The 65,737-nt window shown below is 37.9% G+C and overlaps 2 protein-coding genes across 2 annotated transcripts; both read left to right on the top strand.

The window, feature by feature from the left end:
- Positions 1–29,275: 29,275 nt before the first annotated feature.
- On the top strand, positions 29,276–32,589 carry LOC141430793 (trypsin-like). The gene is made up of 5 exons (XM_074091647.1): positions 29,276–29,365; positions 30,751–30,907; positions 31,005–31,254; positions 31,358–31,495; positions 32,404–32,589. The coding sequence occupies exons 1-5, from the start codon at positions 29,299–29,301 to the stop codon at positions 32,548–32,550; spliced, it is 759 nt and encodes a 252-aa protein (XP_073947748.1). The 5' UTR covers positions 29,276–29,298; the 3' UTR covers positions 32,551–32,589.
- Positions 32,590–38,849: 6,260 nt separating this feature from the next.
- LOC141431039 (complement factor D-like) lies at positions 38,850–43,207 on the top strand. The gene is made up of 5 exons (XM_074092005.1): positions 38,850–38,949; positions 39,196–39,352; positions 39,566–39,824; positions 40,920–41,060; positions 42,811–43,207. The coding sequence occupies exons 1-5, from the start codon at positions 38,889–38,891 to the stop codon at positions 42,955–42,957; spliced, it is 765 nt and encodes a 254-aa protein (XP_073948106.1). The 5' UTR covers positions 38,850–38,888; the 3' UTR covers positions 42,958–43,207.
- Positions 43,208–65,737: the final 22,530 nt, after the last annotated feature.

Below are 65,737 nucleotides of genomic sequence, written 5' to 3' on the forward strand. Positions count from 1 at the left end.
TTCCCATCATTTTCAAACAATCAAATGCTGGAGTTGCAAGGTTCCAGTAGTAGGAAAACAGACGACCTAAAATCACGAGATGACGGTTAACAAACATACTCATTTCGTAAGTATGAAATTACTTCCTGGACAGTACCTAACGGTTCCTTTTAAAATTTAGAACCCGTCACATCACAAACAGCACGCGGGCCGAGCGGCAGTGTTGGGTGTTTTGAAATGGTTCATGTCATCATTATCATCTTCATCATCACTATCATCATCATCATCACTAGCAACGACCATCATCATCACCATGACTAATAATAATAATCATCATCATCATCAATCGTCATCATCATCATCATCACCATGACTAACAATCATCATCATTATCACCGTCAACCATCATTAATCATCATCATCATCATCACATCATCATCACCATGACTAACAATCATCATCATCATCATCACCATCAACCATCATCAATCATCATAATCATCATTATCACCATCATCACTATCATCATGATCACATCATAATCACCATCATTTCATTATCACCATCATCATCATTTTTGAGAAAAGCACTATACAAGCTTCGACCAGGAATCGCCATCCTGGCCTCGCATCATTGATGGCCGAACCGCCACTCGTCCAGGATGGCTTACTTACTGCACTCTGCAGTAATGTACTATTAGTCGAAGGATATTATAATAGTAGGATTAAGGGATTATTAATTATATACACGGAGTCTCTGACCATGGGGCTTTAAATCCAGGGTTTGATTGTAGTCGCATAACTGAGATACTTTTGTTCTGCTAATTATTAAAAATTGCGACCATGTTAATTTTTTTTTTTAATACAAATTAAATGTAATTTTCAATGTATGCGATACAATACTAAATTGACGGCACATTGATAAATGTTTGTCTTGGAGATGTCAAAAAATATTTCAAGGCCCCCATACCAAAAGACAGCGAAAACACCACAATTTAATTTACTACCATCTATTAATATAATGAGCATGCATTTGATGAATAAATGAATATGAATATGAATATGTCCGATAGACTGATTTGACAATTAAACTTTGAGGATCAATAAATGATATAAATTTAAGTTTTTTGAAAATGTTTCAAAACAAAATTAGCTTAGTTTTGTGAGTAGAACCGAAATTTGAATTTAAAGCCCCATGGCCCCCTGGAGACATCCTGTAGAATTACACAAAATGGCGTCATTCTCCGAATCACTGTCAGGCCTCCCTAAGCTCAGAATAACCCCCTGCAACCTAATATAGCCATACCTAAGTCACGCACGACTAACGATCCCCATACGAGACGGCATTACGCGAGCAATTTACCTACTATATTACATGTCGCGTCATATTATAATTTAATATCCATTTCCATTACGGAAAATTGTCTGGTTTGGCTTACAAACACCGCGTAAAACCTTATTTAGACGATGCGAGAAATATCGTGCGATATACACTGGCATCCATGGAATAGAATTGATAATCTTCTGTTTCGAAGTCGGTTACACACTAGAGAAAATAGGCTGCCAATATGAGATGATGATAATTTTGAAATAAAATCAACGGAGCGTAGTTAAGATTGTTTTTTTTTATCTTTTTGTATTTTTTATTTCAATTCCAAATTTTTACTTTTACGGTCCAGCAGTGGTGTAGCGGTATAGCACGTGGCACATCTTTATTTCAGTTTGTATTTCAACTTATAAAGAGGTCAAAATTTGTGCAACCAAGAAACTAAACTTATATATTACAAAATAGAAACCGAATACAAAAAAACCATGAAAATATTTTTCTACCAGTCTGAAGTCGGTGCCTGAAGACAGCAGGAGTAGAACTATAGTCGTCTACATCACCTACATACTATATTATATTGGGCTAAATCACTCCTGCTGGCTCGTGCTGAGGCACGGACTTCAGACTGATAGAAAAATATTTCCATGGTTTTTTGTAGTGGGTTCAATTTTATGTTACATTTTTTTTATTCAGTGCTACCGTCGATAAGGGTTTTCATTTTAAGTGTACCTTCACACAATTTTTATATGTCCATTTTGTGACGATTCATATAAAATGTAACGAAATAAAGTAACAAAACTGACAAAGAAAATAGGGACGTCCTCTTGTTCATCTTAATCATTGCAAGTAAGAAAAACCCAAACTTACCTAATTATAAAAATTCAAACGAATTAATATAAGTACTGGTCCTTTTTTGAAGTCAGTTAAAAATTAATAAAGGTCACACTCAAAATATGAAAAACCCCTGATGATGTCTATAGGCGCAGTGCCCCATAAAAAAATTGTATTGTATAATTCTTTAATGTATTTAGATAAAATAAAACACAAAAATAACATTTAAAAGTAACAAGACTTACACAACATTTAGCACACCATCTGAGGAGGAGGAAATCGGTGCATAAATTAATTTTGTATGGAGAAACTGAACTGAATAAATAAACAACTGGCGTCAAGCTAAAAACTGGCCAAGTGTGAGTCCGATTCGCTTAAGAAGGATTCCGTCCCGTTGTGGCAAAATAGGTTTCTTTGAAAACCTTTGTTTTAGAACATTTCTATAAAAAGGTATTATAAGTCTGATTTGCAAAAAATAACGTTTTTGTAAGAATGTAACTAATTATGAGTATGGGGTTTGGAACCTAAAATTAACATTTATTTACTTAATTATTATTATGTAAGAAAGCAGGTAGGTAAAGTGAATGAAATTGAGACTAACTGTCTTCCGAAATGTTCTAATTAATTTGTACAGAAATTTGACTCTTTTTTATCACAGACCGATGAATATTGGTGAACAGTCACGAAAAGAATCTTTCCACTTTATAGATAGTTTCATTAAATTTAATTGTGTACCTTCTCATTTTATCAATTATTATTTCATTTTTCTATTATTTTGATTAAATAATTAAAAAATCACTTTCAAGATACCATGAGTCAATATTTCGGAAACGGACAAGACGATTGAATCATCCCCTGTGTCAGGATCACATTTTAAGCGCTATACATCAACCTAAAAGCTATACGGGAGTATACTTCCAGAGAAAGGAACTATTCCTTTACAATTCAGTTCACAATAAAGCAAAGAAAAGGTCGCAAGGGTCTGGGGTTTGATCGATGGAGCTCATAAGTCATTTTCCCTCTAGAAAAAAAAACTAAGTAATCTGTGGCTGCGATCTAAAGTATTTTTAGGCATGTGTCGATGAGAACGCGGATTGAAATATTTCGAAAAGAATGTTATATACCACGCGCCATAATAAATCTGCCTAAAAGTTCATTACTTAATACTCAGTTTTGTTTGACGCATTTTTGAGATACATTTTTTAAGCGACGTCTTTACGTTACTCCCGGATTGTGTTCGAATCGCTTAACGGTATAGTGCCTATTCAATTATTGGAATTATACCTTTATAGTTTTTGTGGTACTAGTCGGGCAATGAATTTTTAGGCAAAGTTAGGCGGCGGAAGGTATAGATAGAGACAGGAGTAATGATTATCAAAATGATTACCTAATAGCTCTATTGTACAAGCTTTGCATAGATTTGCGAATAAATCAATGTGCTTGTAACGACCTGTAACACCTGTTAGCTTACCAATATAAAAATCATTTCATTTAGGCAACAGATGATAAACATTCTTTAGACGGGGTATATTTTTATAATATCATTGTTATAGTTAGTGAGATATCTTAGGTTAGTTCTTTTATGTATGTACATATACATAATTGAACAAAATAAAGTAAATAAATTATTTCACTTCTAATTTAAGAGAGTACGGTGTGAATTACTGGCACTTGAGGTATCACATCTTAGGCCTCTAGGTTGGCAACGCATCTGCAATAACCCTGGTGTTGCAGATGTTTATGGGCGGTGTGATCTCTTACCATCAGGAGACCTTTTGCTCGTTTGCCATCCAGTCGAATAAAAAAAATAAAAAAACATACTTATTTGAATTGATAAATAAAAATACTTACAAACATCAAGAACAAGACGTAGAAGAACAAGGATCACCGACATAGCCAAGCGAATTAGCTTGTTGAAGTGGCATGGGCGGGGCCATATAGCACGGAGAACAATGGTCGTTGGGCCGAAAGGTTCTCGAGTGGAGATGGCAAGCGCAGCGTAGGACGTCCGCCAACGAGATGGACGGATGATCTGGTTATAGCCGCGGGTTCACGGTGGATGCAGGCCGCTGCCAACCGAAGCGACTGGAGGTTTATGGGGAGGCCTATGTCCTACAGTGGACGTCCTACGGCTGAAATGATGATGATGATGAAAATATCAAGAATATTCGTTTTTGTTCATTCATAATTGCCCTAACCGTTAACTGAATTTATAATGCGACTGGATGGCAAACGAGCAAGTGGGTCTCCTGATGGTAAGAGATCACCACCGCCCATAAACATCTGCAACAACAGGGTACCTCCTAGTGGCCTAAGAAGGGATACTCAAGTGCCAGTAATTTCACCGGCTGTCTTACTTTCCACGCCTAAACACAATAGTGCAAACACTGCTGCTTCACGGCAGGATTAGCTAGCAAGATGGTGGTAGCAATCCGGGCGGACCTTGTACAAGGTCCTACCACCTGCAAAATGCGACTATTTCATGATAAAATCCTGACTGAAAGGTCAGTGACTGTTGCTGAATCTAGTGTTGCAAAACTATCGACATCGACAGTTTCATAATTATCGAACTTAAAACATAACAAAGGAAATTAAAAAAACTTGCCAAAAACAAATAAGTACCTAAAGGTAATCCTAGTCAATTAACCCTAAGACATGTATTATTTAAAAACTAATATTGTTGATATGTATCATTATATTATTCGTAGTAGCATTAGTCCTTTGTAGTTTAAATAAGTAGATAGCTTAAAACAACCTTTACTGCTGCTTCACTTTTCGTAAATTGGTTCCAGCATTCCACTAAATTAACATGGGGTTTTCCAAAAATTACATTTTAATCTTTATTTACGTTAAATGAATAACACCCGGGGCAATATTATTATTATTATTATTTAGAAGCCTGTAGAGGTGTCCCACTGCTGGGCAAAGGCCTCCCCCATGTCCTTCATTCTACCCTTTCTTGGGCGATCTCTGGCCAGCTGCGAAGAAAGGCGTCCAGATCGTCCCGCCATCGACGCCTGGGTCTACCACGCCGCCGAAGCACCCGCAAACCCCCCGGCAAAACCCTGCACCCGGGCAAATTTCATGTTTTTTGACACTAAATGGTTAAGATTTCGCGATTTACCTACAATCTATTTTGCCTTCTGGACGATATTCTATTAATTCTAACTTTCAATTAACTGTGGTTTGTTAGTGTGGCAATAAATGACCTTTTTTATCTGTGGTCAAGGAGCGAAACTTTGATGCCGGTGACGTCATTATGACGCATATTGACGAATAGGATGTTTTTATAAATAAGTACTGGCCGTCTCAAGTGTCAATAAAATATCCGTAAACTAAAGAGGCCAATAAGTTGTTAGTGATTATCTATAATCTAGATAAAAACACTGTATGAAGTTTGACGTCATACGGCTGTCACCGGCATCAAAGTTTCGCTCCCTGGGTATTATCGATAGTTCACTCGTTAGTTACAACACTAGCTAAATCCTACATGTTAAACATTGTAACATAAGGGAGAGTGATGGCTGTTTCAACCATTCTAGGGAGGTTTTTACCTACGAGTGGAAGCGGTTGGTTACATTTTGATCACATGTGAGGCAAGCAAGTCAATTGATACTCATTTTTTCGCGTACCTATTTTGTTCCATCCAAAATTACTATTCGTGGCCTAGTAAGCCATGGGCGCCTAGTGGATTGACCTATGGCCTCTCAAGCAGAGGATCGTGGGTTCAAACCCCGGCGCGCACCTTTGAGTTTATCAATAATCATGTGCGAAATTACATTTAAAATTAACCACAATTTAACGGTGAAGGAATGAAGGAGAGAAACCTGCCTAAACCTGCGAAGCAATTAAAAGGAGTGTGTTAAGTTCTCAATCCGCACTGGGTTCGCGTCGGAACTATGGCCCAAGCCCTTTTATCCTGAGAGGAGGCCTGTGCCCAGCAGTGGGATGTATATAGGCTGGAATGATTGATTGACTGATTGAAAATGTCTATGAGAAGGTATTATTCTATTTAAAAGATAATACCTCCACTTTTTTATTATGGAAGAGTCATGTCTTTTGATCCCTAAGGTGGGCATAAGCGTCTGTTAATTTAATTTTTACCACAAGCTTTTTTTGTGACTGGACTTGCATTGTCATTTATATTGTCCATTTGCATTGTCGTTTTTTCAGGTGGTAGGACCTTGTGCAAGGTCCGCCCGGATTGCTACCACCATCTTTTTCGCTAATCCTGCCGTGAAACAGCAGTGCTTGCACTGTTGTGTTTCGGCGTGGAGAGTAAGACAGCCGATGAAATTACTGGCACTTGAGTATCCCATCTTAGGCCTCTAGGTTCGCAACGCGTCTGCAATACCCCTAGTGTTGCAGATGTTTATGGGCGGTGGTGATCTCTTACCATCGGGAGACCCACTTGCTCGTTTTCCATCCAGTCGAATAAAAAAAAATAACTTACATATGTATATCAAATTTAAGTCAATACGACCAGACTGGAAGTGGAAAAAATGGAATGGATGAATAAAATCTCGTAAAAATGTACCTACCTACAGACTGTGCAGTTCCAGATAATTACGAGTAAGTATGTCACACTCTATAGGAAATATAATACTTATGTTACAGTTCGAACTGTACATAAAATAATAAAGGCTTCAAACGACCTTACTAGTAAGTAACTAGGTACTACAAAAAACAAAAAGGACTTAATACTTGGAGCCCTTTGGTGTGATTTTACATTACCTAGTCCAATATAATATAAGCCAAGAGTAAAATGTATGAAACGTACCTGAACCGAAATCGGATATGATACTGATAGGCAGGTAGGTAAGTACATAATTCGTACATTTTAATTGCTTCGATTTAGCATCATCTCATCTCATATTGGATCGGATTGTACAATGAACTGTTTTATTAAGGTAGGTTTTGTGGCACTGGCGTCCGACAAGCTGGTAAAATAATTAAAAAGGCAGGCAGCCGTGTATTTTACAGTAGCGCGCACGAAAGAAGGGGCGAATAGAATAAGGCCAAAAACCTACAATGAAAAAGTATTAAAAAAATACAATTTTTATCTGGTGTTGCTATACTTATATCGATAGAATCGATTTAGCATGCAACAGGGATAACGTGGAAGCACTCCTTAATCGCCCAAGTTTACTTTATCCCAAAAACTAACACCGCTTCTACAAAGAAATGGTCATAAATCCCCTATTGTTCATCTCAAATATTCTAAGACAGAAAAGAAGAGCATTTTTCTCCACCATTTTTATTTTATTCGCCCAAGAAGCAATAAACTTTTGATCGGAATAATTTACGAAGCGAACTCTTCCCAGTGTACGATGTTTACGAGCACATTTGTGAATGGAATTGGATCCGTATTACCCACTTTGGATTCTGACGGAAAATTTGTTAAGAATGAATTTGAGAGAGTTAAACCACTGACGTTTATAGTTTTGACATAAATTACACTGACGACAGCATAGTAAAGGGTTATCTCCAATTTTGCAGATTTACAGTGCAGCTGATTTTTGAAAATTTGGAACAGTGTTCATAAAATACAGTAGGAATGTGATTGAGTTATTGTGAAAAGATATTTGTATATTTACTGAAATAATGTAGCTGGCTTTGTCCACGCTTAAACAAAAATAATCATAGCCACATTCACTATGCGTACCACTTGTCAATTGCAATTGGCACTATCCTAGGTCAAATTAAAATTTTCGAATGTCGGCTAACCCTTTACGGCCGAGAAACTGTTTAACCGTTTTTTTTTTCAAAAATGACAATTAATTGTGGTTCGCGAAAAAATGATTCACGCGCGCTCAGTACAGTTGTATGATTGTATCAAGCCGGCCGAAAAGGGGCGTTAGTCGCCTTTTAAGAGTTTTAATATGTATGCGGTTTCTGACAGGTGGAATATCGCCAGATGGTGCTAGTAGGTAGGTATCATGAAGTCCGTTCGACGTTACATATTGCTTGCGATTGGTTCATTTAGTTATTTAAGAGAATTCTCTTCGTTCCATTCTCCATACAAATGTAGTCCCGGTCTCATTTGAAAACTAGGCAACAGAGATGAAATTTTGTAAACTAGTATGGACTAGACATAATTATTTATGCCTGTGGTTTTTCAAATTTTCATATTAATATGTAATATCAGAATTACAGGAGCTCAAAAGTCGACAAAAAAGATGTCAACTTTGCACGAGAATTACAGACTAATAAAGCATTTCTACAAAAATTGATAAAACCACAGGCCCTGAAAGGGATAAAGGGGGGAGGGTATTTTTATGTTTATCGAATACGTTTAGGTAGGTAAATAAATGTTACTTTCTCTCTCTCTCTCTCTCTCTCTCTCTCTCTCTCTCTCATAACAATTTCACTTTCTGTTATTTTTAAAATTATTTATAAATTTATCTTTAAAGCGCACACACTAAGCAGATACGATAAGATATCTGTATCTGAACGCATATCTGTCAATATCGCTCCCTATACAATTCAATGAGCTAATACACACAGCGCAGATAACTTATATTTTACCATGAAATATCTGTGGGCACCGACATATATCGAAAGATGGCAAAGATATTATCTGCGTATATAAATTGATCTGTGTATAATATCTGCCGATATAAATATGGTATAGTATTTTATCTGCAGATAGATACAGGTTGATGTGAGAGCCCCGCTGCACACGAGTAAATCTAGAAGAGATAAACACGAAAACATTCTGTATAAACAATCCGCACCAAAAAACAAGTCTACTCAGTTTTAAGGATTTAGACTGAATGTATCGTCTCGTATATTATCGTATCTGCGTAGTGTGTGATAGTTTCAGATCATTAAGTTATTATACGCAGATAAAATATTATCGTATCTGCGTAGTGTGTGACACGCTTAAGTAGGTATTGAAGATGATCTATTTCACCTGTATGATGCTGGTCTTGCCCACGGCTGGGGCGCCCAGTAGCACCACTTTGACGAGGTCCAAGCTGTCCGGGCTGGGCTCCACGCTCGGGGCGCCCACTGTCATGGTGCCACCGGACCCTCGCTCCAGATAGTCCAGGTCGAGTTCTGCGATAAAAGAAAGTATTTATTAAGTTACCAGTTTATTTTCAAAACAAAACGAGCAAAACAAAAATGAATGAGTGTAGTTGAGAAAAGACTCTAAAATATACTAGCGGCAAAATTTTTGCCCTCAAATGTATGCAGTTATAGGTAATTTTGTATGGAGAGTGGGCCAAATTTTGTGCCGCTCAGTAATTATATAGTTCGAAGCACATTCGCAGTTTGTGTCGTGTTTGTATAGTCATAGTCATAAAACAATGCTCGTATTAAAAATGTAGTTATTAACAGAAACATAGAATAATTATTATGAGTTACAATCAAGGAAGTTTACGAGTAAAACATTGTAATAAAAATACACATAATTACAATACAAATACAATACAATACAAATATTCTTTATTGATCACCAAAAGCAGTAGGTACAGTGATAGCAGCAACGCAGCAGTGCAGTATTTGAACAAATAAAATTCACGCATACTTATTCTGTAAAGAATAAAAAAATAGAAGTAATTTTATTATAATCGTGACCCTATTTACATATTATATGTGTAGAATAGGTACGTACGCAGTGTTTCACTATCTACTACAAAGAAGCAATAAAAATCTTGTTCGAGGATCAAAGGCATAAGTTAACATTCCGAGTTGGAATCAATATTCCCGGCTCAGCATCGAAAAAATCAAGTAGCAATAAAGATAAAGTGGCAAAATGCAATTTTCATTTTAATGTTGAAATGGAACTTTATTTTCGTCTCGTAAGTTAATTACGACAGGAAAAAACGGAGTGTTAGGAAATTGGATTGTTCCATCTTGAATTTTTGATTACAGGTCACAAAGTACGTACTTTACATGATATGCACATAGGTAACATATAGTCCTAGCACCTCAAAAGGAAATATGGACTCATCTGTCTGTCGGTCCGTCTGTCAAGAGACTTCCCTCAGGAACGCACAGAAATATTAAGCCAAAATTAATGTCAAATACTCAGATCTGCTAGCATTTGAATTGAAACAGTGAATATTGATAAAGATGTTTCCATATTAATTGCATTTACTGAAAAACCTGCAAGTAGGGTATTTCCAGTTGTCCTAGAAACTTGAAATGCGGTATAGAATTAGCTCTTATAGCACAACCAATAAGAAAACTGAAAAATCAGATCTTTTACGACTCTAACTATCTCAAATGGCCCCATACTATGTGTATTTAGCTTAGGATTTTGTACGAAACCCTCGGTACGCGAGTCCGCTTAGCACTTGGCCAGTTTTTTAAATAAAAAATATTATTTTGCAAAGACATTTGGAATGAAGAAAGATACATGTAATAATTTGAGAATTTCTAAGAACATTCTAGCAAATGATACAGATAAGTAACTTCGGAAACAACACCTTGTTTCTACATAAATGTGTAATTCCATAAACACTCAATTTCGAGAGCGTTCCTGGAAGCTTTCTAAAACTTATTACTTTATTACATTAGACGTTTTACTGCTTTGGAAATTTCTCGTAGGTGTAAAAGGACGTAGAAACATATCAAATTAGATTCTACCCGTGGCTTTGCCTCAGTATAAGATTAAATACCTATTGCCTAAATGCCACTAAACCTGCAGGGGAGGTAAGTACTCGTACCCTAAAAAATTGTTGTTTCGTAATTTTTATTTCACCATTTTGTCCTCAGGATTAATAAAAGCAATTCAAAAATGGAACGCTGCCAGCACCTTAGGAACCTTGCCTAAAGTGTCTGGCTAAAATAATTTGTTTGGTTGCCCTTTGCAAGGTCTATTTTTTTTTTCTAAAATCTTTTGGTCGAAATGTTTGTTATAATATTGTATGGTATACTTATTTTTTGCAAACATATTTATTATTTACCCTAGGTATAATGTCAGTGCCGATATTCATTAATCAGGATATTTTAAACGCAATGTAAATAAAACAAAAGATTTGATTTCGTTATATAATCCGGACTCACCGAGAATTTTAGTTTGTTTCGTACAATTTCCTCGTGCGTTGTCCCCATCCTTGTCCTTTTTCGTCGTATTATCAAATCTGTTCATCTCTGAATTACCAAACAACACAACACGTATTTAATATACTTATACATTATACTAGTTTTCAGTCAATTTCATAAATCGTTATACATGTTATTTCGAATTTATTTCCACTTCTCAACCAAAAATCTCAACTGCGAAAATTTTCGAAACACAACACTGATCAAGCTTGAAAGATATTTCTGCACAATGACACTTAATCTGCAGCTCAATAAAACTTTTTAAATATTAAAACATCGCGTTTAACGTAAAATTTGGCGGGAATCTTTCGCAGGAAACGTACGCTCACTCTCTCCGATGTCACAGGAGCTACTGACGTACTGATTCTACTCTGAATTCAAACGATAGGTAGAATCTTGGTCATCTTAGATGCGGGAGCGTTTTTTGCTCATTTCTTCGGACACATTATGTACCACTAAGCGCTTTAGATGATCATTTGTCCTTTCACGTAGACGCTAATTTTCGCTATGAAGTTTTTTGTGTTTATTAGTGGCCAGTGTTATGTGATGGCAATGTTATACCATCATTATACTTACTGCCTGAGATGTTATATCTAAATGTGCCTGATCAATAAGTACTGTTAAGAGAATAAACTCTAATACTTTCCAATTGGGTGGAAGTTCTGAAGCGTTTTAACCGGAGTATTTCGTGTTACGAAAATCAACAATTAATATATAGTTATGTCCATCAATGAACTCCATCAGATTGCTTCCCAGGCAGGGTCACCTGATATACCTATGTATTTTTCATGAGATTCCCTCTCTTATATAAAAAACTAAGAATTCCAATCACCACGTGGTGTATGGTCACGTATGGTCATTAAATTGCAACTGGTAACACACGGGATACAGAGATAGAAACGCTTAAACTCCTCCCAATTAAATACATGAGTTTAAATGAGATATTTCTTAAAGTAACGAAGATATGACGTATTAAAAAAAAATATTTCAGCGATCGTATGTTCCTAGATAACATTAAATCCGACGAAATTCCAGTATTCTCACATTCCCGATAGTCATCCAATTTATATTCAAGAGGTGTATTCGCAATAAAAGAAGTAGGTAATGGCGGACTGGATGCGATGATTAAACTCTGTCAGTTAGACGCTTTTGTTTTGTTTCTATGCAAACGGTGCTTTAGTTAGGGCCCTTTTGCACGGTTTATAGCAAAAAAATTACATCATTAACCCTGGTTTATGCATAACAGTTCCATACATTTTGTCACGACTCATGAGTTAGACAGTTACCTCGGCTCTGCGCAAGTGTGTTCGTCAACATTCACCCGTAAACTCTCCAATCTAGCTGTGATCATGATATATTTAACTCCGTTAAATTATTGGTAACTCATTGAGAGCAAACCGAGCTGCTCTAATCTGCAATATCACGTAATATGGATTGTAAAAAAACTACATAAGTAAATGGAATAACTCACTGTTATAGTTACGATTTAGATAACGATCTGGTCATAATGGTCTCGATCATCGATCATGCTTATTCTGACCTTTGGTGACGTGATTTCGAAAAGTATTCCCGCGATCGTTGTAAAGCGCATCCTAAAAAAACGCATAGCAATGTGTTCTTGTAATTTCAAGCAGCATGTCATTCCCATGCAGAAGAAATAGCGTAGGACGCAAGGCACAACCTTGTGGAACGCCATAATTCAAGGACTTTAAGTCTTGAGTATGAAAATTCAATAAAGACTTTCAATTGCCATAAAGAAGAAATAGCGTAGGAGACAAGACCAGCCTTGCGGGACACCATAATACCAGGGCTTTAAGTCTGAGTATGAAACTTCAACAAAGACTTTCATGCTCCGATCTAATTTTAAGGACACCCGTTTGGTCCGTACACATTAATAAGGTACTTTTTGTTCAATTGATTGCCTTAACCAATGTTTTTTCCTTGAAAACAGAAGCGACTGGAATAACAACGAGTTTCATATCCAATTCCCTTGGTGGTTATTAGGCTTACTGTCCCAAACAATGGAATCAAACGAGGCTCGTTAACCCTTTGTCGGCATAATCATAACACGCTATTGTGCGGGGGTTGCTAATAAAACTGGCTACGTCATTGGTAGAAAAGGAAATAAAAATTACTCAGATACATATAAGCTTCTCGAACTAACAAGGAAAATAATCTGTTCACATAATTTTAAATATAATTTCGCAGAATCTTCTGCATGAGAGACTATTGGTCCAACTACTCGGTTAAGATGGCTTTAAATAACAATAACATATATTTTTTTTACTTCCGTAAAGCGTAAACTCGTTGACATGTGTATTCTTCCCATTCAAAATTCCAGGCTCAAAGTTTGCCAACAAGCAATATGGAGTGCAGTATTCTGGGTGCTCGAAGAACTGATCGAATCAGAAACTCGGCACAGATGTGGGTATCAAGACCACCAAGCCGAAGTGGGGCTGAGTCGGACATGTCTGCCGCTTAGAACCGGATCGATGGGCAAGAATAGAATCGTCACCAAATGGGATCCCAGGGAAGGCCATAGGAGCAGAGGCAGACTCGAGAGGAGCTAACAGGACGACCTGAGCACTTTTCAGCTCGAATGGCAGGTTCATGTCCGGGATAAGGAAGAGTGGCGGAGGAAAGGGGAGGCCTTTGCCCAACAGTAGGAAATATTACGGGCTACACAAACAAAACTTAGTACAATGTTTACACTCACAACACAAGAAGACCTTAGATGCATAGCCAGCCTTTTTTATCTTCTGTGTAAGATACCTCATAATATTATTGTCACTAACTTTATCGGTCACCTTATTTCTCTTATCAAAACACAGCATAGTTCTGCTGCTTAGTAGCAAGATTTCTGATTATAAGCCCATTAAAAGTATTGTGTTGAAAAAATATTTTCTCAATTCCAAACTACTTGCGCTAAACATGTATTTACATTCTGTGGAACACCAAAAAGCCATTATCGCTCTTGAAAATGCCCATACTTACGTTGGGTGTTACAGAAAATATATCTCTATAATATATCAGCTGTAGTTTTATATAAATTCACAAATTTCGACCAGTTTTAGATGGCATTTTTGAGTGATGTAATCTTAGAAAAGATCTCCTACAAAATGAATAAAAAGTTTGACGAAAAGAACCAGTTCCATGTTACTCAGTGAACTCGCTAAAATACTGAACTAAGTCTCTGAATTCGGCATAAGCATTAAAATTTAATATCTCAAGCACTTTCAGTTTTTTTTAGATAAGTATTAAACTTTTGTGAAGTTTTAAGTACCATCATATTTAAGCCGTGTTTGAAATTAAACTTTTTACCGACAGACTCCGAAGTTAAGAGCAAAATTTTCAAAGTAACGTTATGCAGGTGGTAGGACCTTGTGCAAGGTCCGCCCGGATTGCTACCACCATCTTGCTCGCTAATCCTGCCGTGAAGCAGCAGTGCTTGCACTGTTGTGTTTCGGCGTGGAGAGTAAGACAGCCGGTGAAATTACTGGCACTTGAGATATCCCATTTTAGGCCTCTAGGTTGGCAACGCGTCTGCAATACCCCTGGTGTTGCTTGTTAAAATTATGTTTTATTTATGCTTCTACATAAAACAATTTAATGTTCTCTGTAAGTTTTGACCTTTATTTTTATGTTGTATACAATACAATACAATACAAATATTCTTTATTGATCACCAAAAGCAATACAGAGACATTACAAAAATAAAAAAATTAAAAATCAGGTAGTCAATAGGCGGTTTTATCGCTAAAAAGCACGTCGTAAACGCATAGTTTTTTTAGATCATTTTTTTATTATTACTTTGGTCTATAATATGGAATTAGTAAAGTGAAAAAAAAAATTGAACCCTGTCTAAAAAAACGTCTGTCTGTATTTGTATTTCCTTGTAATCCTCCGAAAAATCAATCAAAACACGAAAAAAGGATCGCAGAATGTAAATATATGTTACTCCAAATTTAACGCTAGTTATAATAATATAACATGTTATGTCATGTGTTAACATGTTGGGATAAGCTCGCCTTTGTTCTCCTCTCTGTGTATTATATTTTTATTTTTATGTGCAATAAAGAGTTTACATACATACATACATACATGTTTATATTACTGTCCCCGTTGTCATCCCTACTTACCCCTCAAGACATGCCTTCTCACCCCATGAAAATCCTCAAATGCGGTCGAATCGTTATCTATGTTAAAACCATTATAAATAAGGAAAATATAACTTATATGTTTTTCTGTTTTCAATAAGCCTCGTAAGTATATAAACGATATCCGAAAGGCACACTTACTTTGGCAAATTTCACATAAAAACGAAGTTAAATTCAAACAAAAATTCGCCGCTTTCGAGCATCTACTTTGACAGTGAATTTGTGTTTAAAAATATAAAAATATGTATAAAAATATAATCAAATAACTTTTAGAGCAACCTGAGCCCGAAAATTAACGTAGCTACTGTAAAAATAAATTCTGGATTACGGTATACTGGGGGACTACCACGAAATTCTAAAATCGAAGTTCGTATCGTATTGGTATTGTCCCTCTGACTTTCGTATTAAATAACTTAAGCGTCAGGGGAATGGCAAGTTACGAAAGTTCGAATTTTACACTTCGTAGTATGGCCTGACGTTGAGATTGATTGAATGCTTTCTATACCCGTGGTATTTTCGTTCTTGAGTTTTTGTTTCCTGTTAAGTTTTCTGTTGCCAGTACCCATTTAAGGTCTCAATAAAAACAAAATACTATAAGACTATTTTTTTATTAATGTGCATGGGTTGGTTACACCTGGAACGTCACAATGAATATGACACCTTGTGAGTGACGTCATCAAATTGAGTTCTGACATTTGATTGTCTAAATACTCGTAGTCTCTCAACAATTTGTCAGTCAAAGGTAGTAAAATACTTACCTACCAATGGGTTACAAAAAAGTTAAAATAACTAGAACTAAAACTTTAATTAAAAAAAGAGAGGTGGGCCTCTTGGCATGGTATAGTGCTCATCACGCAGGCAGCATTCCCGCGTTGAACTGCGATTGAGATTCTTTGAGAGAGAAAGCTGCCGGCGCGAGGGTTGCCTGTTGCCTCCCTTAACCTATTGCTGAGCTCCCTGTATCTCCAGTCACTTACATGTTTATATTTGTTTATATATATATGTATAGTTTATAATCTGAATTTACACAATCAATATTTTTTATCTCGGAAATATGCGCAATTTCCGCGGAATAGCGGTAAAGGTCAGGTAGGCAAGCTAGTCCCACTAATATTTTAAATGTGAAAATTTGTAAGTCTGTTTGTTTGTTACTTCATCACGTCTAAACAGATGAACCGATTTAGATGAAATTCGGTATACAGATACTTTTAGTCTCGCGGAAGGACATGGGATAATTTTTATCCCGGAAAATGGCATAGTTTCCGCAGGATAGCGATTTAACCGAAATCTACGCAAACAAAGTCGCAGGCAACATCTAGTAGGTACCTAATAGATAAAACTTAATCAGACATTATAAACATAAATGACTTTAGTGCTTAGCTTTCCAACCCAAGACTTAAAATATCATAAACAGAACCCGTTGATTATAAAGCTACATAAGGAAAGAAAAGTACTAACAGACACAATTTTGCTTCACAGGATAATCCTCGCATTTTAACAGTAACATAAATTCAGTTACTAAGCTTTTCCGAAGTTGGCAAACTACAATTTGCGGTTAGTACAGAACGAAACAACAATATTCCGCATCCAGTTACTATGCATGGAATAACCCTGAAATATGGATGAAGTTTATACCTATGTTTTGAAGCAAGTTATGGAAGTTCGGGAGAATTTTTATTTGTTATTTTTATTGAAATACGGTGATAAACAACTGCAATATCTGAGGCTTCCTTGTCTAACACGCTCGGAATCACAATCGTTTTCGCCTCTTCTTTCTGTCACACGGTATAAGATGAGGGTAGAAAGAGATGGTGAACACACACACACACACACACACACACACACACACATCACGCCTGTATTTCCAAATGGGGTAGGCAGAGCACACGAAACGTTACCGCTTCGGAGCCACTTTTAGCAGTTTTAGGTTTTAAGTTTGACAAAAACGGTACAATAGTGACAGGTTGCTAGCCTGTCGCCTACGGTATACGGTATGGTGAATGCGATCGCGAACATCAGCACGTTTGACAATACGGCCTCTGAGGTCTAAATTTGTAACTCACTCGGATTCACAATTATTTCACCACTTCTTTCTATCACACGGTGTACGATGAGAGCGGAACGTGATTAGAGATGGGTGAATCCGGATCTGAAGATGCAAAAGAGTCAGATTCTCAAGCGGATCTGAATCCCTTATTGACTCCTTTCAAAACTCCGAGGACACACAATCAATCAGAGGAGTTACTAACTCCGACCAACGTATTGGATCGAGCGGATCGCGATCGGCGATGCAGCACTCACTTTACTTTCGTTTAATCACATCAGATCGGATATGTGCCGTCCCGCTCACACTTATAGCATTTATTAAGAGACAAAGAGAGAGAAAATGATAAGAATTTCAGAGCTGCTCCCCGAAGCCGGTACGTTAGTAGTAAGTATATCCCGAAGTGACACAGATTCAAAAGAGTAAAGAGTCATTAGGACGAATCGGTACTTCAGTACCCCGCCGAACGGCCAAGATTAACTATAATCGCTCGAAAGAACGAGTCGGAGACGGAGTTGATAAGCGGAGTCGGTACCAATACCGGAGCTGGATTTGTTTAAAAGGCAACAGCAACTCCAAGGGATTACCGAAGCGTTGTCAGCCTAGACAATACACATCTCGGCCTGTATAGGTACGTCCCACTACAGGGCAGAGGCCTCCTCTCAGAATGAAAAGGCTTGGGCCATAGTTTCCACGCGGGCCCAGTGTAGAATAGACACCTCACACACACGCCATTGCAGATTACTTTTCAGACTTGTACATGTTTGTATGTATATTATAAAATCACTGCATACCTATGTTGTAGTACTCCTATTGTCGCCACTTATGAGCTAACTAACTAAACTACTTCTGTAAACATTAAATTACGAACTCTAACGACTATGTTGCATTCCTGCAATCTCATTCTCTCATTAGCGCTCTGTATTCATTTAACTTAATACATGTTTTGTTGAGTTCATAGAAACAAAATTATAGCGTTTATTTATCAGTAGGGACGGTCACAAGCCACTTTTATTACACCGTTGTCTGTCCGTCTGTCTGTCTGTCTGTCTGTCTGTCTGTCTGTAATCAAATCTTGCTAGTCAAATTTGACCAATTTTATGAAATTTGACCAACTTCCAGTAGTCAGATTGACTTGAAATTTGGAATACTTATGTAAATCGCGTGACGATATAATAATCTAGTAGTGACATCCTGATAGTCCAGCTAGGATCGTCTCCGCCGGACGGAACTCTTCAACAGTTAATAGCATCTACTTAAAATTTGGTATGCAAATACTATGAGTCTCTAATAATTATCTCTAATTATTATGTACCTATCTAACAGATATCTATGGTACAAATTACGGACCAAATGTTCTGTAGAAAACATTTCAATAATTCATTCAAAAAATTACATTTCTCTTCACTCACCCATTACGAAGTTGTCGATCTCTCCAAAAAAATGTCCCATGCCAACTTCGGTTCAAACCTTTTTTTAAGTCTTCGGTTCCCGCCTCAGCATAATCGGGATTAAACTGGAGCTTACGAAGGGTGGAAAGGTGACTCCCCATTTTAGGGTTCCATGCTAAAGGTGCCAACGGGACTCTATTACCTACAAGGCTCCGTTATCTTTCCGGTTTCCACAGAGCTTTATCTTTAAAACTGTAATGAGTACAGTGAAACCATGTTAATGTCGTTGAGATTCGTCGGTTTTCTTCGTTTTTCTGGAGATTCAAATGAGAAAGAACAAGAAAACTGATCTTTTGTTTCGAGTCATGAACGACATTAGCTTTAGTTTAAATAAGACTTAGCAAAACATACGAATATTTTTTAAATAATTAAGGTATTTTAAAAGTTTGAAAATTGTTTTTTTGTAATTGTTTTTAAGTATTCACGTTTTATAATTTCCGACTGACAGACTGACTTGACCATTTTTTCTTAGTTAATCAATTTATTAGTCTTCCATTTTTATTTGTTATTACTTTCTAATGTAGGTATCTTTCTATGTATAGTTTATAGAATATGTGTAAATAAATTATATTTTATCCCTTTATATTTTAATTTTATTTATAGTTTAGTTAAATTTTTACTTATTTAATTATTTGATGCATATTATTCAGTTTTGTAATTTTAGATTAAAATTTTATATATATTATTATTTTAGGTATTTTTAATTTCAGTAACTTAACTTTAATTAAATTAACTTAAGAAAAAAGACTGAGGTTTTAAATTTAATAGTTACCTAATTAAATTAAATTAATTATTATAAATTTGTAGGGAACCTTTATTGCTCGAGTTAGACGCACTTGTCCGGTTTTTCGTTTTCCTTTGCTCATTTATAATAAAGGCAGTTATTGTACAGAAACCTGACTCGTATTTGTCCGGTTTTATTTTCTGTATCTGAAACGGTGATCCGACATACAGTTTACGCCGAATTACCTGGTGCAGGAGTCAGTGGATATCTTTGTGAGATCTTCAAGCCTATGTTGGACTAAAAGCCACTGAGTATCTCGGTAATTTTGAAAACTTTATAACGGAAATTATTATAATACAGAACCCTACCGGTACAATTCTAACTCTTATTTTTCCGGTTTTATCTTTGTATCTGAAACGGTAATCCGACTTACTGTTCACGCCGTATTACCCGGTGCGGTAGACAGTGGGTAAATTCTTTTTGAGATCTTTAAGCCTATGTCGGACAGCTAAGCCTCTAAGTATAACGGTAATTTTTAGGGTTCCGTATTCGAAAGGTTACGAACAGAACTCTATTACTGTATCTTCGCGGTCCATCTGTCTGTCTGTCTGTCATCATAAGGCTGTATCTCAGTAACCATAATGACTAGATAGAAATATGTAGTTTATACATAATGCTCCCATATTGCTGCTCTCTAACGGTCAAAGGTTGAGTGGCAGAGATCCCTTCAGGAATAAGTCCACCTTTGTACTTATCTGTTTATTTTCTGTATTTCCTTTTTGTAAAATATAGTAAAAAGTACCTAAATTAAAAACGGGGTCTCAACCAACCCATATAAAGGAGTGGCCATACGCAAACGGTGCGGAATCGCAGTGACGTGCCGTAAACGTCACGAGTTGCTCGGTAAAGTCCTGACCTTTACGGCACGTCACTGCGATTCCGTATTTTAAGCAGCGGTGTGGAGAGCATGCGATAAAAACGGTGCGCATACGGTGCGTCACTGCGATTCCGTACCGTCACCGTTTTTTAAGCAGCGATGTGGCCACTCTTTAAAATGACTGCGTACATTTCGCTTAGAATTTGAGCTCTGCCGATACTGGATGTTTATCAGTTTTAGCCGATTTCTTATTTTACCTACTTTTTTGTATTACTCCTAAACGACTTAGCTGTGAAGTACTTACTTAAATAATGACCACCGGTCATACATCATCATCACCGCCTCGAGCTACGAGTATATACATACGAGTACATACATGAAATAGTACATTATGTCTTAAGGGCGGTAAATAAGGAATTACGAACGAGAGTCTATTAGAAGCCCGAAGTCGAAGACTGAGGGCTTTAATGAGTCGATGTTCGTAATTCTAGTACCGCCTGTGCGACATACAATGTTTTTCATCACATTTGCAAGTAAAATTTTATATTTGTAAAAGAAAAAATATAATTGTTCCAAATATTGGCGATACCTTAGGCTGTGCTCTTGGCAACGTCGCCCTCTACCTTCCCCTCCCTCAGCATGCGCCGCAACGTGCGTGTGCATGTGGTGGTCCATGTGGTCCTGCTGCTTCGCCATGCGCAGCACCATCAGTACGGGCACCGACTCATTTACCGACCTTGGGCTTCATGGCAAGAAAATGTGTACGCGCAATGACTCATTTACCGACCACGGGCTTCATGACAAGCACATTAAGGTCGAGGGTTTTATTTGGGGGGTTGCAACTAAGGTAGCCTGCATGTTACGACACTGTTTACGAGCAAGCGTGATGAAAACAATTTGACGGCTATAAAGACGATTACAAGGCCCCGTTACAGGAGTTCAAGGTTCCATGACAAACATGACCACTACACTTCATAGCCTAACAAATATTGGCATTTCAGATTTGTGTAGTCTGGAAGCTGTGGGCATTAGGGATCCTGCAGAACAACCACTTGAGTCGACTCGCGATATGGAGATCCTTACGGCTTTAACCATAAAATTGCTTTGTAGGTTTATATACAGTACAGGTTTCCTAACGAAGCTTTCCTACACCGTAATGCTCATGACAAAATAAAATCTGAAATTCGAACCCACAACCATCTGCTTGAGAGGCCATAAGGTAAATGTACGACTTCTCGTCACTGTCCCAATAGTTGGCATCTTTAATCTTTTCATTAGCAATAGAGATGACAGCAGGGTGTCGTCTATTGGGCATTAGCGTGGCGAGCACTCGGACGATTACCTAATGTCGAATTTAGGCCACCTCAGCTTTTCAAAGTAATGTTACGCTATTTCCAGTCTATTCAGAGACTCATTAAAAGAAAGTACAACTTTTTCTCCAGCTCTCATAATCTCGGGAATCAAAGCTTGGGATAAATACCCTTCAGAGCTTTCATTTCGTACCTCAGCTATCTCTATTTATAAGACAGCATTGGAGTCACCACGCGCTGGAGTTTCTTCGGACAGCAAACATGTTAAGCGTATAACTATGAGCCTCAATGTGTGAGAGACCTCGAAAACATCCTGTCGCTGGCGTATTTAAATTTAAATTTTTTTTACGTTATTTTTGTTCTTTAATATTCCTGTCATATCTCACAGGTCTTTCTCTTTCTCTTCTAAATTTATACTGAAATTATAATAATACTTAAATTCACGACATCATCCGTCGGGTCCTTGTCAGTGTGAGAGTGCCGGCAGTCCTCGAGTCCAGCGGGCTGGCCAGGGACGACGGCAAGAGGCCTGACGGAATGTCGCTGGTGTCTTGGAGCATGGGTCGGCCGCTAGTTTGGGATGCCACTTGCATAGATACCCTGGCACCGTCCCATGTTCCAAGCACCAGCGTCACCGCTGGCGCTGCGGCATCCTCGGCTGAAAGCCTCAAACGCCGCAAATATGCCGCCCTAGGAACCAGCTATAATACATGTTTGCGGCGTTTGGCGTTGAAACCTTGGGGCCATGGGGGCCAAGTGCGCATCGGCTATACAAAGATTTGTCGACGCGCCTAATAGAGGCCTCGGGCGGCCAGGGGGCTGGCCACTATTTCGCACAGCGAATAAGTATCGCTATGCAGCGAGAAAATACGGCCAGCCTTCTGGGCATCTTGCCCATGGCGATTTAGGCCAAATTTTTGATCTATAGTTTAAGTTTTATTATGTTTGTTTTTGTTTATTAAATTTACTACAAATTCGCTTAGATAAACTTTGTTTGGTGTGATGTTTTCCCAACATGAGAAAGGCATTCCTTTAATCTAAACCGGGGTTTCTCAAACCGGGGTACGCAAACCCCTAGGGCAAAACCATTTTTTTCCTATCCCAAAGGAATACCTACTTATGGTTACCCTACATTATCCACCTCTGCATTCAGACGGCAGTGAAAAGTTACACTCTACAAAAACTCCGAGTGTAGAATTCTTTGCGAGCTCTTTGCAGACTTTGTAGACTCTTTGTAGGAGCTGAGAACGAGTGTGTTTTAAAAATTTATCTCTAAAAGATGCTGAGTTCTCTACACTGCAGTCTTTTGTTTTCTTTGCGTTTGCTATTCTAAAGTTTAAAAATCTCATGTGATATCGTTTTTTTATCTTCAGTTCAGGTTTTTTGTGGTAGAGTTTTTATGTCAATCATCAATCATTATGAATTACAAAACTAATGCTTTACTTACACATTACTGTAAGTAAAGCAGATGATACAGGAAAGGATTAAATGTAAGCAATAAATACGCTAAAAGGTCGGCGCGCTTTATATCCTAAACAAAATTGTTATATACGAAATTTTACCTAACACTTACTACTGTGTAAAATGTCACCACATCTCCCGTTACTTTTAAAGAAAAAATATCGAATGAACGCCATTTTTTCTTTAAATCGCCATATTTTCTCTTAATCTGCCCATTTGTCTTTTAGGGTGGCTCTCTGTGAGCGAAAACATCTTGGGAAATGTAATAGAAACAAATAGCTATAGCTTGTGAAACTTTATCAAGAACGACTGGTGTAAAATGCCGAAATAATGTTTCGTGTTAAAATGCTTCAAAAACCGACGAGAAAAACGAACGAAGGAAATCTTTATTTTAAAATTTGACTTAGATCATTAAAATATCGTTTAAATACGTCTGAATAAACCAAGATTAACTCCCTGTTTCACAATCCATTGATTAATTTATTTGACGGATAAATGTGATGCCGTCTCTGTTTGTTTTGTTCGAATAGACGAAGACGGCATCACATTTATCAATATCAATATTAAAATTAATCAATGGGTGGTGAAACAGCCCCTAAAACTTGATGCATTTTTTACAACAAAAACAGTCAAGTAATCTGCAAAGATAGCTGAAAAAATTATAAATTCACTCATCACTCCACCTTTTTGATGGTTACGTCCAACCAAAATGAGATTTTCATCATCATCATCATCCCAGCCTATATACGTCCCACTGCTGGGCACAGGCCTCCTCTCAGAACAAGAGGGCTTGGGCTATAGTTCCCACGCGGGCCCAGTGCGGATTGGGAACTTCACACGCACCATTGAATTGCTTTGCAGGTTTGTGCAGGTTTCCTCACGATGTTTTCCATCAACGCAAAGCTCGTGGTAAATTTCAAATGTAATTCCGCACATGAATTTCGAAAAACTCAGAGGTGCGAGCCGGGGTTTGAACCCACGACCCTCTGTTTGAGAGGCGATAGGTCAAACCACTAGGCCACCACGGCTTTTTTTACCTGAGATTTTACTTGAAGATATTTTAAAAGGAGAGTTGGGCATCCATAAATTGGCAATGACTTTTGGCTTGGACCGAGCCACAATTGAACTGAAGACCTTTTGAAAAGATTTTTGGACGGCTAGACTACGAGTAGACGATAGACAAACATAAAATACGGCTTTCTAGGTAAGGTTTAGCCTAACCTAGTTAGTCATAGCTGAGAAAAGTAACAAGAAAATGTTAAAAAGGTCGTGATGACATGGAAAGCTCAAGTTAAATTACCGATATGGAGGAGCCCATGCGATGGACAAATCAAAGGCCTTTCCAACATACTTGGAATCACAATCGTTTTCACGACTTCTTTCTATCACATAGTATAAAATGAGGGTAGAAAGAGATGGTGAATCCAATCGTGAATGTCAGCGCGTTAGACAATACGGCCTCAGACCCACGACAATACCGGTTCTCTATAGTTTGCCCGAATTCCATATGCCCGAACGTATCGTTTTCTAGAATTTTCATTTGCCATAAAGTAATTTATTTCTGAAATAGTAATTCCTTCAGAGTTGATATTAAACTAACCTAACCTAACCTAACCTACTGCATTCTATATTATGACATTTAAAAAAATCCTGAAAACAGCACGGTTCTATATATTTAATGGCAAACGTTGGTATGGCAAGTGAAATTCGGGCAAGTAAAGGTAAACGGACAATACCACAAACGCCCAGGAAGCTACATGCTGCTGAAAACCAAGAAATATGAAGAGCGATCGTCTGAAAGATGAAGGTCACAAACCTCATACTCCTCCTCCTTTGGTCGTTATCCGCATTGCTATCATAATATGATAGCAATATGATATGATAGGAGGAGGTATGTTTTAGGAAACATCACTATCTCGCTTATGGACGGTCAATCACAAAAACAACTCCATGTTAAAGTTAGTTAATATTGTTGTTTGCTATATTTTTGGTGTTAGTTTTGTTCCATATCGAAAATACAAACTGAGACATAGGTGCACAGAAAAACCAGAAAAAGAGACCAGCGCTGGGAATCGAACCCAGGTCCTCAGCAATCCGTGCTGCGTGCTATAACCCCTACACCACCGCTGGACAGGAATGTAGACACGAATTTTTCCTATGCATACATATCTCAGATTGCTTATTTCTACTACGCTACTTATGCAGCAGCACTAGCGACATCTATGTTCCGCTCTCATCGAGAGACGTCACACTCTTTCGGACTCTTTCGCACTCTTTTTTGTTGTTTCAGGCTAAAACGTAGGTACTTCATATAATTATTATATTAGTATCTCAGTGGGTTTGGGATAAGATTGAGATTTCAGGATATAATCACGATGTCGTGGGAATATCAGGACCACAAATTAAGAGGCGTAAAATTAGGCCTAAAGACCACCATTTGATTTTTGTGCAATAAGAATTTCAAGGAATCCAAGAATTTAAAGTAAGATGACGAAGGAAACGAAGGAAGATGCTACTATGGCAAATTGGTCTATTGTATTTTCCCAACGACGAGAATTATTAAAGTTATTTCGCCGAACTCTTAAATTCAGAGAATGGAGCGGCGGTAAAAGCTAGTAAGCAATAAATCTCAAAAACGTGGCGTATAAAATTTCCTTTTAATAATTCAGCAAAATAAGCGGGATTTGGAATCGTAAATTTCCAGCCTAATAAAGTTTTGTCGCCCTAATTAGAAACATTTTGTGAACAAAATACGGGAAATTTTCATTTTCACAGCAAAAATAAAATTGCTAAAGCATCGTTTGAGTTTACCTCCGTAATTAAGTGAATGAGAAGAGTTGACGGGACATTAAAATAATATAGGGCTCTCAAACACGAAGGCAATAGAAGAGTTCCTTAACTCCGCTTTTACAATCGATGGTAAAAAAATTATTAACCCTGGATTATGACTGACAGTTCCATGCATTTTGGAACTATGGCCTGGGTTAGCACTTATCTCAGAGTTATATAGTTAATTAAGCCATGGTAGCCTAGTGACTTGATCTATGGCTTCTCAAGCAGAGGATCGTGGGATTCGTGGGTTCAGACCCGCACTACTAAGCTTTTCAAAATTTATGTGCAAAATGACATTGGAAGTTTACTGCGAAGAAATTAATTGCTGTGTGTGAAATAACCAATCTGTAATGGATCTGTGTGAGAACTACACGGCTCAAGCTCTATTACATACGCCATTATTTTAATCAACAGTGGACGCCTTTCGCTTGATGATAATGATGAAAATAATTCCTATAAAGTTCTCACCAAAATGTGCCCAGGATATACCGACGTGATTGAATTAAAAACTTTAGTGGCTTTAGAGAACGTCATCAATGGCACATCATTAATCTTCCAGTAGGTAGACCTTTATTCAATACAATGGACGTAGTTTCGGGGATCAACATGGCAAGCTATAGTTGCGTTTGTGCTTTGAATTTGTAATTCATATTAGTTAGCTAGTTGTGTAAGAAGAACCCGGACAAACGTGAGTTTTTCGGAATTCATGGTCACCACTACGGTATCGCGGAGTTGCTCGAGCTCCTCGGCTCCATCGTCAATAGGTTCGCTTTGCCGCTCAGGGACGAGCATAAGAGATGTTCCTACCATCATCATCATCATCATGCAACAGTATGTAGGCTGGGATGAAGATGAAGAATATAATTTATTGAATCAGGCATTACTTTGCGGAGGTCCATGTCACTGAAATAAAATAATTTCTTTACTCACCCGCGACCATCATAGCTACGTTTATTATTAACCGTACACCATGCTAAGATTTACAATAACATAATAATAAACTTAGCTATCATAAGGTCGCGGGTGAGCAAAGAAATTCTTTTAGTTCATGAAGAATATTGTGCCACTCTTGGCATAAGTAAGCCTGCTGATTCTTTCCACATGTCTTTGGCGCGGAATATAATTTACGTGTTACGAATTTCGGTATTAAAAATATTTTTTCCACGAGCTTTACAAAACAACGCACGTAAAAAGAGCTCCTGGCGATATACCTGCGCAGTGAGCGAAATATGGACCAAATTGGCGGCGGAGCAGTGGGGGACGCGGAAGGGGGCGTAGGAGCGCGCGCGCGGCCGTCATGTCATTGGCTTGATTGTTAGTTGACAGATGCGCAAACTTATCCACTAGTCACCCAGAGCTCTTTTTACGTGCGTCGACTTGTACGTTAGAGCAAATCTGCACGTTCCTTCAAAGTAAATCAATGGTGTGTGTGGAGTTCCTAGTCCGCACTTGACCTGCGTGAAGACTGCATAAAAGACCTGTGCCTAGCAGTGGGACGTAAATAAGCCAAAAGATGATGATGATGAAGTAGGAACGAGATATAATTATATACCTAGATAGTGCCACGAGAGTTGAAGTGAATGATTACACACACAGCTACATAAAGAACTGATTGAATAAAAGGAGAATGTATGAAATGAATGAGTGAATGTCAAAATCCCACACGCTGTCATAACATGACATGTTCTTGTGTGCGTGACCTCGACTCTTTTGGTACTATCTATATCTAATACAATTACAGTCTGTGGTCGAAAAATTGTGTTTGCAATTCTACTTTTTTCGTCTTTGAACCTTGTTCTTTGTACGTAAATAAATCAAGAAACATAATTTTTTATCTCAAGTATTTTTAGGATCGGGAGCGACGAGTATATTGCCATTAATTTACAACAACATTTCTTGTTAGCCCAACGTTGCGCCGCGTACAGCCTACCTACGCAAATATTCAACAGAAAGGGTTCATAGAATATTTATCTCATTTTTTGCTGAAAGTAAACAAACATTAAAAGAGCGCTTTCGCTCCATTAACATTTCACGACATCGTCGGGGAAGAAATTAATTTCTATTCATAAATTGTTTTACCGAAGGTACCACGTAGTTTTTTTTTTAGGAGTTCATATTTCTCAAGGAAAATTTTAAACTTTATTTTTGATCGTATCTTACTTAATTTTACCCGTGCGTAGATTGCTCGATAACCTATAGCTTGAGGTACTTTATTGGAATCGGTGTTACATACTTCGGTGCGTATCGATGACTAAACAGAATATACCCTACATTTGCAGTTTAATGAATGAAAATGGCGTGCATGCAGTTCCTCCACCTGTGTTGCAGCAGCCGCTGATCGCCTCCAAGACGAACTACGAGCGAAACATGTCGAGCTTCTTCAGAGTGAATGACATTATATTTAATATGAGTGAGTCTAACGAACCACAAAATTGTTTTAACTTGTCATTAACTCGTGATAACCTATACGAAAATTTATGAATTTACTTTGCTAATATAATAATAAAATAATTTCCCTGCGATACGATAATTTAAAATATGGTATCATGCATTCGGAAATCCAAGCTTAGCTACTTATAGCTTTGAGACGTGGCCATTGACTGTTGGCCCCTTGGTTGGAGAGGCTCAGGTCACGCAACAAGCTATGGAGAGAGCTATACTCATAGTTCCTTTGCGCGATATAATCTGGAATACGGAAATACACAGAAGACCTAAAATCATCGACATAGTTTAAAGAATATACAAGTTGGAGTGGCAATCACATAACTCGAAGAGCACATAACCGAAGGGGGAGAAAAGTCCTCAAATGGAAACTACGAATTGGAAGACGAAGCGATGGCAGTCCTCCCACTAGATAGACTGAAGACATCGCGAGAGCCGCGTGCAACCGGTTGATGCAAGTGGCGAGTCGTTCATTGATGATGATGATGATGAAAGATAACATGAATGAACTTGACTAAAGTAAAATGATTGGAACAGAAATCTGAAGCGGTGAATTCAGCTCTGGATTATTTTTCAGTTTTCTGAACCTATTTTTATAAAAATATTATAAGTAGCTTTAAAAAATTGTTGCGATAAGTGCCTATAATTTAAATGATTTAACTAGGTTTCTACTGATAAAAATAACGAATTGTACCGGAATGGTTCATAATTGCAATTATATTATTATATTATATTATTTAATTAATTTGATTTAGCACATAAATAAAAGGACTGCTCGATATGGAATTCATTTCATAATACTTCACCATGGCTGTTTTACTGTTAGCGTTCAGTTTAATAATAAGTTTTTTCTCTCAAACAACTTTGGGTCTAGGTAAGTTAAAACTTTACACACAAAAAAACAATATCAAAAACAAAAAGTACTATTTATGCAAAAACATGGAGTAACCCCGTTGTCAGCGACGTGGTGCCCTGGAACTGCCCGGAACACCTCGTCTTTCATTAAAAACCGGCCAAGAGCGTGTCGGAAAATAGGGTTCCGTAAGTATTACGAAAAAATTAAGTATTTTTTTTTAAGGATTTCGTATTTTATACGGAATCTTCCAAGTTTAGGTATATTATTTTATACCTTAGGCTGCTATTTACTCATAAACTACTAATAATTCTCTAGCAAACTTAGCCGTTATAATTTTCCTTGAAAGTTTGATATACTTACTATCATCCTGAATTTTTTAAAAATTTTCCATCCACCGGTTTAGATTTTAGAGGGGGGGGGGAGTCGCTCGATTTTAATGAAAATTTGCACTTTAAAGTTGAACATTTCGCAATCAAATCACCGAATCGAAAAATCGTCTTAGCAAACCCCTAATGGATTTAAAAGACAATCCAACGATACCCCACACTATAGGGTTGGATGAAAAAAAAACACCCCCAGTTGCATCGTCATCCCGTCGGAAAATGGCGAAAAACTATAGTTACTCAAGTTTACTACGGCATTTATTACCATATACAGTAAAGTTGTTTCGATGGCCCACGTCAGCGGTATTCTCTACTAAGTACGATATCGAGGCCTTCAAGGACATAGTTACTTATTCCCTTAAACGATTTAACGAGACTCGTAACGACGGATACACAGTAACAGGAAAACAAGACACTGCCGCTGTGTCAGATCAAACAACTTATGTGTGAAGATGTAAGTGCGATTGAGTAAATGCAAAGGAGGGGTAAAGCTAGAAACACACTCACGCCGGAGGCCGAGCGGTGCGGCGCGGCGTGGAGGGTACCGGTTGTAATATTCAAGCTAACGTAAAAGAGGCCACACAGAATAGCGCGCCACACTTATTTCCCGCGCGGTATTCTCTGTGGCCTCTTTCATGTTGGCTCGAATATTACAACCAATACCGCCTCTGCGCCGCACCGCACCGCCCCGCCACCACTCTCGACGTGTTTCAAGCTTAAATGGACAAAAGATCCTCGTGTCTCCATATGACCCCTAGAATTAAAATAAGATAGTTAAAGCCCGGAAACGGACTAACGGTTCTCTTCAGCAGGGCTACTACGAAACTCGAAACACGAAGTTCGTGTCGTGCGGTCCCTCTGACACTTATACTATTTAATACGAGAGCGAGAGGGACGGTACGAGACGAACTTCGATTTGCGAGTTGCGTAGTAGCCCCTCTGGTTGCTATTGCTTATGAGTGGTAATGGCTTAGTTACCATCAGATGATCCGATAAATAAAATACCTGTTTCTGTTTCAGCTAATCATACTTGCGAAGACTTGACCATAATCGGTGGCCACACGGTGTCCATAGAAGACGTACCTTACATCGCAGCACTGTTTGAAAATGACACTTTCTCATGCGGCGGTTCAATCATCCACGAACGTTTCGTACTGACCGCTGCTCACTGTATAACGTAAGTTATGTTTTTCATCTAACTAGTCTTTACTTTACTTACGTAAGGCTCCACTTGCGTGAACCATTTGTTAAATATGAATTTTCAATCTTTTCAGGGCGAACATTTCGTTAAAAGTTCTCGTCGGTTCTGACATGTTGAGCACTGACGGAGTTTTCATTGATGTTGAACAAGAACTATGTCACGAGGAATACGATCCTTTCGAAATGATAAATGACATTTGTCTGCTCAAGCTTAGCGAGCCAGTACCGTTTGATTGCAAAGTCGTAAAAATTGCGCTAGCTGATGACAATCTCGAAATAGAAGACGGTGATATGGTAAACGTCACTGGTTGGGGTAACATAAAAGTGAGTACAGCTAGCCATGATTCGTAAAAGGCAAATATAAGAATTAGGAGGAAGTGATTCTTATATAAAAACTCTTGCATACTCGTTTAACTTCTGCCTTCAGATTTACGGCGTCCAGTATCCAAACGATCTTCGTCAAGTGTCAGTGCCAGTGGTATCCGATGAGTGCTGTCGCTACATCTACCCAGAGTTTTCGGACGGCATGATATGTGCGGGGTCACGAGGACACGACTCCTGCCAGGTCGGTAGGAAACCAGTGCCCGCTTCCTGATTCTGAAACCAGTTTCTGCTTCCTGATTCTGAAAGCAGCTCCCGCTTCCTGAGTTCCACTTCCTGAGTCTGAAAGCAGCTCCCACTTCCTGATTCTGAGACCAGTTGTCGCTTCCTGGATTCCGTTTCCCCATTCTCTGCCCAAGGTTCCCGGTTCCCCCTTGTCAGTTCTCACTAACCTTTTCGCGTTATTCATTTCCCGTTATCCGGCTTTCATTACCAGAGGCCTTATTGTCTAACACACTTGGAATAACAATCGTTTTCACCATTTCTTAATGTCACATGATATAAGACGAGGGTAGAAAGAGATGGTTAATGCGATCGCAAACGTCAGAACGTTAGACAATGCGGCCTCTGGTTCTCACTATTCGGTACACATTATCTAGTCCTATTTCCCGGTTAATGCTTTATTTTATTGGTTCTTAAGTGTCCGTTTTTATCCAATTTTTATCATGAACGACTTACATTATATTATAACGTTAATGACGATGAAGTTTTGGTCTCGAGGCTAAAGTAACCATTACTGAAACTATCAAAATACTTAATAAAATAAAATATTTTCGAACACTACTTTGAAGCTCAAATCTATTTAAAATTTTCCACTAATCATGTTTTTTAGATTAACATTTTCTAGATCATAAAAATCGATAGATTTGTAAAAAAAAACCTCGAAGAAACAAATATACTTAATGTTAACGTGCTCGTCAGTGTCCCAATAGTTTCGATGACAAACCACAAGTTCACATAGGATGCAGGATGCTTTCAATCGAAGCAACTGGAGGTCTATGGGGGAGGCCGTTATCCTACAATGGACATCTTACGAATGATATATTTAATGATGATGGTGACACAACTCAAATACTTTACTTTTCTTAATAGGGAGACAGCGGTGGCCCCCTGACATACGGCAAGGTCCAAGTCGGCGTGGTGTCTTACGGAAATGGCTGTGCGGTCGTGGCAGGAGTCTACACCAAAGTATCAAATTATTTGCCGTGGATCAACGCCACCATCGAATCTAATTTGTAAAAATACACATTTAAAGCAATAAATGTTTGCGAGTAAACAGTTTAAGCTTTTTTTCACCTTCATGACCAATGTTTTCATGGATTTGCTTGTGATTTGATGGGTATCAAATAATTCCAAAACGCCACTCTAAATAACGAAGATATAAACGTTTTAAATTGTCAATCGATGAGATTGATCAGTCATAGTCATAAATAAGAAAGTCCATATTAAATTTAATTTTTCTAGAAAGAGATGGAGTACAAACTTCATTCGCCTTTAATCTTGTTTATTTTTCATCAGATAATATTGATGATTTTTGACTTAAATGTGTTCCATACATTTTCCCTTTTAAGACGTTACCACAGTGTAAGTTACGGCGCCTATTTTTGTATTTCGAGCTTCACATGTCCAGAGTTAAAAGTCGCTTACCGTGCTTTGTTTTTGGCACGCCAGTGCAATAAGTAACCTTATAGATGCCAGTTCATACTTTTACTTGTAGTATACATACTTGTAGGTCTAACGGACCGCAGACTTGCTGCATGCAAACTTTAGTTAAGAAACAATCGCAGTTTCTTCAAAATGTTTTCCTTCGAAAAGATCGCAGTAAAATCGCAAACGCAATTTTACAAGTAAATTCCGAAAATCACAAGCCGAATACTTGAGAGGCAGGTCGAATCCTTTTTATTGGCGTGGAATGGAAAACGCACCTTAATGGCCTTCCCCGTTCAGAGAAACGGGGGGTTGGTGGGGCTCTCCCAAAATGGGCATACCTACCCACCAAAAACCACACGGATTCCCTCATTGCCATTGTAGTTAGTAAGAGGTTGTGCCCTGGTAGCAGTCGCCAATGATTTATTTAGATTTAAATTTATTCAATGAATTATTCTAGTTATTGTTTCTGGTATTTATTTTTAAAAAAATATTATCATAAATTATTATTTAAATTCATTACTAACATAGTTATAGGATGACATTGTATGCTAACAAAACTATGGATTCTTTGTGATCTGAATTAAACGATTTTATTTTTATTTTTTATTGTGAGCGCGACGGGAGTATTTAGTGACACTGCGACACCTACTGGCCACCCCGGGATGAGGCTCCTCACAGTCACCGTTAAATGCGGGCTCAGATTTATAGGTCGAACATAGGATAACCCGGCACCAGCAGGGAAGGGTGGGGAGCCCAGCCTGGATTACACGGTGTCCCCCCGTGTAATCCGTATAATCCCGGGGACAGTGGGAATCGCGGTGTCACTTCATGCTCCCGTGGCATCCCACAATGGTGACGAGGGAACTTGTGTGGTTTAGTAGGTATCCCACACATGCCCTCTGTTTTTCCGAACAGAGGCCATATTGTCTAATGCGCTGACGTTCGCAATCGCTGCACCATCTCTTTCTACCCTCGACTTATGCCATGTGACAGAAAGAAGTGGTGAAAACGATTGTGATTCCGAGTATTTTAGACAATAAGGCATCAGGGCTGGATGCATTTGGTGCATTTTCATAAAAAAAGGTTGAATCTTAGTTATGTACGTGATGATGATGATAGAGTTTGCCCCTATGACACGCTATAGATATTTAAAGGCGAATTTAGACTTGCTAGAAAAATCGTGCAAGTTGCATTACATTGCGAGGCCGTAAAGCCAACGAGTTATTAGTGGTCAATGGAGCGCCGCAACGTAATACATTGCAAGTCTAAACTCGGCTTAATGTGGCATTGAGTAACATTCCCTATTTTGTAACCTTATTTGTTTTGTAATACAGATATAGGTTGAGTCATTCACGATGTCGCGCGCCGTGGTTCTTATTACAATGTCATTAATGTTTAATTTTGTCAAAATCACGCGTCTGGCACTAGGTTTAACTTCGAGTATACTTAGTGCATAATGTATTTCCATCGGTAAAAGTCAGATCTCAATCGGACGAAATACGACCGCACCCGAAGTGTCAATCAATTATTGTATTATAGGTAGAGTCATTCACGATGACGCGCGCCGTGGTTCTTATTACAATGTCATTAATGTATAATTTTGACAAAATCACGCGTCTTCGTGGCTGGCACTACGTATAAATGAGTGACATTTCTATATCTATTAATATGTATACTTGGTTTGGATAGTTATTTAACTAAATGTACACAAACTTCAGCTGCCAGATCTGGTACATTCAGGATTTGAAACATTTTACTTATCTATCATTGTAATACAAACTAGACTAGTGTATTTCATACAGAAGTGTAAATGTTTAGATAGTTTAATGGGGGAATTTCAATATCTAAGACACCAAATTGACGTTGTTTTGTTTACATTTAATTAAATACCTATCCAAACCAAGAGTCTGAGTGCTTCTTAAATTACTGTCGTAGTAATTGCGGCTTCGGGTGACCAGAGGGCTGGCTTTTTCTTAGCTTAAAGAATAAGCATGCCATACAGCGTGGTAATGCTGCCAGCCTTCTGGGCACCTTACCACCAGGCAGTGATTTTGGGCAACTTTTTTATTTATAATTTTGCTTAGTAAAAAAAAAGTTTTTTTATTTATAAGTTTAGTTTGTATGTAGTTTTAGTTACTTACCTTTATTTTGATTTGTACTGTGTTATGTTTTATTAATAAATATCCAACCAAGTATAGCTTTATTATTTAGGGGCTGTTTCACCATCCATGGATAAATGTGATGCCGTCTCCGTCTATTCGAACAAAACAAACAGAGACGGCATCACATTTAACCGTCAGTTAACACTAATCAATAAATGGTGAAACAGCCCCTTAGTGTCAAGTGTCAAAACTGCTGTACGATGGGTCTACTCAAGTTAATTAGAGAGCACGATAAATATTTACGAACTTTCGCGATAAAATACGATAGAAAAACCACTATGCACTAGGTACTGTAGGAACTAGGCGGTAATACCGCTGGCAGATGGTAAAACTGACCACCTGGCACGCTAGATTGACTGTATTATGTATAATGTTAGTATTTTTGTATTGTATGATCCTAGAATTTGATTTTAAAAGGGTTTGACAGCGGTATACATGACGAGCACAGATTGCTCCCGACAGCCTGAGCGGCTGGACCTATCTCAAAGTATTGATAAGCTCTACAATAAATCTAAATACTGAAGAAATATCAATTTTATTTGAACCGAGTTTAAATTCACGCGCGTAGATCCCCATTACATAAGCTCTTACCAAGTTACAGTCCCCACAGTACCTACATCTGTGTACCTCGTTGAAAAAAAAACATATATATTTTTAAATTAAATAACTAAGATAAGAAAATTTTAATGATGTAGGTAAAACTCGCGTTAATTATTTGTTTTTAGGTAGATTAAATCTATTATTAGCTAATGAATATGATAGGCGTTAACGTTTTCTACAGTGTTCGGCTAAAACAAGAGTAGTTCTAGCCGAAACCAAAACCGAAACGGAATATTCGGCCTTGGTTCAAGGTGGACTACTCAGAAATTCGAAACTCGAAGTTCGTATCATTCTCGTATCACACGAAGTTCGTATCTTTTGTAGTGTTCCGTAGTCGCCATGTCTGTCCGTCTGTCTGTCTGTCCGCGGCTAAGCCCAGAGACCTTTAGTACTAGAGCTGTAATTTGGGATGAATATACATTTCAGTCACGCCGACAGTGGTAAAATAAATAAAAAACCCATAGACGTAAAGTAGCGGTGATTTTTTTTTCTAGACTAACCCTATTGGGTGTGAGGTGTCATTGGATAGGTCTTTTAAAACCATTGGGGGCTGCCAACACCATTAATTTTATAATTTTTCTTGTACAAGAATAATTATAACATGAAACTACCGTGAGACTCACTCATATTAAATATATTGACCCGGATAACTAATATGAATAATTATAACAGCTAAGATTGCTTGAGAATTAATAAATAAAATAAGTATACCTAAACTTGGAAGATTCCGTACCTACACAATACGAAATCGTTAGAAAAATATTATTTGATTTTTCCGTAATGGCTACGGAACCCTGTCTTGGGCGTGCCCGACACGCTCTTGGCCGGTTTTGGGACGTTGCAATACGAATTTGGTAGGATGATAGTTGGAGACTAGAGATAATGTAGGATAGTTTTTATCCCGAAAACATGCTTACCTAGTTCCCGCGGGATAGCAACAAATGAATTTTTCGCAGACGGAGTCACGGACAAAAGCTAGTTTGTAATGAATACAGTTTTTCATCTTGGTATGGCTACCATTTTTCCCAACAGCATTTTGTAGCTGTCACGTTTCTTTGACATTTGTAAAGATCGTTTGCTGCAAGGAAAATTCATACTTCTAAATAATAATGTTGAGGCCCATGGTTTACCACGATGATAATAATCGAGCTAGCAAAACAACTAAACATAACGTAATAAGCTTCTTACTGACACAATTATGTATGAGTCACTAAGTTACTCGAATTAAATATAATAATAATATCATGGGACACTTGACACCAATTGACCTAGTCCCAAACTAAGCAAAGCTTGAACTATGGATACTATAGGCAACGGATAAACATACTTATATAGATAAATACATACTTAAATACATATTAAACATCCAAGACCCGAGAACAAACATTCGTGTTATTCACACAAATATCTGCCCCGGCCGGTTCGAACCCAGGACCTCAAACTTCGTAGTCAGGTTCTCTAACCACTTAGCCATCCGGTCGTCGAAATGAATTATTATTATTATAATTACAACCTAACCAACAAAAATTTGGGAACCCCCCGACTTTGTCACTTCAAAGTTCAATATCTCAAAAATGGCTAAACTGATTTTGATGAAACATGTCTAAGAACCATCGCTAGAAAACCTGCTTTCAAATAAAAAACCGCATTCAAATCGGTCTACCCCTTTAAGAGCTACGGTGCCACAGAAAGACACACAGACAGACACACACACAGACACACATAGCGGTCAAACTTATAACACCGCTCTTTTTGCGTCGGGGGTTAAAAGCAAGAACTAGGGAACTAGGTAGTGTCTTTGGCCATTACGACAACGCAAACTAAAAAAAAATTATAACATGAAATTGAACCGTCTACAAAAAAACCATGAAAATAATTCTGCCTGTTTGGAGTCGGTGCCTCAGCACGAGCCAGCAAGAGTGAACCTACTTGTGTAGTCGTCTACCTCACCTGCATGGAAGCAGTCTACACTTCCACTGAACGTAGATAATAGTTAGTGTTTAGTTTTGTAACTAAGGGACCCCATACATCCCTGTATTTTTTTTTGTATTTTCTTTTATTTAATTGTATACTGTAGTTTTTAAGTATTTTATTTGTAATTATTTTATGTTGAAAAAATGACTTTCTGCCAAGTTTCTTGCGGCGCATTCTTCTTGGCAATGATGGTCTTTCCGAAAGCGCTGGTAGTTTAAAAAATGACGTGTAAAAGTGCCCATTGCGGCCTATTTACTGAATAAATAATTTTGTTTTTTTTTTTGCATACAACATTATTTATATCACTCCTGCTGGCTCGTGCTGAGGCACCGACTTCAAACTGGCAAAAAAATATTTTCATGTATTTTTGTAGTCAGTAAAATTTATAGTTATAATTTTTTTAACGCTTTTTAGTGTAAATAGAAAAAATGGATTATTAAAAGCAAAAACAAATTACAAGTAGGGTTTCCGTTGGTTCCACACTAGGCTAAGCCTAAAAAAATAAAAATATAAGAAATCTATCTAAATAAATAAACTAAGATAGGTACTTACAATTACTTTAATGTCAACTGCTCGTCACCTTTTACAAAATATTGCTTTTTCCGATGCAGAAACATTAATTGTTTAGGAGTCCCCCTGGTGCTTCAACACCCGTTCTACTTCACCATAATGCATTGCGATGAGCATTAATTGCTTAAGCAACTGTGTTAAAGTAATTGAGTTCGCTGGTCAACTAATGTCTTCATCATCAGTTCCACTTCACCAAAACGTGATCTTTCATTAGCAAATGCACGAGCTACTACCAAATAAATCCAAATCACCAAAGGTGTCTTTACAACATTTGAAGAGTTCCCTCGATTTCCTTAAGATCCAATTATCAGATCCTGATTTGGCGATTATGGGGATCTAATTGGAGGTATTTCCGTACCAACGAAAAAAAACAAGGAGTTCTGAGGTAACAAACGTAAAAAAAATACAACCAAATTAATAACTTCCTCCTTTTTTTAAGTCGGTTAATTTGCATTTTAACTTAAATTAGTAAAACTGATAAGCAAATTGCAATTATAATGCTTGTTTATCGATTTTTTTAATCAAAATATTTTTTGAAAGCGAAAGCGATTTAATTAATTTGGCTTTTGCCTATAAATCTCGGTGTTTTCAGTGCGTGGGCACAAGTTTCCAAGCACCATCATGGCGTCGTTACGGTTCGTCCTAGTCTTCGCGCTGTGCTCATTTTACGGCGGTACCCGGGGTAATGATTTATTTTTTCTTCTATTCTAAGTTAGGGTCTATCCACATCTATAGACGTGAAATCGCCTTTAGTCGATCAAAAAACTCTGTATGTCCTGTCCTGAGCTGACACGAGCCGAACCATGATATGTTAGCTCTTATTGCGTGGACATAAAGGACTCCGCGTCGATAAATGTGGGTAGACTTATTTATTGAATCAGGCGTTACTTTGCGGAGGTCCATATCAATAGAGTGTTTTTTTTTTCAGCTGAAGATACTTCTGAAGGCTTGACTATCATTGGTGGCCATAATGTATCAATTACAGACGCCCCTTACATGGCAGCGTTGTACAGTAAAGGCAAATTTGTTTGTGGTGGCACTATTATTCACGACATGTTTGTTTTAACATCGGCTCATTGTGTCAGGTAAGGCTTGAAATAGTTTAAAGTGCTTTTAAGTTCTATTATTAAACACTGTTACTAACAATATTTGGATCGTATGCCATCTGAAATAAACAATTTATATTTTATTTTATTTATTTATTAATATGTGTCACAGCGGAGTGTCAAATGCCGCGAATAAAATTTATCTATAAACTAAATATTTACTTCAAAACGCAATAAAATAAAACTCCACAGGAATTCCATAAAGCCAAGAAAAGTAATCATCGGTGCTGATCGCTTGAAGGCTGACGATGACAAGGTCGTCATCGGTGTTAAGGAAGAATTCTGCCACGAGAACTACCACCCTGACCCAGAAACTAACGACATCTGTCTGCTGAAATTGTACAAACCTATACCATTCGGACCTAAAATCGCTAAAGTTGATTTACCAAGCCAAGATTTTCAAATACCTGGTGGTTTGTTGGTGAATGTTACTGGATGGGGTATTACAAGCGTAAGAACCATTTACCTACTTATTAACACTTTATAACTCAAAAAGTATTGTTAGTGATACACATAGATATCTAAACTAATCAGGGGGCACAGCTGCACCCTCGCCAAGCTTAGTACGGCCTGCCGTAGTTAGCTTAGTTTAGAAGCGACAGTCGCCTTGGATCCCTTATGTAACTTCGTTGTTGTTAAGAAGTTTGAATTTTTACTATCCAGTGGACATAGTTAGGACTGCCATAAAAAGAAGACTAATATATCTCACCGTAATCGTAAAAAATCCCACATGCCACAAAAATAGTTAGTATAAAGGTGAAAAGTTTGTCAGCATTCAAATCAGCACTTAAACATTTGATTATGAACTCACTGCTACGGCTTGGCAGTTTCGCGATCGTAGCACAAAAACGTTATAAAATAAGAGTGATAAAACGTTGTGTCCTGAAACGGCTAAGTTGGGTTGGGTTGGCGGGTTTGGACATGTATTGTAACTTCAAACACAATGTACATTGTTATTTTTAATAAATTCAATTGAATTGAATTGAGTCATACGAGTATTTTTAATAACGGTGAATTTGAATATAAAGCCGAGTTTAGAGTTGCAAGAAAAATCGTGCAAGTTGCATTACATTGCGAGGCCGTAAAGCCAACGAGTTTGTAGTGGTCAAGGTCAATCGAGCGCTGTAATGTAATGCAACTTGCACTATTTTTCTTGCAAGTCTAAACTCAGCTTAATATTTTTAGCGGAGCTGATTTAACTAGGAAACTTGGCACTTCTTTGAGTTAAAAGGGTCGATTTAACTTTTTCTTGTCACTCGTTGCTATAGTTACGGTTACCTAACCGTAAGCTTATAGGATTAAAATTTGCCAAACATGCATTTTTGTGGTAGTTTAACCCCCTTCTATAATTGGTCATCTAATAAGCATGTTAATATAATGTGACGCAACATTTCTTCTATTAAACTGTATTACTTTAGTCCCATTCCCATCGCTGACAGGACAGAATAACAACAAGTAATAGTTGATCCACCCAAAAAAGAACTTGGCCTATATTTTACATTTATGTTTTTGATGGAAAAAATATATCAAAAGTGTTTGGTTTCAGCCATCCTCCCAAAGGATACGCGCTAAAAAACTGCAACAAGTGACCATTGTCACTGTGTCCGAGTCGGAATGTCTTCGTTACTACCCCGATTTAACGGATAATTTGATATGCGCGGGATCAAAAGGGCGGGACGCTTGTCGAGTAAGTATTATAAATATTATAAGATGAGTTTTTACCGAAGTTCCGCCAGAAAGAAAGGTACCTATTTGAGTGCGTGCTTTTTTTTGGTGCGATCTGCAGCTTAAGACTTTTGGTGGATTATTTATATAAACGAGATATTACGAGTATTTAATCCGATTTAGTAGTGGAAGGACATAAACTTTTATATTTGAATTAAAATTCAAGTTGGGAAAAAAGTTCACACTGCGAAGGAGTTTCTAGTTAAGTACTTTTGTACGTAGTTTCTATTTATATTTTATTTAGCGATCTTGGCTTATGGTAGACAATCTAATTTTTTTAACTTATATTTTATTTTTATTTTATCTGGACATTTACTTGTACTAAAATAAAATAAAATAAACTTTTCAATCGAAATTCATTCAACACCCACTAAAATAAAATACTAAGGTCTCGGTTTGACATGCAATTTTATATCTTCTGGCTTTGAGACCCTGGAACATATACTCTTAAAAAAAAGAACCAAAGGTGCCTTGGTTGACCCAACTGGACTAGACCAGGGCCGGCAGCTATTTTTTTTTATAGTTTTAAGAGAAGTCTCTTCGTTCCATTTTCCATACAATTGACGAATTTTGACGACCAGATGGCCTAGTGGTTAGAGAACCTGACTACGAAGCTTGAGGTCCCGGGTTCGATTCCTGTGTCGGGGCAGATATTTGTATGAAAAATACGAATGTTTGTTCTCGGGTCTTGGGTGTTTAATATGTATTTAAGTATCTATCTATCCCTAAGTATCTATATAATTATATTTATCCGTTGCTTAGTACCCATAACACAAGCTTTGCTAAGTTTACTTTGGGACTAGGTAAATTGGTGTGAATTGTCCCTTGATATTTATTTATATTTATACAAACGTAAAAAGCCGTGGTGGCCTAGTGGTTTGAAAAAAGCCGTGGTGGCCTAGTGGTTTGACCTATCGCCTCTCAAACAGAGGGTCGTGGGTTCAAACCCCGGCTCGCACCTCTGAGTTTTTCGAAATTCATGTGCGGAATTACATTTGAAATTTACCACGAGCTTTGCGGTGAAGGAAAACATCGTGAGGAAACCTGCACAAACCTGCGAAGCAATTCAATGGTGCGTGTGAAGTTCCCATCCGCACTGGCCCGCGTGGGAACTATGGCCCAAGCCCTCTTGTTCTGAGAGGAGGCTGTGCCAGCAGTGGGACGTATATAGGCTGGGGGATGGATACAAACGTAGTCCCGGTGTCATTTGAAAACTAGGCAACAGAAATAGATGAAATTTTGTAAGTATGGACTAGACGTAATTATCTATGCCTGCGGTTTTTCAGATTTTCATATAAATGTGTAATATCAGAATTACAGGAGCTCAAAAGTCGACAAAAAAAAGATGTCAACTTTGCACGAGAATTACAGACTAATAAAGCATTTTTACAAAAATCGAAAAACCACAGGCATAGAAAATATGATGAACATCTTGATTGTAAAATTTCATTGATTTCTGTGCTACACTTTTCGTATAATATGAGGACAACGAAACCCAAAATTCAACCGCCCGAATCTTGAAAAGCCTACAGCTATCTCGATATGCGGCTGCAGCGCTTATGTCTCGACACGAGCGATAAAGACACAGCAAATCCCAAACAAATACCTAACGCAGCCGCGCGGGCGGCCGGCAGGGAAACTTCACTTAAGGAGCAACATTTTATTTTAGTTACCTATATTTTGGATCTCAATTCAATTGTTACTTTTCCTAGGGAGACGACGGTGGTCCGTTGACGCTTTACGACACCCAAATTGGTGTGGTGTCGTACGAAAAAGGATGTGGTCGCGTCGCTGGAGTCTACACCAAAGTATCCTCCTATATAACCTGGATCAAGAATACTATTGAAGCTAATCTGTAAACTGCCTAAAGTCTATTCACCGAGGTTGATAAGTATTATGATAACGTCTCGGAATACCGACTGTCGCTAAATTATCGCAAACTATATGAGGGCGAAGCCTGATACCGCGCGAACTGAGTTTCGTGGTACTAGGCATTCAGTTCTTGTTAAGCGTGCAACACGGCAAGTCATTGTCATTTCGTTTCAAGTTTACTAGTTGGTTGTTTGCATGTTGTTTTCTGTTATATACAGTTAATAATTGTTTTATTTTTTCTTTTTATCGATAAAAATAAAAAAATGGTCGTATTTATAACGTGCCCTTGGTTTTTATCAACTATCGGTGAATAGTCTATAGACATGTGAAGGCCTACTCAGATGCGATTCCTTTTGTAAAAAAATAGTTGCACGTCATTTTCCATGACATAGTTAAATAAGCCATAATATATTTTTACATCGATGATCACAAATAATCACCCACTCACTTAGCTTTACTTACTTAATTAATTGATTGCTAACCTACTTAATTTCCTCATTTTTTCTTCCTGTCTTATTTACAATGCTTACTTTCCTACTGATTTCTTATCTTACTGCTCATTTACTTACTCATGTCTGCACTTATTTACTTACTTACCTACTTATTTGTATAAGTATAATACGTACGTAAATACATTAAGTTCTAGATACTGTGTGATATTTTGTTCGATTATGTCAGTGTCAAAGAATTTGATTTATTCCAATAGTGTTTACATTTAGTATTAAATCACTTGTGCAGACGCACTGCTATCACATAGGTACACGATTTTGAGTCATAAATGTATGCAAATAAATAAAGGTATTTTTATTTGGGAACTATATTTTCTGTCACTTAAATTTAGATTTGTTACTAAACTGCGATACAATAATTATAATATACATCCCTAAGAAATATATTAGTCATCATATTAATCAAAACTGTCTCTAAGTATGAGTCATCAGATTAATGTAAACCTGTATCCTCCTAAATTATAGTTTGATCAATCTATAAATATCCAGTGTTAGCAGAACCTTAACCAAAATGCACCTTGTTTAATGTCACATACAGGCTATTTTCCCACAAAATCATGATAAAATCTTTAAAACCTCGACCGCAGGCTGGGTATAGAGCTATGAGTTTTGGCACAGATTTTTTAATGCAAAGTCAATAAAGAACATGATGTAATTTTTGAAAATTTCCATTAGAATTTAGATGATTTCCGGCACTTCAATACAACAGTCAGAACTATGGATTACGTGTGCGAAGCCGCGGGTAAATTCTAATTAATAATAAATTAACGTTGGATGGACAGCTTCCAACTTTTAACTTTTTTCCACGTACGACTAAAATATGGAACCAGCTTCCTGGGACAGTGTTTCCGGAACGGTACAGCTTAGGGATCTTTAAAAAACGAGCCTATCATGGCCGGCAACGCACCTGTGATACCCCTCGCGTTGCCAGGTGTCCATGAGTGGTGGTGATTGCTTCCCATTAGGTACCCCATGCTCGTTTGCGCCCTCTTACATAAAAAGAAGATGGAAACATCCACCCGTGTGGTGTCGGGTTAGAATAACACCTCTCCATTTCTTCCGTGGATGTCGTAAGAGGCGACTGAGGATATAGGTTAAGGTATACCGTAGGCGACAGGCTGTCAACCTGTCACTATTGTACCGTTTTTGTCAAACTTTAAACCTAAAATTGCTAAAAGTGGCTCCGAAGCGGTTACGTTTCGTTTACTCTGCCTACCCCATTTGGGATTACAGGCGTGATGTTTGTGCGTGTGTGTGTGGAAACATCCTAAGCGCACACTACCGGCTTTACGTATTTTCTGTTAATTCAGAGAACAGTATCCTCTTTGACCTTTGATAATGAGCAGCACTTAAATAGATGATGTTACTCTACTCAGAGTCCAGAACCAATCGGCCAAATTATTTTTGCAAGGGACCACTGACTTACATTAGACTAGAACGCTGGATAGGCAATCAATGGCGATATCACATTATATGCTATTTTGTTACTGATAGGACGTTAACACGTAGTGCAGCGTGGTAATTAGGTACGTATGCCGAAAAAACGGATTTGCACTATCCGCGTCCTATTTGCGTTTGGACTTAAAAAGTAATTTGATAAAAAGAATCCCTAAGCCACTGAAACGATTACTGCACTTAGGTATAAACACATTTCAGTCTACTCGTGACCACGGCCACTGTAATGGAGCCGAAATGTCGAGGTAATTTATTACTCGTTTCTTAGCGTGATAAGTCCCGAATGTGGTAATGTTTGATTGCGGTTAGTATTTGATTGTTGCGGTTTACATTATATTTGATTTGTATAAATGCGAAAGTATTAAACAGAGGTAAAATCCCTTAATTTATTGTGTTACATCAGTGTTTTTCAAACGGTGGGTCGCGACCCCGGTGTAATAAAACTAACTGTAAGCGGAGGTAGGCAGGGGGTCGCCAAATATTTTTCAAACCAAGGGGGGTCGCGTCCTGAAAAAGTTTGAAAAACACTGTGTTACATTATTAAACTATTGTAGAGTACATAACTCCATCAAGGTTACCTTTTCGCGTGTCTTTTACTACCAAAGAGGCGCCCAAATTGGTTATGCCCATTTAAATTACGACAAATATAAGAAGTTTCCATCAGTGCAGCAAGCCTATGCAGCAAGGGCTGCTTCTAATGGTGGGATTTCACTTAGCTTTGTGTAGGTATTTGCATTGCGCTATTGACATCACCATCGCTCATGCTGGAAATGAAATAGTACTTCTCTTTCGTACACGCAAATATTTCAGTGAATATACCAAGTAGTTTTTTATGTAAGTGGGGGCAAACGAGCAGACGGGTCACCTGATGTAGAGCGATCACCGTCGCCCATGGACACCCGCAACACGAGGGGAATCACAGGTGCGTTGCCGACCCTTTTAGGAATTGGTAGGTTCGTTTTTTAAGGATCCCTAAGTTGTGACGCTCCGGGAATGTTGCCGCAGTAAGCTGATTCCAGATCTTCGTCGTGCGAGAAAAGAAGTTTCGCTTAAAACGCACGGTACTAGACTGCCAATCATCAAGATGGTGAGGATGGAAAGACAGACGGTTCCTCGAAGTGCGGTAGTGGAATTTAGCCGCAGGCAGCAATTCGAAAAGTTCGTCAGAACACTCCCCATGATAGATACGGTATATGACAGCATAAAGCAAATGATTACCGAATAGGTAGCATTCCAGTAAGGTATACTGCCCAAACTACTACCCGTAATCGAAATTATGGCATAGCCTGTCTAGCGTTTCGTGTATAATAGAGATCAGTGTATCCCTTTCCGACCCACATCACACTGCCAATTAGACGCAGGTGGTCAGTTACCCGTGTTAGCCGTGGTGGCATAGTGGGTTGACCTTTCGCCTCTCAAGCTGAGGGTCGTGGGTTCAAACCCCGGCTCGCCCCTCTGAGATTTTCGAAATTCATGTGCGGAATTACACCACCACGAGCTTTGCCCTGAAGGAAAACATCGTGAGGAAACCTGCACAAACCTGCGAAGCAATTCAATGGTGTGTGTGAAGTTCCCAATCCGCACTGGGCCCGCGTGGGAACTATGGCCCAAGCCCTCTTGTTCTGAGAGGAGGCCTGTGCCCAGCAGTGGGACGTATATAGGCTGGGATGATGATGGATGATGGTCAGTTACCAGAGTTGTGATCGATAAAAGCCGATTGCCAAATTGTAATGCGGGAAATCATTTCTTTTTAAAGTGTTATTTTCCTCACACTTGCTCATAAGCAACAAAATCGAAGTTCGTGTCGCTCCGTCTCTCTTACTCTTATACTGTTAAGTAAGAGGGACGGTACGATACGAACTTCGATTTTCAAACTTCGGAATAGGCCCTCAGTGTCGTAATGTGTAGGCGGCCTACTCTCCTTGTAGACAGCACGACATATTGCACTACTTAGTATATAGTCATTAGGAAGCCGTAGTGGTCAAGTGGCTTGACCTATGGCCTCTCAAGCAGAGGATCGTGGGTTCAAATCGAAACGAATGCCATTATTATTATACCACAAGCGTTCTTTCGTAAGAAATTGGTGGCGAAATTTCCACATATACCAATTTCTCCACCAAAATCTCCAACGGCCTTCAAAGCGAACGTGACCGAAATAAGAGCCATCATAACGTGCGTGTAATGTGATCATTAATTAGGCTGGTCGCCACGTGACCCTGTGATGAAGGACTGGGGACCATAGGGACATGTTTGCGCAGACGGTGGTAATAAAAACTCAATGCAATATGAGGAACTTAGGTTTTATTATACAGGCTGGGAGCTGGAGGGAAGGTTTGTTGTTAGCTCATTTTGCTCTAAGGAAATATTCTTTACTTTAAAAAGGAAACAGAACTGTATTTGAAGAGATATTCTAAAGTAATAAAATATTCTTACATGTTACGTGTTCTTTGTATTAGAATTGATGAGTAATAGTAGATTGATAACCAAGGGTGGAAAGTGACCCATAGCACCCGAGATATTTCTGGCGCTCGAACGAAGTGAGACCACACTGTCAAGAGTGAAAGGAATAATTGTACAAGTTCTAACGGTAACTAATACAACACCTGCAGGGCTACTACGAAACTCGAAGTTCGTGTCGTGCTTTCCCTCTGACACTTATACTATTTAATACGAGAGCGAGAGGGATGGTGCGACACGAACTTCGAGTTTCGTAGTAGCCCTGCTGGGACTTATATCACGCTTAACCAGCAGCTTTTTTTTACCATATTTTCGCATCATATACTTTTCACAAAGGACAAGGGGCTTCGCAAAGACCTGGCGCCTGGAACCTCGCAATGGGTAAGGCCGCCGCTTCGCCCATTCGTGCGCTAAAATCAACAACTGGTTTTAAATTTAAATGTAAAAACCATTTCTTAAATGTACAATTGAGAAAATGAATAAGTAGGCACCTCTCTCAATCTTACCTTGTTTTTTTTTTGCACTTTAGGCGCTCATAATGTTTGTTGTCATTATATTATAATAAGCTAGAAACGTCGATTTCGCTTTACCAATTGGCGGTAGATTGAATGCGTTCGGTTTTTCTCGATTTCAAAAATGTATCCACTGTTGGTTGGCGTATTGTTTAGGCAAGTAAGATACTTTTAATAGAAATACCTGTGTTTTTGTTTTTAAGGAGTCAGGTATGTAGCATATTGTTTTTAAATAACCATTTTAACAGTAATATGCATTATTCATATTTGCAAAGTATACTTTTGGCGGTGACTTAAAACAATTCAACTGCACACGATTGAACTGTTTAAGCCGGTGCTGCCATACAATTTAACATTTTTTTTTTTTTTTTTTTTTTTATTTTAAGTTAGTTTTTAGATAAGGTCCGGGCTGATAATCGGCGCCACGGCTTGCCGTGGCATTATGCTGTGGGGACCTGTTTAGCGTCATGTATGTCTTTATCTGTTCTATGTTTGTTTTATGGCGTTAAATAAATGTATTTTCTTTCTTTCTTTCTTTCTAAGGATGTTCAAAATACCTACTCTAAAATGTCTACCAGCTCTTTGAACAAAAAGAACGGGATACAAAGAAAAACTTTTAAATGAAAATTTATTCGGAGACCCTTTATGTCTGAACACGATTCCACTTTCTACTAGGCGAACGTAAGGAGCAAAGTTTTCTCCGGTTTTTAGGGTTCTGTGACGCAAAAGGAAAAGTGGAGCCCCTACAGCATCACTGCAGTGGTTATCCTGCCCATATCTCAGTGTTAATATCTGGTACATACTTAGATGCATTTCTAACCCAATATACGTGCTGAAACATGAATAAATTTGAACTTAGGAGTAACAATTTTATAGTTTTTCTATAATTAAAAAATAAGCAGTTCTTATATTTATTGAAGAAAACAGGATGATAATAAACTATTCTCTCATTCCCAAAAACTACAGCGCTAATGATTTTCATTTTAAAATATTGTTCCTCATCATCAAATTTTTTGCGTACATCCTTGGTATTAAAATTCAGGTCGCACTTAAACAGTTTTCAACCGACTTCAAAAATGGAGGAGGTTCTCAATTCGTCTGTATGTTTTCTACATTGAATGGATAACCAATTTTAAAAAAAAACTTCAACAATGTAGCTTTCTATTGGGAAACTTCAAAGTGGTTCTAGAGATTACCCCCTTCTTGAAGTTTGAAGTTTTTATTGATGCAGAAACAGTATAACATAAAATACAGTGTCAGCGGGCCCCAAACTAGGCAGTGCCACGGCCTAGGTAGTGCAACTAGGCAGTGTCTTACAAACATACTAAATACTAGTAAGAAAAAGAGCTAGTAGTATTTATGAATAATGCTAATATTAGGGGAAGCTGTTGTACCCCGGACAGTTTTTCCTTTTTCGATTTTTAGAAAAATAACTAATTATGGAATTAACATCAAATATTGAAATATCTAAAGATACATCATTAGTCTATGTTATTCGATAAAAAACTGAGCGATTCGTTTATTAATTTTGAAACAGTAGGCTCACGAAAAAAAAAGGGAAAAGTGTCCAAGGTACAACACCCCTGATGTACCTTGGACATTCGAGGTTGTAACTTGGACACGTGATTTTTTGCCAAGAAAATAATTAATGTGTATATGTTTTACTTATTTATAAAATCAATGACTTATTTACTGGTTATTGGCACACAGCAGTTTTCCCGCCAATTTCGTACATATTATTTTATAGATCAAACAAAAAGTTACCTTGTTTAGACGCTGATTACATCATGAAAACGTAATGATCAAATGACTAAATTAAAAATAATGCGGGAACATTTAAATTTAGACGACTGTCCGAGGTAAAACTATGGCCGAGGTACAACAGTTTCCCCTATTTTAAATATTGCAATGCCCTAGCAGGGCTTAAAGAGAGGCGAATTATACTGTATAAGATCTCATGTACAAAATAAAGCGATAAATATAATTATAATAATTTAAGGAAATTGACATTAAATTTTAACATAAATTGTATTGACATTAAAAATGAATTATTTAAGATAAATATGAATATAAAATGTGTCATACATAAATAATTATAAGTCATTATTTTAATAGATAGACTTTCTTTTACTCTTACAGGATGTCATGTACCTACCAACTTGTAAACTAACCATCTAATAATGTAATGAGCATGAATTATATATATAGTAATATGAATATGAATATGAATATAATATAGCTCTGTTGTTGTCCACAATTGCATCTGTATCAGCTAGAAGCGAAAGAGATACCTACCAGTTTCAAGGCGAAGAAAAACATCGCGTGATAAACTTATATTTTCCTTTTCAGGAAGTTTGATGTTTTTTTTCGACGCTCCTCAAAATACTCCGCTGGTTCTACACATAAAAATGTTATTTATATTATTGATAATAAACGTATAATGTCAAAGTTAATCGTAAATATACATTCATGAGGAAAACGTTAGATAAATGAGCAAAACCTTTCCGAAACAAGCTTTTATGTAGATATTTTCATGACGCTGACAATTTCTTTTGATCTTCACATATTTTTTGGTAATAGAGGAAAAAATAAATGACAGTGTATCTAAGTATTTGAATTTTCGTACACGTCTCTTGGCAATCAAAAATACTTAGGTACTCATAATTTTACTTGCAGTTATTTTTTTATTGAAATTATATATATTGATGAAGGTTAATAATTTTTATCAAGCGTCAATGAGGGCTATCGCGTATGAATTCGCCACTAGAGGCGCTAGTGTAGCGTGAGGTCTCTGAAATGTCAAATCTCATAGTTTTTGGTTAGCTACGCGGGTTTATTTATATTAAGAATAATTTTGTGAATATTTTGCAATATCTGAAATTAATTATGGCAAATATGCATTCCGGGGCAATGAATGTCTGTGTTTTGAGACAGTTTTGTCTTTCGGAAACCTTTGTCCTCCCTTTTTTCCGAACAAAACGGGGACTGCAACACTGTGGCGTGCTCGATATTTATGGTGCGGTTTTAAGGTACATTAAATATGATTTTAATCTAAAGTTCGTTTTCACGCCCAAATATAAGACAGACAGCAACAGTGCGCCATCTAGTGAGACAAAAAACGATAGCCCTCATTAGGTAGTCGATTAAGTTTTTGGAAAATCAGAAATCAGTGCCTTTCCTTGTCGTATTTACTGTTTGTATGTGTTTAATAGTCATGTCATCAATATTAAATTTACCGTTTATTAGTATGTACCAAGTACCTACTTATCTGGAATTAAGTGTAATGTTTAAAATTAAAATAATTTGATAGTGAAATTGTGGTGGTCCGGTCAGGAACGTTTTTACAGGATTCACCCTTCCACAGTTAATGATATTTGATTTGAAACCTGGTATGGGTCATTTAGCTAGGGTGATAGAGCGAGTACAATCGACAAAATGTATTAGAAAAGAAAATATTCAAAACATTTTACAGGCTCATTGAGAGAGTAGGAGACAAGATCAAAACCGGCCAAGAGTAAGAGCGTGTCCGATAGGACACGCCCGAAATAGGGTTCCGTAGTCATAACGAAAAAATTAAGTAATATTTTTCTAAGGATTTCGTATTTTGTACGGAATATTCCAACTTTAGGTATATATTTTATACCTTAGGCTGCTATTTACTCTTTAAACACTAATAATTCTCAAGAAAACTTAACCGTTATAGTTTTCCTTGTAAGTTTGATATACTTTACTACCATCCGAATTTTTTTTCAAATTTTCCACCCACCGGTTTAGATTTTAGAGGGAGGGAATCCTCGATTTTAATGAAAATTTGCATTTTAAAGTTGAAAATTTTGCCAATAAAATCACTGAATCGAAAAAATTGTTTAGCAACCCGCTAATGGTTTTAAAAGACCTATCCACCAATACCCCACACTACAAGGTTGGATAAGAAAAAAACACACCCCCACTTTACGTCTATGGGAGGTAATCTAATTTTTTATTTATTTTTATTTATACCATTTTGTCGGCATAGTTTACATATATTTTCGTGTAAAATTACAGCTTACTAGCATTGATAGTCTCTGAGCAAAGCCGCGGACGGACAGACAGACGGACAGACAGACAGACAGACAGACATGGCGAAACTATAAGGGTTCCGTTTAGGAACCCTAAAACTAGGGTTTGAAGTGTTCGATGATACGATACTGCAATTTCGCTTAACCAACCAACGTACATAATGGCTAATCTAATGTCACGTATCGAAAGAGATATTTTTTGCGGCAGTGCTTTATAATTAAAGTATCTTTCGTCGGTGATACTGCAAAACCGCGTAACTAGCTTTTTCCATAAGGTTTATTTTTACCTCTTAGTACACTACAGTGTTATGTACCTACTGTTAGTAGGTATAGTGAAAATAAAAGCTTATAGAAAAAGCTAGTTACGCGGTATTGCAGTATCAACGACGCTTTCTGTTTATATAATACCTGCCACGAAATCTCAATTCGCTACTTTATAACCCCTGACGCAAAAAGAGGGGTGTTATAAGTTTGACCGCTGTGTGTCTGGGTGTCTGTCTGTGGCACCGTAGCTCTTAAACGGGTGGACCGATTTTTTTTATTTCAAAGCAGGTTTTCTAGCAATGGCTCTTTCAAAAAGGTTAGTCGTTTTTGAGATATTGAATTTTGAAGTGACAAAGTTGGAGGTTATCAAACTTTTTGTTGTTTGGATTAGTGCATTTCAATATCCTCGACGATCGGAAACTTTTGTAACTTTTTTCCTTGTTCTTGAACGCATCTACGTAACGTAATATTTAAATACGTACCACAAAGCTAAACAAGCGGAAGGTTTATACATAATTATGCCGTCATTTCAAATTTAAATCAACGCTTTTCCTCAAAACCTCGAACAAAAGAACACCCTGTAAACAATTTCGCACTTTGCCAAATGATTTTCCCCCCCAGTTGTGCTAGCGTCAAAAATTATTTTGAACCCACATCTAATAGAAACTGAATATAGTTCACAGCTCATTTATTTTGGTTTGCACTCCGGCGTTTAACAAAAGTGTATTGTTTGTCAGAAATATGAAAATTATAAAGAACGTTGAGTTTTAGAGATATTTCGGGACGTGGGTTTAGGCTTTCAGAGCAGACAGCATTATTTGCGCTATTTAGGGCTTTTTAGTTAAACTTATTTTATGTTGCTATAACAAAATGAAACGAATAAATTAACACATTTGATAGAAGCAGAACTGACTATGTTCAACCTTTTATTATGTTTACTTTACTTCAGTGGAAGTGGCTGGATTGCTTCAAATAATAGTATATTTACTTATTTTCAAATTTAAATTCAAAATTGTTTATTACATGTCACATTACAGGCGATGGAAAATTACAAACTACATATACATATGTGTCGCCCTGATAGGGCACGGAATACAAGTAAACAGAGGGCGCTTATTCTAATTGGAATATATTTAACTAACATGCATGGAGAAAAGAAAAAAAAACATATAGGTATATTTGCACACCATGAGCCACATTTTCAGTGTGACCCCACTTCATTAAAAGTGGCTGAAATTTGACCTACTATCGTTTTATAAACTTACAAGCAAGTTCTGCCATTTCGAAAATAACCTAACCAACAAAAAGAACACCCTTGACATTGTCACTTCAAAGTTCAATATCCCAAAAACGGTTGAACCGATTTTGATAAAACATATCTAAGAATCATCGCTACAAAACCTGGTTTCAAAAAAACCGCATTCAAATCGGTTTCACCCGTTTAAGAGCTACGGTGTCACAGACAGGCACACATAGCGGTCAAACTTATAACAAACCTCTTTTTGCGTCGGGGGTTAAAATCTGAATCGAATTAAAATAAAGTTGATTACGGAAAAAACCTGTCATACACTTTAGGACAAATTTAATCATGACAAAAGGCACGAAAGTGCACTATTATACAACTTAATAGTACCTACAAGATTAAAGTTATAAGACTCTAACTAATCCAATACTCGCGCGCGAAGCATCATACAAATCATACACCACTGTTAATTGACAAAGGGATCAAGTGGGTATACGAAATGGGATTCTGATTCGATAGGGTCCTTATTGTTCGGAGGGTAATAGAAATTGGACCCCTAATCATATACGCTCACTAAGCATACTCTAGTTAAACATTTCTGTTTGTCTATATATGTCTATTATTACCTTGTCATTTTTTTTGGAAGAGACTTATAAAAGAAAGTGACAGTAATAACGTGGTAAAGTGAGCAACACATTTCTATCGTCTCGTCAGCAACTCCTGGGGGCTACTACGAGATTCAAAGTTCGGACCGTACAGTCACCAGCAACAATATGTGGCAATCAAAGCGTGCATAAATATCTGATACGACTCTATTTCCAGGGATGGTAGGACGAGTCAGATATTTTTGCACGCTCCGCTGTGGAAGATATTAATGCAGGTGACTGTACAATCCCTCTCGATCTCGTATTAAACAATATGACAGTATAAGCGTGGAGCTTTGGTCACCAGGAATGAGAACTCAATGGAGAGATTGGTGGTCCAGGGGCAGGTGGAAGGCAAGAGGGCACGCGGCCGATCACCAACTCGCTGGACTGACCTGATTAAAAAAGCTACTGAGTCCACCATGGTCCAGTGTACTCGCAACGCCTCTAACCGGCAGAAACGGAAGCACATTGCTAAGAGGGGTCCTCGAAAAAGTCAGCGACCCACCGAACATCTCTCCGTGTACCTCGTCTGCGCAACCCCGACCACTTTGACAAGAGTGTTCAACTAAGAAGAAGAGATTAGCATGGAAAATTTGAGCAACACATCTAGATCGTCACGTGAGCAACTCCTGGAGGCCTACTACGAGATTCGAAGTTCGTATCGTACCGTCCCACTTACTCTTGTTTAAATAATATAATAAGCATCAGCGGGACGGCAAGATACTCGTATGAAGTTCGAATTTTGTACTTCGTAGTATAGGACCTGGTAGTAGGTATCCAGTCTAGTATTTACCGCAACTTAACATTAGGGGTCTTCCATAAATAACATCACACATTTAGAGGGGGGTGTCAGACGGTTTGTGAATTGTGACACAGGAACAAAATCCTACCCTACTTAATAATATTGTTGTGTCTTGTGTAGTGTTATCTATTGTTATCTTTCTTTCTTTAAAATATATTTTTTTTTTACTCAACTGGATTACAAACGAGCAAGTGGGTCTCCTGGTGATAAGAGATCACCACCGCCGATAGACACCTGCAACACCAGGGGGATTGAAGATGCGTTGCCAACCTAGAGGCCTAAGATGGGATATCTCAAGTGCCAGTAATTTCACCGGCTGTCTTACTCTCCACGCCGAAACACAACAGTGCAAGCACTGCTGTTTCACGGCAGGATTAGCGAGCAAGATGGTGGTAGCAATCCGGGCGGACCTTGCACAAGGTCCTACCACCTGCATATATCATAGCAATACGTGTGACAAACACGCTTTAATAGTAAATACCTAATCAACTATTTCAGCTCTTTAGACACCTGTGCCTCTCTAACACCAGGCAGATGTTCCTGCGCTCCAACTTCTGGACGGAGGGTGTGGTGTTGTAGCGACAAAGACGATATTCAAAAATCCCTAAAAATCCACGTTTTTTTCGTCACTGACGATTTTCGTCTGAAGAATACCGCCTTTACACTTCAAACCGCCATCTATTAGGGCCACAAGATCACCCCAAAAGTTTTTAAGCATGACAAAATCTCAATCTTGTCTCAAACGCGTTTCTAACGAACTTTCTAATTCCACCACTTCAAAGTCCCGGGGCCGGAGTCAGTTTCGTTCTAATAAAATCGTCAGCCGTTAGCAAAAGTCGCCTGACAGAGTCATCTTGAACTTCCCTACATTAATTAAAACTTGCTTTCAGTTCATCGAGCGCCCCTACCTTTTATTTGTCACCATATTGCGAAACTATTACTTAGATCACAAATTTTAACCTCCTACTGCCCAGCGTCCTTTATAAGGACTTAAGAGCGTTTATACCTGCTGAGCTGGCAACGTTGCATTTTTGTTCGTTTTTCTCGATTATTCCATAAAAATTGAATGAAAATTAATAATGTTGTCTGATAGAACACTTCTTATTATATAAGTTAATGTGTCTACTCCAATAATTACCTATTCGTTATAGACTTTTATTTTCTTTAAAAACCGGTCATAAACATTAATTCGTTTTTAAGGAATATAAAAGTCTATCACGAATAATTGTTAGAGTAGACACATTAACATATATATTAAGAAGTGTTCTATATGAAAACATTTTCAATTTTCATTATTTTTTTATGGAATAATCGAGAAAAACTAACAAAAATGCAACGTTGCCAGCTCAGCAGGTATAAACGCTCTTATTGTAATTTGACATCGAAAACTCTCTCATAAGTGACATAAAGTTTCATGTTCATAGAACAAAAAATTGACTTGGCCCCAAGGAGGATATTATACCTACTCATAATCGTATACTTACACTTTGCTTTCTTTATTCCCATGCTCATGCTTCGCTTCCATAGATAATAACTAAATAAATACCCCTTTCCCGCAGGCATTTTGAAAAATGCCTTCTTTTTTGCAACTCTACGTGCTTCTTTGTGCGTCAAACATGAAATCCCCCTCTTTTTAATCCCCGAATCAAAAAGAGGGATGTTATAAGTTTGACTCCAATGTTTGTCTGTATATCTGTCCGTCTGTGGCATCGTAGCTCTCAAACGGATGGATCGATTCCAATGGGGTCTTTGAAACGTAATTTTTTTTTGGTAGTGGTGGTTCTTAGCTATGTTTAAGTCTTGAGATACTGAACTTTAAAACGACAATGTTGGGGTTTAATTTTCTAAGTTGGTTACTAAGGGTTATGTTTAATTAATGTCTTGAGATACTGAACTTTAAAACGACAGTGTTGGGGTTTAATTTTCTAAGTTGGTTACTAAGGGTTATGATTAATTAATGTCTTGAGATACTGAACTTTAAAACGACAATGTTGGGGTTTAATTTTCTAAGTTGGTTACTAAGGGTTATGTTTAATTAATGTCTTGAGATACTGAACTTTAAAACGACAATGTTGGGGTTTAATTTTCTAAGTTGGTTACTAAGGGTTATGTTTAATTAATGTCTTGAGATACTGAACTTTAAAACGACAAGTTGGGGTTTAATTTTCTAAGTTGGTTACTAAGGGTTATGTTTAATTAATGTCTTGAGATACTGAACTTTAAAACGACAATGTTGGGGTTTAATTTTCTAAGTTGGTTATCCCTAAATTATGCAATTTTCATAGCAATACTTATTGTACCGTTTTTGTCAAACTTAAAATCTAAAATTGCTAAAAGTGGCTCCGAAGCCGTAACGTTTCGTGTGCTCTGCCTACCCCATTTGGGAATACAGACGTGATGTTTGTGTGTGTGTACGTATAACGAGGGGGGTTAAAATAGCTTGTGTCGAAACTGATAGGTACTCTGAAAAATGTAGGTATTTGAGAGAGAGAGAGAGAGAGAGAGAAACATTTATTTACACATATTCGATACACTTAAAAATACAGAGCGAATGAGTGAGTTTCAGCAGTAGCTCCCCCAATATTTCGCCACGGCAGCTTTGTTATCAGGATTTCAACTTATTGCTGCCATTTCAGCGGAAAGCTCCACAACTTTTAACGACTTCGTCTAAACTAAATATTTGATTTAATTGTTAGGTAAAGTTATTAATTACGTTAAGACCCTTGTATCTTTTAAATTGTTTTCAGATTGCTTCTAATTGGGTAGTTTCTTGGAGAACAATGTATCAGGAGCGTTAACGTTGACGGTACGGAATCGCAGTGACGCATCGTATGGGCACCGTTTTTATTGCATGCTCTCTACGCCGCTGCTTAAAATACGCAAACGGTACGGAATCGCAGTGACGTGTCGTAAACGTCAGGACTTTACCGCATGCTCTCCACAAAAAGTGGAAGCAGTCACAGTACTGACTTTTTTTAAGTAGCCTACATGGTGTCCCACTGCTGGGCAAAGGCCATCCCTCCTGACCTCCACAACAGTAACTAACTAATGAATTATTATATTTTAACAAACATGTTAGTTCATTTTGCTTGTTATTTCCAAACGCTACTTTGTGTACCGACTCCCCTTTTGGCTTGCATCCAACTACGCTATCAAATCGCAAGGGACTCATGAAAAAGTTTTCTAAAAACAGTGTTCAAATCACAGAAATCTGAAAAATAGACAAATTAGTGTGAATTCACGAAAATGACAGGGATTTTCAACTGTTTGCATTCGCTAGGAAAATGTGTTCATTATCTCCTTTGACACTTGTTTTTAAAGTAAAATTAGACAGTGGATATGTATTGTATTGAATAATTCTTGATTATTGCTACAATAATAATAATAATAATAACACACATTATTATAAAATTAACATAACAAAAGAAAAAGATATAAAGGCGAACTTATCCTTTAAAGACCTTTGGATCTTTTTCAGTCAAACTAAAAACGACTGACAGGATATCAGAGACAACATTTTAAAACATAAATAAATAATAAACTAACCAACAAAAAGTTGGAATTTGATAAAACATATCTAAGAACCATCGCCAGAAAACCTGATTTCAAATAAAAAAATCACTCCAAAACCCCTCAAAACAAACCATTTTAAGAGCTACGGTGCCACAGACAGACACACAGAGAGACACACACACACACACACACACACACACACACACACACACACACACACACACACACACACACACACACACACACACACACAGACAGACAGACAGACACACAAAGCGGTCAAACTTATAACACCCCTCTTTTTGCGTCGGGGGTTAAAAAATAACATCTGTCTCTACGAAAAGAAATCTCTATATTTACTTTGACACTACCTCTATCTTTTTTTTTTAATTTGCCATACCTAATACGAGTACTTAGATATTAAATAGTTAGATGCTACCCTAGCTTTGAATCTTAGTCAGTTGAATAAACAATCTTATTATTATTGTTATGATAGGTTTGTAATTATCCCGGACAATGGAGGGAGGAAGGAAGGGTGAACGAATAAGACAATCGCAATAGATAAACATGATTTTGTTTAAGATTGGTTTTTTGGAATCTTTTTGTATTTTTTATGTCAATTCCAATTTTTTTTTACTTTTACGTAAAACCTAAATTGAAAATACAAACTGAAATATAGATGCACAGAAAAACCAGAAAAATAAGACCATCACTGGTAATCGAACCCAGGTCCAGTTGACCATCAAAGGTGTAGCGGTATAGCACGCGGTACGGAATACCGAGGACCTGGGTTCGATTCCCAGTGATGGTCTTATTTTTCTGGTTTTTCTGTGCATCTATATTTCAGTTTGTATTTTCAATTTATGATTTTGTTTGTCCATAATTCTGGATAGGATCCAGGAAAACTACGAATGAGTAGGTACTTAACGTTTCCTGCTGACATTGTTTTGTGTAAATCAATCCAAGAAAGAACGGAGACCATAAAATGGAAATAAAACCAGACCGTGACGTTGTGGGACACTTAAATCAAGACATTTGTAGTACGAAATAAAAAATCCTCCAGATAAAGGTTGGTTTTATTAACGAGATTGTAAAAATAATCCATCCTCGTTGTAACGTGGTTGTATGATTAGGTATTATTTCCTTTGCCCATCTCTAAAAAGAAAAATAACTTTCAGTTAAAAAAATAACTTATTTGTTGATTGTACTTGCATTGTCATCCTACCTAAATTTAGTACCTATAACAAATTTCAAGTCAATCAGACCATTGGAAGTGAGTCAAAATTAACTTACAAGATTTGATCCACTAACAACAACAAATTTTCAGCAACAATAGTAGATTGCACGACAAGAGCATAAAACGAGCCATTTTACCCCGGCCGTTCATATAGCCACCCGAGCTGGTACGAAGATCCAGCATAAATACCAACTTTACGAGCATGAGAAGTGAAAAAAAAATGTTTTTCTTGGTGAGTCAAATCTTAAAAGCTTTTGGTAGTTGAGTAAAATAAAAGCTTGTAATTATACCAGACAAGAGCTGTTGACTGCTCTTTCTGTGAAGAATTTGTTTACCTATCGTTATCCCACAGCTATGCAATTTTGCGGGTTAAAAAGTATTCTCTATGTAAGTATTAGGGGCTGTTTCACTACCCATTGATTAATTTTAACTGACGGATAAAAGTGATGCCGTCTCCGTCTATTCGAACAAAACAAACAGAGTTGGCATCACATTTATCCGTCAGATAAATTTATTAAATGGATGGTGAAACAGGGGGTACCGTGAAACGGGGTTACTTTAAAATGCAGTGGCTACTTTGGAAAACCGTTTTTACGCCATGTCCTTATTTTTTAGACCATCTGGGGCAGTGAAATACCTACCTTCATAAAAACCTAACTTTTTACTTCATTTGCTCAATCAAACTATGAATATTTGCGTTTTTATAAATAAACATCTGCAATACGCATCTGCAATCCCCCTGGTGTTGCAGGTGTCTATGGGCGGTGGTGATCTCTTATCATCAGGAGACCCACTTGCTCGTTTGCCATCCAGTTGAATAAAAAAAAATCTAAATAATGTTATTAATTTTGGGTACAGTAACATAATCCATGCTTACGAAATTACAAATTAGTGACATAGTTTACGTAATTACAGCGCAATACATCACAATAATAATTGTAGGTACTTACACATCATTTAGCACAACCCTAATAAAGGAAAGGAAAAAAAGATTAAAAACAAAAATCAAAGAGAGAAAAAAACAATACAAAATAACAATACGATTATGCAATACAATTATCATAAAACGCTGCGAGCATTTTGATTTCTAGATTTAATTTAGTTTTCAGCAAGTAGTTTTATTTTAGTTATTTAATTTTTCTTTTGTTATTTCAGGATAAAATTTTATTACATATCTACAAAATGCCTATGTCTTAAATAAAACAAAGTAAAGCTCTGCAATCTCAAAATAGAACGAAACACGTAATTAATTGCCATTTATTTCTTTCATATATGTCGTTTCACTTCAGCTAAGTATAAAGGTTATTTTCGTGAAAGTGACATTTTAGGTTCAAATAAGTAACGAGACAAGAAATTACATCACGTTTTGTCTGCGTCTAGCAAAGGCAAATTTCAGAGACAAATTATTTTTAGAAAACCTGCAATCTAAGAGAAAATTTAAATGGTTGTGAATAAATACACAATGAAACCTCTGGATTCAGAGTTTATAAATCAAATTACTGGGCTATCAAATCTGTAATTATAATGAGATTAGAAGCTGACTGGATGAGTAAAATACTAACTGTCTTGAAATATCAACTCACATTCTTACTTACCCGAAAGATACCCAACTCCGGCTCCGATTTGATTTATTTTGATATAATAATTTGTTAGAAAAATAGTCTAAAATAACAGAAACGTATTTTTTTAGCTGTCCAATTTCAACCTATTGGGAGATGTCCTCCAAAGTACCTACTAAAAAGGGAATAAACCCTTTAACTTCTGCAATGTAGAGATTTTTTTTTTTTTTTTTTATTCGACTGGATGGCAAACGAGCAAGTGGGTCTCCTGATAGTAAGAGTTCACCACCACCACCATATTCAAGCAAATTGCTATATAGTTAGATACTGGTTTGATATCTATGTGGAAAAAATACGTGACTGTTATCTACTCTAACATTATGTATCAAAATTAATTAAAATACGGCGGCATATTAAACTAAAATGTGTAAAATTTTACACAGAAGTTCTTTTTACGACGACTAGCACTGACCCAGAGGGATTTTGGGAAATTCATTGCCAAAAGAGTGAAATAAAGGGCAAACTTATGTTTGGATAACTTAGACACTGGAGATACAGATTCCAAATTTAAAATTTTATCGGTCAATCTTAATTTGTCGTTTTTCTTATGAACCCTTGAAGGGTTGAATAGTAAAGACATAATATTGCAAGTCAAAATCTGGTTTTTGTTATGTATACGTAATATATTTAAAATAAATCACTGAAAAAAGTCAAGATGGTGTCTTTCACTTAAAGTGAATCACTTTAAAACATGCGACTATCGACTGTCATTCGTTAAAGACGAGCTTCGACTAAAATATACTTGAAGCAACTTAATTGAAATTTCGGAGACCGCCTCTCCAGAGGTAAATTAGTAGTTTGCAAAGGCGTCAGGCAGGCGGGGGCGTTTGGACCCTGTCCAGTGGTGCAGAATGGATCCTGCATAGCTCGCTAGTCACTAACAGAGCGACAGTTATACCAGCTTGTAACGTATTTTATGGAAACAACACTACGGACTTATCAAGCCTTGTTGATTTTCAGCCTCTACCTCAAATTCATGTTTCGGTTCGTTTTAAAATTCAATTCAAATTTTCAATTTCGAATATCCACTGTACTTTATTTCTCTTTTCAGCTCTTTTTTTTTAACGTCAAAATTCATTCTATATGTATAAAGTACTCTGTGTTCATTCTGAGCGCAGCACCCGTACTATCAGCACGTGCCTAAGTCTCACAATACCTTATAACTTTGACTTTAAAATACTTATTCGTGCTTATACTTACATAGTTCCCACTGTTCAATGAATCAATGCTTTTTATAACCAGTTTTATCTTACACTTGAATCCTGTTTTACCTACTGTTTTGCGTCTGCAATACCCCTGGTGCAGTGCGGCAAATGTTTATGGGCGGTGGTGATCTCTTACCATCAGGAGACCCACTTGCTCGTTTGCCATACAGACGTATAAAAAAAAACCCTCTGATGGACCTTGAACGCACAATTGTAAGCCCTACAACATTTATAACCCTTTTAGCTTATTTTACAACGTTCATATTTGTTAGTTTTTGCATTGTTACAGGTGCCTTCTATTTTACTTTTAAATAAAACATCCTTGAACATCAACTCCTGTCTTTACTCCTACTCTATCTCATCATCTGTCGCTTACATCGTGACAGTGTTCAATACTCTCCAAAGTATCATCAGCGAATTTTGACGCTTAAGGCCTATTGCTAGCTGACACGGTTTTGCACGGAGCGGGAGCGGGAGCATCTCTTGAAATAACCTAACGATAAAAAAAAAAATTTGAATACAAGCTGACTGTACTTGTATTGACACCCAAACTACATTTGCATACCAAATTTCAAGTCGATGCTATTAACCGTTGAAGAGTTCCGTCCTGCGGAGACGATCCTGGCTGGACTACCAGGATGTCACTACTAGATTATTGTATTAGCACACGATTTACATGAACATTCCAAATTTCAAGTCAATCTGACTACTAGAAGTTGGTCAAATTTATCTTGCAAGATTTTATTGCAGACAGACCAGACAGACAGACAACGGGACAGGTAAAACTAAATAAAAGCTTGTAAAATAGTACATATGAGCAGTACTAACTGCATGCGTCGCGTGCGTCGGATTTTACGTGTACCCATTCCAGCTAGCGTAGGACTGTAGGTGCGCCTCCTGAGGCTTCGATGAATTAATGAAAGAGATTTAGAGGCACACGAACGTATAATAAAGATTATCAAAAAGGAAAGTATTTACAATGGAATATTAAACTAGGGAAAAGGAAGGATATGAGTTTAGCGCAATGGATAGAGTTCTGTTCAGGACCGCGTCGCCGGAAGGAATGTCGCTCCGCTTCTCGACTGGCCTTCTGGGCAATTCAAATGAACTCAAATACGCCGCGCAGTTCCACGCGCCGGTGTGCAGATGTTTACAGTATTGCCAACACGTGGAACCGACTGCGGCTAGCGGGGTAATGGCTTATCTGGACGCTACACTACTCCCCCGCCGAGACCATTGCCTGCTATGGTCGATAGTGATCTGGAAATCTTACATATCGTCCACTTCGCGTCATTCTGACGGTGCTCGGTTCAGGCTCTGTATTGTTGATGCTTGATGGCTGTTGGATGTGTCCTCATCTATAGTGTCGCTGGTCATGAAGGCCGGCTTCAGTCGATCGATGGTCACGGTGTTCGGCTTTCCATTTAAAATGATCCGAAAGGTCTTGTCACGTCTCTCGAGGACCTTGTACGGGCCTGAGTACGGGGACTCTAGCGATCTCTTCGCGTGCCCTTGACGAAGAAAAACGTACTCGGCCGTGCTCAACTCTTTCGGGATGTAAAGGTTTCTTCGAGTGATGACTGGCCGGACTGGGTTGAGTTTTCCAATGCGGTCACGAAGTCTGGCTGCGAAGTCCGTGTAGTCGACCGTAGTGCCCTTCGTAGGCGTAAAGAATTCGCCAGGTAGGCGTAAAGGTTCCCCGTAGACGAGCTCTGCTGCTGAAGCTTGTAAGTCGTCCTTCCAAGCGCTGCGGGATGCCCAGCAGCACCAAGGGTAAGGCTTCAGCCCAGTGCGTATTGGAGTGGCACATGATTGAGGACTTGAGCTGGCGGTGGAGTCTCTCAATGATCCCGTTGCAGGCCGGATGATAGGATGTGGTAGGCCGGTGCTCTGCCCCGAGGATGGATGACAAGGTGTGGAACAGCTCGGACTCAAACTGCCTGCCCCTGTCAGTGGTGATTTTGACAGGGCAGCCGAAGCGGGCGACCCAGCCCGCGATGAAGGCTCGCGCGCAGGTCTCCGCTGTGATGTCAGCCAAGGGGTAGGCCTCAGGCCAACGGGTGAAGCGATCAATGACCGTCAAGCAGTATCTGTAACCACAAGAAAATGGTAATGGCCCTACTATGTCCATGTGGACATGTGAAAAACGAAGTGATGGTGTATGAAATGATGATATGGGTGATGACGTATGACGTGAAATTTTGTTTCTCTGGCAATCTGTGCATTCTCTCGCCCAACGGCGACAATCTCTGCGTATGTCGGGCCAGACGAATCGTTGCGTCACCAATTTGACAGTTGCTTTTGCACCTGGATGGCTCAAACCGTGCAATGAGTTGAAAGCTGCACGACGAAAGGCTTGAGTAAGGTAAGGTCTTGAATTACCGGTCGAGATGTCGCAATAAATTTCGAAATGATTTTCAAAAGATTTGATTTTCTTGAGATTCAATGAAGACGATGATGATGATGATGATGAGTCAACTTGAAGAAGCGCTTGCAGTTCAGGATCTTTATCTTGAGCGCGTGCAAGGCTTTCGTAGTTGATTGACCCATTTATTTCTTCTACTCTTGAGAGTGCGTCTGCAACAACGTTATCTTTTCCCGCTACGTACCGTATGTCCGTACTAAACTGTGAGATGAAGTCTAAGTATCGGAACTGTCTCGGTGAGCATTTGTCTCTAGCGGTGGTGAATGCAAACGTCAAAGGTTTATGATCCGTATAGATGATGAAGGGTCTGGCCTCGACCATGTGACGAAAATGTCTGATAGCGTCGTATATAGCCAGCAGTTCTCTGTCATACGGACTATACTTCTTTTGAGCAGGATTCAGTGGTCTTGAAAAGAATGCTAGTGGTTCCCAGGCTTCCGGTGTCGCGCGCTGCTGTAAGACTGCGCCGATGGAAACGTCTGAGGCGTCAGTGTGGATAGCGAGCTCGACGTCTGTCAGCGGATGAGCGAGAAGAGCGGCTTGAGAGAGAGCTTGCTTACATGACTCGAATGCATGCATCATGTCTTCTGTCATCTCGATCTCTTGCGTTGGCTTCTTCTTTGGACCGGACAGTACGACGTTCAAGGGCGCTTGCAAAGCTGATGCACCTGGTACGAACCTTCTGTAGAAGTTGAACATGCCCAGGAATCGTCTGAGTTCCTTGACATTCTTGGGTACAGGGTAGTCTTGGATTGCTTGTACCTTAGACTGCAGCGGACGGATCCCCTCTGCGGACACTTCATGGCCAAGAAAGGTGATGT

Source organism: Choristoneura fumiferana, chromosome 9, assembly GCF_025370935.1.
Source record: "Choristoneura fumiferana chromosome 9, NRCan_CFum_1, whole genome shotgun sequence".
NCBI classification, from domain to species: Eukaryota; Metazoa; Arthropoda; class Insecta; order Lepidoptera; family Tortricidae; genus Choristoneura; species Choristoneura fumiferana.

Bases quoted from the DNA above. Each gene is read 5' to 3' on its own strand.
- LOC141431039 (XM_074092005.1), top strand. From the start codon at position 38,889: ATGGCGTCGTTACGGTTCGTCCTAGTCTTCGCGCTGTGCTCATTTTAC. The intron at 39,825-40,919 runs GTAAGAACCATT...GTTTGGTTTCAG, and splicing joins CTGGATGGGGTATTACAAGC to CCATCCTCCCAAAGGATACG. The intron at 41,061-42,810 runs GTAAGTATTATA...TACTTTTCCTAG, and splicing joins AAGGGCGGGACGCTTGTCGA to GGAGACGACGGTGGTCCGTT.
- LOC141430793 (XM_074091647.1), top strand. From the start codon at position 29,299: ATGGCTGTTTTACTGTTAGCGTTCAGTTTAATAATAAGTTTTTTCTCT. The intron at 29,366-30,750 runs GTAAGTTAAAAC...TTTCTGTTTCAG, and splicing joins TCAAACAACTTTGGGTCTAG to CTAATCATACTTGCGAAGAC. The intron at 31,496-32,403 runs GTCGGTAGGAAA...TTTTCTTAATAG, and splicing joins GAGGACACGACTCCTGCCAG to GGAGACAGCGGTGGCCCCCT.